General features: G+C 41.1%; 3 protein-coding genes across 4 annotated transcripts in view; all 3 read right to left on the reverse strand.

Moving 5' to 3' along the window:
• c1h16orf87 (chromosome 1 C16orf87 homolog) overlaps positions 1 to 6,588 on the reverse strand; it is a 20,027-nt gene extending 13,439 nt beyond the window's left edge. For both annotated transcript variants that reach the window (XM_028586218.1, XM_028586210.1), the window contains exon 1: positions 6,303 to 6,588. In XM_028586218.1, coding sequence (XP_028442019.1) covers positions 6,303 to 6,368 — 66 coding nt within the window. In that variant the 5' untranslated portion in view covers positions 6,369 to 6,588. The remainder of the gene's footprint in view (positions 1 to 6,302) is intronic.
• A 5,034-nt stretch (positions 6,589 to 11,622) lies between these two features.
• vps35 (VPS35 retromer complex component) lies at positions 11,623 to 52,624 on the reverse strand. Its single transcript, XM_028573617.1, has 17 exons — positions 52,465 to 52,624; positions 51,279 to 51,377; positions 42,398 to 42,494; positions 41,195 to 41,318; positions 39,740 to 39,922; positions 34,667 to 34,886; positions 30,806 to 30,889; positions 28,349 to 28,458; positions 27,952 to 28,048; positions 26,613 to 26,761; positions 24,859 to 25,066; positions 19,644 to 19,799; positions 18,866 to 18,988; positions 18,596 to 18,775; positions 17,185 to 17,424; positions 16,341 to 16,484; positions 11,623 to 13,172 (listed from the first exon to the last, which is right to left on the reverse strand). The coding sequence occupies exons 1-17, from the start codon at positions 52,465 to 52,467 to the stop codon at positions 12,993 to 12,995; spliced, it is 2,397 nt and encodes a 798-aa protein (XP_028429418.1). The 5' UTR covers positions 52,468 to 52,624; the 3' UTR covers positions 11,623 to 12,992.
• Positions 52,625 to 66,262: 13,638 nt separating this feature from the next.
• fgf19 (fibroblast growth factor 19) overlaps positions 66,263 to 72,089 on the reverse strand; it is a 9,068-nt gene continuing 3,241 nt past the window's right edge. The window contains exon 3 of the mRNA XM_028587528.1: positions 66,263 to 66,583. Within this exon, the coding sequence (XP_028443329.1) occupies positions 66,263 to 66,583 (321 nt within the window). The remainder of the gene's footprint in view (positions 66,584 to 72,089) is intronic.

Here is a 72,089-nt window from a genome sequence, read left to right on the forward strand (position 1 = left end):
TTATGTATAAGGTAAATATATATGTCATTGAATGCCAGGATTGGTAGTTCGGTAGCAGCGGACAGAGGCTGGAAGAACGTATCAGGTATCGAGTAGGGATCACATCCTAACGAGGATATTTTTTGAAAGTAACGTTTCTTTTCATGGCAGTCGAGGTGCGAAATGTTGCCTTTCGTAGCCATTTAGCTACACTGTATCCGTACAAAGCTGTAAATTGTAGCAAGCTTGTCAGTTGTTACGGTTGGTACTCGCTCCGCCCACGGCCCCGCCCGGCTGGTAGGTACTCAAGATGGCGACAGTCAGTTGGAAAAAGACATAGACAGTATATAATGGACCAATAGACCCCGTTGCTCTGGACGGAGACCAGTGAAGGCTATTAGAAGCACTTTTCCGGTGATGGCCAGCTTTACTGTGCAGCCTCCAACTGAGAGAATGTGACGTGAGCAACGTGTCTGAAAGTTGTAAGTCTTCTGGTAGCTATGCTAAGAGAAATCTCAATCATTCCCAATCTTACAGATACAGAGACTGTAGGTGTATGTAAGGAGATAACATGGGCACAGGCTAATTATTGATCACTAACATGCTAGTTAACATTAGTAATTAAACCTAAACATCTCATGTAAGTCGAAACTGCCTGCGAGCTTCTCCTGTACTATACGGTAATTCCTCTACTATGCGACAGTAAGTCACTTGGTTATGACACAATCGTTAGCCTATTTTTACAAAAACGTCTGCTACAGAGCCATAACGTGAGGTACAAGGTAATGGAGCCTTTTATACATTGTCGTGTTTCTTTGGAACTAAACAACGGACAAATAGAGTCTTTAAACGCTTCAGATGTAAAGTTATTCGCAGTCAAGTGACGTAAAATAAAAATGGCGGTCAGCGGAATGCTAACAGGAGGTGATGGCCAGTTAGCAACAAAATGGCGCCATGATGGCTCGAGTTCTGAAGCGAAGCTTACCCCCTTGGAAAAAGAGTGTGATGACGTAAAAGGTCATGTGACTGATATTCATCAATACTAATACCAATTGAACTAGTGTAGGAACATTGAACTCTGAGTACATTCAGTTGTACACCTCTGCTGTAATGTAAATTGTGCAGCATACAAGCAAGATTAAATCATAATAATAAAGGGCTCTGTTGTGTAACATATTGCACACAACCATGTCCTTATTGGAAGCAGTCCTGGAGATGAGATAGGGCAGTGTCAGGTCAGGTTTTTATAGTCCTACTTCTACTGCTGTATAGTCCTTCTGACCGGGATTTATGCTGGGATCAGAAATAGTTGGATGTGACCTGACTGGCCCAGGTAAGGTGAGGGAGAGGCGCAGTTCTGTATGCTATGTTAGAGTATACATGGTCTAGTGTGTTCTTCCCTCTAGTAGCACAAGCTACATGCTGGAAAAAGCTGGGGAGTACAGACTTTAAGGACGCCTTGTAAAAGTCCCCTGTATCCCCTCCAGGTGATCGCGCTGCACTAGAACAACTACTGCACTATGGTTAGCAGTGAACCAAACTTGTGCTAACGTTAGAATCGGGGGCTATGTAGACGGCAGTGTGCTGTTTTCGTGGTAAATAAAAATGGCCTGTATATTACCGACAGGGCTTACAGGTCAGGTGAGCAGTGCTGGGCAACGATCCTGCTGTTGGTACCCCATTCATTATGCACAAAAATGCAGTCCTCCGCCTCTGGTCTTGCCGGAGTTATTTGATCATCCTGCCGGTAGCTAGCTCGGCGTGCTAGATGCCGACAACAACCCACAGAGCGCCCACTCTGGCTATGTCCTCCGGGATGTTATGAGCCGCCTGGAAGGCTCTCGTAACGTCTGTGTTGTATCGTAGTCCTATATTGATTAGTTCAGTGTGGCTGTACTTGTATAAATATACACCGAAAGGGGGGCTAGTAGCCGCTGCACAATAGTGCGCCGCCATCTTTCTTGACATGGGTGAATGTGTAGCGTTCCAATGCGTTTTTTAAAGTGTTTTTTTCTAAGTAATTTAAATATTCGATAATGTAAATTTGCACATCGTTAACACAACAATGACGATATTATCGTAAATTATATATATCGCCCACCCCTACTTCTGTTCGATCTTTGTTGTGAGTCGCACATGCACAGTAGCTAGGTAAGGACTACCAGCCAGTCAGAAGCAGAGTATGAGGGCGTTAGAGGTGTAAATCTTCACTGATCTCCCGATTCGATCAAAAAAGATGCCAAGTGTGAACATAGCCAATAAGAGTTTCCTAACCTAGTATTCAGAAACTTCACGGTATCACAACCATATTGATGCAATATACCATGATTTATGTTATCTATATTGTAGCATGGTGGCTCAGTGGTTAGCACTTCTGCCTCACAACAAGAAGGTTCTGGGTTCAAACCCAGGTTGTCTTAGGGCTGGGCGATATGGTTGAAAACTGTATCACGATATAAGTTTTTCATATCGGTCGATATCGATAATTATTGATATTTCTTATGACCTATTTAAAATAAGGACCAGGAGAAAAATATATTAAATTTAAACATTTTTATTTTAAACTTAACCCTGCTCTGATTATAATCCCTTCAGTTATAAAAGCAGAAATGTCAACACAACCATGGAAAACACTCAAATAATTAAAATTTAAACAGGTCTAAAATTACAATGAACACTTAACAATTATCTCTTAACATTAAAGGTGCAAAATTAAAGTAAGTAAGAAATGCTTAATAAAGTGTCATAAAATAGTGCAAAGTCTTAGCTAAATATAAGAAACCTGAGAAGGAACTATTTTCTGCAGGTTTAGTGCTAGGCTGGTAACCTGGCTTCTGGACAGTGCCCAGCATGTCTGCCTCCGTTATTTCTTTGTAGCGTTTAGTAAGGCGCTGATGCAGAGTATCTCTCCATGGTGGTCTGCTGCTTGTGCCGTGTTGCAGCTGCAGATGTTGTTGGACGTTGATGGCGAATACGGCTGTGCTCGAAAGTGTGAGCGCGGCTAAAGTGGTAAAACAAGTTTATGGTATTACCAGTGTTGGTCTGACGACATTGGTCTGTCTACGGTCAGACTTATAAAATCCCCAAAACTGCCATACTGACTTTTCCTGTTTTATCAACGATTTCCTCGCTCGCTGCGGCACTCACTTTCCACTCCACGCCGGTTCTGTTATTGAAGAACACGAGACAGCGATGTGGCGCAACCAAACGTGATACTGTTACATGATTGGCTGTTAGAGTGTCACTCCCCACGTTGCCAGAGAGTGAGGGCCTTTGTTCATGCAACCAAACTTGATTCACAACCTCTGGTTTCTTCTGATGAAGAAAAACAAGTTATCGAACGTTTTATCGACCACATTTTCTATTGATATTGATTATGTGTCTATCGCGATACATATCGTTATCGTTTTATCGCCCAGCCCTAGGTTGTCCCATGCCTTTCTGTGTGGAGTTTGCATGTTCTCCCCATGCTTCGTGGGTTTGCTCCGGTTTCTCCCACCATAAAGACATGCATGCAACTAGGGCTACAGTTACACCAGTACACCTGTTCTGAATGGTCACACTGGAGTACCAGGCAGTGATGATCCCCGTCTCGTTTAAATATGGTGATAACCGTGCACATTCTCTCCAGAAAGACATTCAGAGTGTTGTTCAAAGAAAAACTGTCAGAAATAGTAATGTGCAAAAATGAAAAAAGAGAGCTACATAGAGATGTTGAAACCCTGGCTCCTTTCTAGGGCTGTCCTCGACTATAGAAATTATTAGTCGACTAACACATGATTTTGTCAACCAATCGATTAAGCCTAGGTGATTTAATCAACAGATCTGTCCGTTTCTCCACAAAGATGCAATCGTGCAAAAGCACCACTTTAAATCTTGTCTTTACCACAGGTGCTGAAAAGTTTCCTTGAATATAATCATTCAGCACAAAAAAGGATAAAAAAAAATTAAAGAAGAAATCTTAGTCAACTAATAGTGCGTTCCATTTTTTGAGGTCAGTCAGAAACACGCCCCCTGAACATGGATTACAGAGTTGGGAAGAACCCTCACAGTACCCCGAGCTAAAACTCCAACATGGCTGCTTCATGCATCAAAAGTAGTGAAGCTGTAGTAACATACAGTTATTAGCACTTCTGTCTTATTTGTGTCTCACTAAATCAGTCGTACACAGTCCTGTCCAACTTCTATCTGTGGACATGTTGCTACGTTGTTTGTACAAAAAACTGTGTAATGTGCTGTTATCAACTGGTATTGCTAACAGTGGCTCACCGGAGGCCTATACTACAAAGCAAGATCAATATGCCCTGGATTTCTTTCAGTTACCCGGCTTCACTAAGCCTAACAACCGCAGTCCCGCATAAGCGGTGTCACCACAGTGGTTAACAACTAGTTCAATCAACCCAGGGTTTCCCAATCCAGCAGCACGCACGTTCACATAAAAGAGGCGGGGTTGGCACAGCACGACCAATCGCAAACATCTACCAGAGCCGCATATTTTACATAAGAAGAGCAAACTATAATTCTACAATTACAATCGCTGCTTCCTAAAACAGGAGGAAAGCTGGCAAAAAAAAATTGCCAATGCTGTAAATGCGTAATTCACAACGCTTATCAATATCACTTCCTCATCAGTCAGGCACAATATCTGATCATATTTACACTTGTGCTTTCCATAAACTGTTGTTGCTTTAGCCTATTATTTCAGTTGCAACCCTGGCAGTGGTAAGCGACACGCCGCTCAAGAAGCCGACAAATAGCCTGATATGTAATTCCCTCCCATTAAAATCTATATATTTCATAAAAATACCCATCAGGGAATGTTAACGGGGTTGTCGATCTCTAAATGTCTTTTAGGAGTGCACCCCTCTCTCTCCCTCTCTCTCTCTCTCCCTCTCCCTCTCCTCTCCCTCTCTCTCTCTCTCTCTCTCTCTGCACACCGAGCTCCGCCTGATCTTCTATAAGAACGGTGACGCCGTTATCAATCGAGTACTGATTGGTCAGTAGGTGGTGCTTTTACAACGGTTGATCTCTGATCTCCAACTTAACCTACTCCCGACCAGGTTAGGCATTCAGCATAAGTTACCACGGCGATTGAACCCGGTAACAAGTGATCCACCTTTGTGATACAGAAAACCCTGGGTTGAACCTGAAGTTACCTCGTTAACGCCAAATCTTGTTTCTTAGTATAGGCCTCTGGCTAGAGTTAACCCCACAGTGAAAATCCGACTTGTTAAATGGAACGCAGTCAACTCGGGTGTCATTCTCAGTTCGGGCTTCTGAGTTCCGAGGTAAATGGAACACACTATCAGACCAAAACGGCCGATTAGTCAAGTCAAGTCATTTTTATTTCAAATAATTCAAAACAACAGAAGTTGACTCAAAGTGCTTTCCATTCAAGGAAGATGGTTTAAGATCTGTCTCAATACAGATAAACATTACAGAGACAAAAGGTATATGTATTGTTAACTAATCGACCAAGAAGGGGCAGCCCTACTCCTTTCTCACCTTTGCACACCTGAAGAAGAAGACCCATTGTAAATGTATTTTCTACACTGTGGGTCTCAAGGTTTTGCACACTGTATGTCCACGTGTCTCGTCGCGTCCTCGTTTTTATTAGCCTACAGAGTTGTGTTTGATCTAGCCTATTAGGTATGGAGTATCGAATCAGTGTCGTTTCAGTATCATTTTGATACAGTATTGTGATACTAAATTTGGTATTGAAGTCAAAATGCAGCTATTGTGACATTACAAAGACCTGCAAACTGTAAAAAAGAAAAGAAAAGCCCATTTAAACGAGAAAACGCTGTAGGTCTGGCATTACTGCGAGCCCAATAAAATGTTGACGAACATTGTGGAATGCTTTCTTGTATTCTATTCTGTATAATTGAACTCTTTGCTATAGCCTATAAGCAAGTTCAGATGCTATAAAGTAATGAAATGGCCTGGATTTTGGTCAAATGTTTATTACTCTTCAATTCGGTACCTAAACTTTTAAACTGCTTGCCCAGCTCACGTTTCTCTATCGTGTAATGACGTTGATCTGCCGAATACAAAGGTGTCACAAAATGCCGACATAGGTTATGTTAATTATATCAACATTTCAGAAAATGTTAAGGATTTCTTTGCTAAACAGAAAGCCACAGCTAACGTTAACTTGTTCAACGTGTGTGGGCTGCCACTGATCTCCGTATACAAGAGCCCTAGCGTTGTGCAACATTATTATGACGGTTGTCTACGAACTTATTATGACAGTAGTCTACGAACATTCCATAAGGTACGCAATCAGTAACAACGTTCAAAACTGAAACCTATATTCTCCTCACCTGTTGGTCGCATTCAGGACAAGATTTAGTAGCCATTTTGACTTTCTTTGTTTTATTTGCCGACATAGTCCGTTTCCTCCAGCTGTAGGGTAGCTACAATTGTCTCTGAGAATGATTTGCTCCAAATACACTAAAACATGCATGCAAAAAACACACACCGAAGTGCCTGGATGACAACACACCTTCTAAAAACACACATCACAGTCATCACAGTACTAATGCTAACGCTGTGAGCATGCGCAGGGAGAATCTTGCTGCTGGTGTGTTGCATTCAAGTTCCATGGGGGAAATGGTAAAGCAGGACCTTCAAGCTCTTCTTCTTCTTTCTTATGGCGACTTGCAACCAGACGGAGCATTACCGCCACCTACTCTATCCTTGTTACATTCTTCTCATACTCTTGTGATTAGTCCAGTGTATTGTAGATATGCGAAAATGTGTTTTAACACCATCTTTCCAGAGTTATTTGCAAATACTGTTGTAATGTCCATGTGTTTAATTTCCCAAAAATGTCTTATTCTTGTTTAATGTCGGGTGGCAAATAGGTGCATTACAACCAACTATACTAGAATAGACTCAACAAACAAAAACACAGGTTATTAAATTATTTTCATTAATCCAGTTTCTTAACCCTTCTGCAATGCTAAATATATTCTAAAGATTCAATACTTCTACCCCACACACCTTCAATTCCTTCTTTAGTTTTCCTCTCTGTGTTTTACACTTCTGGCAGCGACAGATAACATCCGTTAACAACCGTTTCTTCTAAACCACATTCACATAATCCTGTAGGATGTTTCCCTAATAAGTGCATTGTTTTATTTAAACCATGTGTGCCCTAACTTCAGTCTTGATAGGCCTATAACTTTGTTCCCTGGAATGTTTCCCAATTGTTCTCTTCACACTCCTCACCAGCCTCATGCATGTTTCATAAGATCAACCTTCAGTTATAAATCTTCTTCTTCTTCTTCTTCTTCTTCTTCTTCTTCTTCTTCTTCTTCTTCTTCTTCAGTTTATTGGCAGATCTAAGATGTGCATTACCACCACCAACTGGACTGGATTGTGGAGCAAGAGATTATGCAGAGTACAAAAAAATTAATTGAAGAAGTGATTTCTCTTGATATTGTATTTCTTACAGCATAGTAGTACATGTTGGACTGTTTCTGGTTGATTACAATGTGTGCATTTTCCAGCTGGAAAATTATTGTGTGGTTGAGACCTTTATGACCTGGTGCCCGTTTCAGAAAGCAAGTTTAGTGAAAACTCTGAGTTTGTTAACCCTGAGATGAGGGAAACTCTGGGTTTTCTGTTTCAGAAAGAGAGATAACTTAACCTCAGGGTCAGTTACTATGGTAACTGAGCCTGTGAACCTAACCTGGTCAGGAGCAGGTTTTCTTCCAGAAACCTCGAGTTTCTCTCAGTCTCCTCCCTCTGACATGGCGCACATTCATCTTCTACTATTCTTCTACCTTAATTCTCTCACAAATGCTGAAAAAGTTTATATCATTTCCCACATGTATTTTGATTCTAACTTTGTGAGACATCCAGTCTGGGACATAATGTGAGCACTGTTTGCCTGAACCGATAAAGGTACAAGGTCTCTAATTTTCCCATGCCAGTTAAGATGTAACTGGGGGGTGGGGGGGGGGGGGGGTGGGGTAGTTGTACAGTGAGGAGGTGAGATGGCTCCGAGATGTCTTTTGTGTTTTTCCTGATTGTCTTCATGTGTATCAGATTGCCTGTAAAAACTGTATAGTCATAATAAGCCAAGTGCGTGTGTGCTGTCACTCTGAAGATGCATATAAGCCTAGTGTTCTTGTTCACTTGTTCTTGTTTGAGGGACTGACTCCACACTGGGCCGCTGTGCCTTTTGTGAAATCATGTTGCTCCTATATTTGCAAATATATATTTTTTTAATAAAATACAAAAAACCTATACTTGGTTTAGTTTCAACTGTGAACATTTTTTCACGTTATTGAACTGTCAAACCTCTACCCCTGCTGCAAAGGAAACTTCCACTACACAACTTCCACTATACATGTACTGTAAGTAGTTCTATACAATTTCTTTTGTAGATTAGGGTGAACTTGTGTGTGTTGTAGCAGTTGCCAGTGAGAACAAGGTGGCTAACCGCTAGCGGCACTAGAAATTGTATAGAACTACTTACATGTCCCTCGTCTGCTAACGCCCAAAGCCGGTCTACGGAAAGCCTTTCTACTACCTATTCAACCCATTGTACTGAATTTGGTTGCAGTTCCACCAGAGTTCCACTGGGGGTGATCGCGGTCCAGTGCAAAATGAATGGGACTCTATGGCAAGGCAAGGCAAGGCAAGGCAAGGCAGCTTTATTTATATAGCACATTTTAGCAACAGGGCAATTCAAAGTGCTTTACATAAAACATGAAAGAGCAGTTAGAAAACAATTAAAACAATTTAAAAACATTAAAAGACAAGAATAAAATGTACAGTGCAGTTTAACAATTTAAAGAACTAAGAGATAAAATGCGCGAATAAAGAGCAGTTCTTGTTCTAAATCAGGGACAGTTCACAGTCCGTCTCTTGATAAGTTCACAGAAATATCTGACAAGTTCAAAGATGTTGTCTTTTTTACTGATCTAGTTCACAGACTAAATCTGACCAGTTCACAGACGTGGTCCTTGTATGGATAATCTATTGTCACACCTGTGTTGGAGAGGTAATATCAGAAATATGTCCGTTATCTGTCGGTGCATATTTCTCCATCATTTCTCTGACCACAGGTCCTTTTGGCTCAAGTGACTTGGTGTTTTTTGTTACCCATTACAAGATTGCAGTAGTTCTACTTTTCACTACGATGTAACCACAGACTATGGAGCTAGATGGCTAAATTTGTCTCTTTTGCCTGACTGTTGTTGAACAATCTCAGATTTGATTGTAGTTTTTGCAAGTTCAACATGGATTATAGGTTGAAAGTTGATTGAACGAGTACTTATGTCCTTTCGATCTCTTACAGGTTGAGTTGTTGTTGCCCATAACACGCTAGCATTCTGCTAATGAATGCTGATTGGTCAGTGAAGGACTGATTACGATCGGAGATCCTGCTTGACGGCATCCGAAGCAGAACCAGAATGTGTTGGCGTGGTCTTTAAAACATTAGCAAACCTCTTTCTAGCACGTGTATTGACAGGGAGAGCCTAACCTATCAGCTGTGTTGTCGATGCCTCGAGAGAAAAAAGGAAGTGACTCAGAGCTTGCCGTGAAGCAGTATCTCTGGCTGTATATGTGTATGACGTCATTGACATTTTCAAAGGCTTTTTAGAACAAAAAAGCCACTTTAAAAAAATCTAACACCCAGCAGTGTGTATTTTCTTAGCCTCCTCTATTTACTAGACAAAAAATTATACCCTGAGAAAAGTGGATTTTGAGGGGTATAGCTCCAGAGTCCCATTCCTTCTACACTGGCCTGTGAGCTCCCCCTATATGGTACTCTGGTGGAACTGCAACCAGTTCAGAAGCCGGAAATAACCATAGACAGTATATAAGAATGGACCAACAGATCCCGTTGCTCTGAACGGAGACCAGTGAAGTATATTAGAAGCACTTTTCCGTTGAGCGCTGAGCGTTACTGCCTCCAATTGAGAGAGACGAAGTAAATGTGACGTGAGCAATATGTCTGAAAGTTGTAAGTCTTCTGGTAGCTGTGCCAAGAGAAATCTCAATTATTCCGAATCTTGCAGAGACGGAGAGCGTAGGTATATGTAAGGAGATAACATAGGCACAGGCTAATTATTGCTAACTAAAATGCTAGTTAACATTAGTAATTAAACCTAAACAGCTCATGTAAGTCGAAACTGTCTGTGAGCTTCTCCTGTACTATACGGTTATTCCTCTACTACGTGACACAATCGTTAGCCTATTTTTACAAAAATGTCTGCTATGGAGCCATAACGTGAGGTACAAGGTAATTGAGCCTTTTATACATTGTCGTGTTTCTTTAGAAATAAACAATGGACAAATAGAATCTTTAAACGCTTCAGCTGTAAAGTTATTCGCTGTCAAAGTGATGTCAAAATGAAGTCAATGGAATGCTAACGGGAGGTGACCGTTTTGTAGCATCAAAATGGCGCCATTGGAGGTTGTAGTTCTGAAGCGAAGCTAACTCCCTTGGAAGTAACGAGAGAGTGAAACTTCTTCCCTTATTAGAAATTCTTTGTAGCGCTGGTAGCTAGCTAGTAGTAGTAGCTAGCTAGTAGTCCTTACCTAGCTACTGCGCATGTGCGACTCCCAACAGAGATGGGATAGAAGTGTGATGCCTCACTCTGTAGCTAAAACAGGAGATTGTCATTTGTCGTTTTATGCTCGGTATTGGTTCATGGACCGTTTAGGCACCAGCACTGTTTTAGAAGTATCGTTTCCTGACGATATTCTCTAAGAGCAGTACAGAATCTCAGCTGAGGAAATACGTTTTTAAATGCAAACCTGTTCATCTGTAACATTAGATTAGTAATGCCAAGCTACAAAGCTGTGCATGACATGATGTTGTGAAGTGTTGTGATTGGGAGGATTTATGAAAAGGCTTTAGAAACTCAGAGGTACTTCCAGTTACTTCTGCAAACATACCTCAGATCTTTTGCTTGAAAAAAGAGATCTTATTATACCCATCTCCGCCTCTACAAATCTTCTTTAGTTCACCTTTGGCATCAGTTGGTTATGCAGAAAATCGGAGTAACTGTATGCATTTCACGAGCTTATTGTGGCACTCACTGAACTACTGAATGTTTGTAGTGTTCTCTGGTCATTTGCCCACGCTGGCTCTAAAACAAGCCTTCAATAAAATCACAGGTAATATATTTATATAGTTCACTATATTATTCATCAGTATGAGGTTTACTTGAATATGAAATGCAGTATAATTCCTTCGGGCATTAGCTGTGGGCGCAACCTAGAGGTGCATGCAAAACGAGCAGGCAGAACTCAGCATAACGCCTGCAGGAGCTTTTCTGTTCCATCTTTATCAGCCCTGTTGTGACTGTCCAAGGTTTACCCAACCTCTCTCCCAATGTCAGCTGGGATCCAGCCAGCCGCACTGCAACCCTCCAAACGATAAGCGGGTAAAGCTAATGAATTTGGTAGACATACTCGACATGAAATTGGATGAAAAGTTAAACATTTATATGATAGGCCTTTTCTTTTTTTAATATTCATAGGCTGCTTTGGATCTTTCAGAAAAAAACACATGAAGAGTAACGTGTTAACACATAGTTATAACACTTATGATCACTTATTGTAACATATAACATTGTATTTTGTTCATATGCTGTTTAAAAACAAAATGCAAATATGTATTGTTAATTGTTATTTTATTTCAGCAAATGACAATGAGAATTGGTTTTTTTCTGTATCTGATTTACAAGAGGGTTTTCACACAGATTTAAAAAGGGGAGGGAAAATGGTCAATTCCCTCTCCAATGAATCAACAATAGCTAAGAAAGAGAAATCATCAGACACTGTCAGAAGCTGCAGCACATGTATACATCAGTAGGTTCTCAGTATGGCAACTTGTCAACTAGCATACAATCCTGAGAAATCTCTGCACCCCCCACAACATACTAACCCCAATGACAGTGTCATCAAGCAACAGGATATAATTAATCAACAACATTTGGAAACAGTCAAGACATTGTAGTTGGTGGGATCCATGTAGAGTAAACTGAAAACCAGGCCTATATTACTAGCACACTAAATCAGGCAAACACATGCTGCAGTTCTGAACGTGTCAATCCATTGGTGAGAAGTTCAGAAATCAACAATACATGAAATATGGAATCCATAGAGAGATGAGAGACAAATCTGATGTTATTAAGAAGAAGCACTGCTTAAGCATGAGAGGATCTTGTCCAAATATGACAATTTTCCCACCTATAAATCCCTAGATTTGTAAGGTTATCTGTATGTCTTTGCAGCCCAGCTGGGACAGCAGAAGAACTGGATCATGCAAAATGCTGCACAATTATTAACTGAATTGACCGACTAGATGATAAAGACACGCTGTTCTAAAACATCAGTTTTTAATGGAAACATTGTTTGCACTGTTCCTGTGGGGCCAGAGTTCGCATGTAGTTTTGTTTGTTCCAACATGTTTAAAAATAGCTACAAAGCCATCCCAAGGAACAGCAGAGTTATTCAGGGGTTATTCGTATGCAATACAGCTGTAACACCAATACTAGATCCTGTAGCCGTTATACACTCACGCCAATACATTCACTTCTCGATATGGAAAGATGCGAACACGCGAGGGGTTGATGACTCAGCAGGTACACCTACAACAGCTAATAAATCTATTGACAATCAAATGATACAGGTTAAAGACAAATTAGCCAAGCAGGAATTCATAAAGGAATAGTGCCTACAACTTGCCACAAGTGCACGTTAAAGCTAAGTGCAGTGTTGTTGGCACACGCTTCTCAAAATGTAACATCTCCAACCTGTTGCAGAAAACCGTTCTGCAAGTGAGGGACGGTGAAGAGGAAATGATGCCGAAAAATTAATAAAAATAAAAAGGAGTGAGTACTTTAGCTCTTCTTGATATTTATTTTTATTCCCGGCCTACAGGATGGGATTTTGTGAGTTCTTGTGAGTGTGTGCTGTTGTATATTTATAATATAGTGAAACATCTATGGATGGACTTCACATCCTTCCAACCTGCGTGAGTTTTAAAGAACCAGGCCCTCATAGGCGGGGCCCTCAGACTCGGGGGATTCTCTCTGCAGGCGAAGATGCTCCAGTGTGTTGTGGAAGTGTTTGTTGATCTGCTCTGTTTCCTCACTCGCCTCCAGGTTGGGAAGGTCTTCTCTGATCTTCTGGATAAGCTGGTTTAATACCTGGACAGTCACCTGGACAGGTGGAGGACGAGGGACAGTGTAAGAGTTACTGTTTGTAGTGTAATATTTACATAGCTTTTATTGACTGCATTCACATCAATTGGAAGTGACTGTCTTTGTGTTTTGAAGGTTAAAAGCAAAGATGTTAGATGTACATGTGCACATACTCATTTAAAGCCATCAGAATGACAAAACTGAAAACAACAAATCAGGTTCTTGTTTAAATGACATTTCTCAAACCTGGGGCCTGTTGCACAAAAGTAGATTGAAGATATCCAGGATAAATGAAAAAGCGCAGCTTGACTTAGTATGATCCGCTCATCGCGGCTTAATCGGTTGCGCGTTTGCCAGACATGGGGGACTCGAGTCACATGACTTGACTCGAGTCGCAAATTTTAGGACTTGAGACTTGCTTGATTAACATTCGTAAAAGACTCGACTTGACTTTGACTTGATATTCATGACTTGAGACTTGACTTAGACTTGAGTCAAATGACTTGAAATGACTTGATTTTCTGTTTAATAAATATATTTTTCCCCCTCCGATATTGAGGAGGAGTTAACTTTGCGATTTTAGTGCTGTTGCATGCGCAGGAACCGTTGATATGATGACGCGGCGCGCGGCGGCAGACCGTCAGTAAACAACACTGGCTATGGCTAGTAGGCTAACTTAACGTCATGGATCCCTCTCATGGGCGCCGATACCGTGGGGGCTCGAGCTCCGGAGCACCCACGGAAAATACTGACCGCCCACGAGTGCCAGACTGCCAGTTCATTTTTACGTTAATCTAAAAGTAAACACTGCAGTTGTGGAGCGTCTTTCATAGTGTGATTGGTTATGTCGGTGGCATTGATTCTTAATTTTCCACGAAGCTGATCGCGGTTACGTGCCAGTTAAACTTTTCATCTCTGATTCTATCTGTATTTGTGAGAAGTGGCGCTGTCCTGGCTTTATTATGGCGTGTGTGTTTGTGTCGGCCGCTGTCAGTTTCCTAAAGTTCTGAAATGCAAACACTTTTTTGTAAAGGGTGTGCGCGTGTGAGCACCCACGGAGGAAAACATAAATCGGCGCCTATCCCTCTGCACAGAAAATAATAAAGTTTGGCTATAAGGATTACACATCTGACCAGGCAAAGAGAAAACATGGCAGTTTGCAAGGTCTGCATTACTTATTTCCGACGTTGAATTTCATCAGACACTTCAAATCGGGAAAGATTCGGGTTCCAGTCCCCATATTCAGCTTAACCACTACTTGGACGTATGTGATGGACAGAAGTCGCTTCAGTTTTTGGCCATGAATAAGCACACCCTCCCCTCTTTGTTCAAGGTGGCGGTAAGAGCGAATAAAACTAGGCACACATACATACACAAAACACAAACTGCTCTCTCTCTTTCTCTCTCTCTCTCTCATAAACACACACACATGCAGACGTAAGTATGTGAATAAAGCTAGACATCCATACAACACACACTGCACTCTCACACACGCACATTCACTCACCAATATTAATAATTTTTCACTCACTCTCTCTCAAACACGCACACATTCACTCACAAATACACTGTCAAATATCAACATATACTTTCCATTCCATGTGACAAGCAAAGGTGGTGGGATTCAGCTACTCTTAAAGAATATTTTTTTTCTTTAAGAGAAGGAAAGATTAAATGATGTGTCTCATAAAAGTGAGGCATGTTTGAAGAATATTAGCCTATTTGACTTAGGAAACATTATACTTTAATTGTTTGAAGGAATTTCATGATTTAATGTCATGTTTGAGGCATATTGAACAATGTTGATTTATTGTTGGCCTAATATCAGTTTTAGGCTGTGCTTTTTTATCTGTGTTAATTGAAACTCTTCAGATGTATGTGGACGCAATGTCTTTTGAGTAAACAATGCAAATAAAATTTCAGCAGTTCATAATCACTGTCTTTCGCTTGTTTAAAAATGGAAACTTTGGTATGACTTAACTTGTGACTTGCTTGACCAAAGCTATGACTTGACTTGACTTGCTTGATTGTCACAAAAAATGACTTGGACTTGCTTGAGACTTGAAGGTTAAGACTTGAGACTTGCTTGCGACTTGCCCATGTGTGACTTACTCCCATCTCTGGCGTTTGCCAAGCCAGGATCAGACGGTGAAGCTATGTCAAGCCAGGTGTAGATAGCTGGGATAAGTGCACGTTCACGGCTTTCTTAAATAGACCACAGTATCGATCACAGATTTACTGATGCAGAAATGGAGAATACGCGTGCGGCACATGTTTTCACCAGCAACTAATTATGGAAAGTTATGAGGAGGTGAAGCATATAATATGCAAAAAAGGGAAATACGGCTGTTGTTATCAAACGGAGATTAAAAGCCTGACAGACAATAGCGGACCGACCGAATCCGTATGGATTTAAAAAAATCTACTTACTAGTCTTTCCACATTTTTTACAAAGTTGTACATTCTGTTTTAATTGCTTGAATATGCTTGTTTTATGTGTTGGCTTTATTGCTGTATCTGGTTTTATGTGCTAAATGTGCTGGTTTTACTGTAAAGTGTCTTTTAGCCTACCATGTAAAGCACTATTATTATTATACTATTAAATGTATTATTATTTAGCTTACTTTGCCATATAAGTGAGCAGAGGGAATTAATGTTCCTCGGGAAATTTACTCTAAGGACTAGGCTTAATTTCAAACCCTTATTCATCTAAACAACTGCAATAGTAGGATTTAAATCAAACTCATGACAGCAATAGTGACAAGTAATGCATGTTAATAAAAATAAAGTGGAACACATTCAGAAGACAACGGAATAACTTAAACGTTAAACAGGTTTATTTCGGATCAGAGCGGCAGCTGATTTAACACATAAGACTCCAGGATTAATCTTAGCCTGGCTGTTAGCCTGCTCTGGAGCAGGCTAGCTGCAAAGAATAAATTGCCATGGTTACTTGGCTGGGTTTAATTCAACCTGCTTTTGTGCAACCAAATCAAAGCTAAATTCATTCAGGATAACTTGAATATCCCGGCTTAATCCCTTATCCTGGTTTTGTGCAACAGGCCCCAGGTTACTGCAGAGAAACAACAGTAACCTGGGTATTTAAGATAATTCAAAACGTGACAGTTGCTAACAACACAGCTTGGAACAGGTGTCTTAACCATGTTGACATTTGTGATGTCCTACCGCATCGTTTTCTCTCTCATAGAAGCAGATGTATCTGTTGAGGATTTCAATGAAAAGCTGGACTTGCAGTGATGGGTCCATACACTGGTTGGCAATCTTCAGGGCTTTCTTTAGACACTCCATCACCCGCTTACCATCGCGGATCTAATAATGCAACATCAGTACTTAGCAATGACAGCAGTGGAAACAGATCAAGTGAATCAAAATGAGTCCGAATAATGCTCTAGCAAACTCAGATACAGTATATTATTGAAGGATAATTGATGGAAAATCTAAAAGACAAACAGTTTCCTTCTGTACCCATTATCTGCATTTTTCATTAAAATCTTTTTAAGGCATCCTGGTAGCACAGGGGTTAAGAAGGTAACCATGTAATGTTATATCCCCCGGTTCAAACCTACTCAGGGACCTTTGATGTATGTCATCCACCAGCGTCCTCTCATTTCCTGTCCCCTCTCTAATGTGTTCTATCTAATAAAGACAAAACTGCCCAAAAAATAAACGTAATTTAAATGTGGCGCGTTAACACAGGCTAAATGCATCTAAAGTCCAAAGTAAATGCTACAGTGTGCTTAAGATTGATAAAACACTTATACAGTGTCATTTATCGTCCCCATTTTAGTATAACGGTTTACTCCCTGATTGTGGAAGCTGCAGGTCCCATCACAATTGCGAGCTCCGTTTGGTTTTGGTGCCATTATTACATCAACAAACCTTTACTCACAGTGAGTATACTGGTGGGATGTAGTGACAGCACGGCACATTTTAGTTCCCTTCGCAGGTGTAAACATTTTTTTTCAGATACAAGTGTTTGTGAAATAGCATAAAAACAATTCCAACACACCTCTTCACCATTTTTTTCAGTGCTGCGACCTGACCAAAAGAGATGGGCGCAGATACTGACGGCTCGGCACTGGTCAGGCTTCTTCAGCAGCTTGGAGGCAGCCAGCGCACACTGAGTCCTCAGCGGCTCATGGTTTTCCTCGCTGAAACATCGCATTCGCTCAAAGGTACCAATGATCAGTGTGATGGCTGCCAACTGGGCTTTAGAGTCACTGATCTCATCCTCGTACAGAGAGAAGGCCTGGTGAGGGAGATGTATTGAGAAGCAAGAGAAGAAATGCAAAAGGTGGTGGGTAAGGAGGGAGAGAGGAAAAGGTTTGAGGCAAAAGATGTGAAAAGGAGAGAGGCAGAGGTTTGGTTGTTGCAATATTTGAGAATCAAAGCGAAACAAAATCAATGAAACAAATCACCACAATTGCCTGTGGAATTTTTAACCCTTGTGTTGTCTTCCGTAAACCTTGAAAAAAAATTTCGACACCTTTTTTTTTCTTCACAGTTTGTTTTTGTTTTTTCCAATGTTTTAAATTACATTTTCAGCGCTTATTTCTACGTCCCTTATTTTCTGATATAAAACAAAAATTGAAAACGGGTCAATTTAACAAGGGTTAAAACAGTTTTGGGGTCTCAAGTAGTCATCAAATATTCATAATTAAGGCACTCAAGTTGCTGTGCTACTTTTCTATGAACTTAAAATCACAAATTAAATTTTGCTGTAAAAAAAGAAAAAAGAAAGCTCCCACAGAATATTTAAATTAAAAGCCCATGTTTAAGTGTTAACAAATCCACTTGAACAACACAAAACAGGATATAATATAAAATATTTCGAGTTATCATATGTTATCTTTCTTTATGTTACTGGAGTTCAACTGACTGGCTGCCCCTCTCTCTATAGCTGTCTTAAATGAAGTGTCCTCCACACTATAGGCTGTAGCCAACCAATTATATCCGAGATACAAAATGCACAAGCGTTTGTTTAAAGATATTTCCCTCATACATTTTCAGTTAGCTAGACCGACAGTTGTCTCAAGCTTTTTAATTTGTACAGTAAAATAAAAAAACAGTATGCGAAACTTTGAGTGTTATTTTGTTTATCATCTTCTGTATATAATATGGTTGAGTTTTCTAGAGCAACACCACCTAAAGCTGTTCCCAATTCAAAAACATTTAACTCTTGACAGGAATCTGTGAGGCCAGCACGAAATGCAAAGGTTCAATTATAGACTCTAAAAATCACATTCTTTAGGTAGGTGCTGAGGGTTTATTAACTTAACTCAGGTCACTTTCAGATCTGTGCTTTGGTTATTTTAGCCAGGACCAAAGACGTGCTGCTTTCACTATGTAGCCTGTGAAGACACAGTGTGAGCCTGAATGCTCAAGAGATTTAAAGGAGACTGTTTAATTAAACATTGTACCTGTGACATGAACTCATAAGCAACAGTCTCGTGGTTTTCAAAGCCAATCTCGCCTGCAGCCAACGCCCCCTGCAGGAAGAGTCGAAGAGGCAGCTCGGCAAGCTCCGCCTTGATAAGTGCACTGATGGTCTGGTGGGCGAAGGAAAAGATCTTCTGACACTTCTTTTCCCACTTGTCATCCTGATGGGAGACACATTTGGAATAATTTAATAGTATAGACAAAACTAGGAATACAGCATGTGAGATGTAGTGAAAGAGATGTTTGCACACCAATGAGGAGTTCTCCTTGTATCTGAAGGCCAGCTGGTAGGCAGCAAACACCAGAGGAGGGAGTGTGTAGCGAATCCTTAGGTTCCCACCCGCACCAAAGTGTTTCCGGGCTGTGTTGAGAATCTGACCACAAACCAGAGTGTTAACGTTAATGAACAACAGCAAAGACATTGTGGCTTACCAACCCCAACAGAGAAAGTTATAGAAACATGAAACACACAGCAGTTTTAAATCCAAAGCATGCCATAAAGTTACAGATTTTTAAATGCATTTTCATACTTTCAAGGCAGCCACTGGTTTACATTCATTTCCTTATGATGTAAATCAATGAACAGTGTGTAATCCATCAAGGTGCGCATCAAAGCTATAGTGCGTAGTTTCTTTCTCCCCCATGAGGAATTTTAAGTAATGACGACAAAACTGTCGGCGAGTCCACATGACACAAGCCTTCCATGACTGCGCACCCCCCACCCACCCTCCATGCAGTTGCTAGTAGCCAAGGAGACACGGAGGATTAAAAAAAATGAACTCTTCAGGTTAAGGTAATTATCTTCACTCGAGCTTCCGCAAGGGAACGTCACTGGACACCAGTCTTCTGAACATAGCCATACTGAGAAATACAGAGAGAGTTGTGTGTAGCTGATAGTCTTAATTAGCTTTGTAGCAACTCATTTGGCAATGGCTTGATTGTAACAGAAGTTCATTTGATTTTATTTTAATATGTATACATCTAGTTCATTCACTGGCATGCTCCTTTAATGTTGAGGAAAGGACCCACAAGATACTGTTGATCCGGATCTTCGGAGTGGAGTAGATGGATGAAACGACCCACAAGGCTCTGTTCCTCAGCAAAGTCCTCAGGGTCAGGGTCATCAGCTGGTTGGTCTGGCTGGTCCTGTATCAGTGTGGATACCAAGCTCAAGATGGCGTCGACCTAGAAAAACCAGAGAGGGAGTAAAGAGTTTTGATTCCAGGATCTTTCCTACATTTCCTTCCTGCTTTTGGCTGATGACATATGCTGAGGAGGTCATGGGTCAGAGACAGATAAAAAATTTTGCCCAGTAAGTTACAGTAGTAAGAGAAGGCCACACATTTAACACTAAGTAATACGGCCTTGTTATATGTACAGGATTTCTGATGCCTTACACTCTAGGGCCATCAATGAATATTCTAAATTTGAATATATATATTTAAGTTGTATATATTGTTAACATTAAAAGGTGCAATAAGTTATATATGTACTGTATTTAATCAAAAAAATTACCATAATGTGGCATCAGATATTAAGGAAACATGCCAAGTTGAAATACTATGTTTTTTTGTAACAACAATGCTAAAGCCAGTATTTTCTCCTTTTGAAATTTTCGTTCCGTGACGGAATGTCTGTTTGCGTTTTGGCCTGTGTGTTATCAACTGCCCATTTTGACAGCCGGGCCAGTTGGCAGATATACCTGTAAAAACGCAAACCCAGTGCGCTACAGCTGTAGTACAGCCATGGAAGCAGCAAACAAACAAAAGGGATCAACGGAAAAAGATTCATTCTACCCGCCCTAAAAATAAAAAGCTTGCTATCTTTCTAAACGGTTGCATAACCAGAGACGAGGTAATACACGGCTAAATATTGGTAGAGCTGGGCACCGAACGTTGATACTTTTATGGCACCGGAAAAAATCCAAAAGCGACTAAACGCGTACACACACACACACACACACACACACACACACACACACACACACACACACACACACACACACACACACACACACACACACACACACACACACACACACACACACACACACAGTTAACTACGTCGTCAGCTCTGTAGTTTTGTTGAAGTCACAGTGAGTCACAGCAATGCCGATAAAGTGGTTTCAAGCGTGGTTACAGTTTTTCAAAACTTCACGCAGACAGCGTTTAATGCGATATGATATTAATGGCGAGCCGAAAGCGGTCACGGTCATAGACAGTATATAAGAATGGACCAACAGATCCCATTGCTCTGGACGGAGACCAGTGAAAGCTAATAGAAGCACTTTTCTGGTGATTGCTAGAGTTACTGCGCAGCCTCCAACTGAGAGAAACAACGTAAATGTGACGTCAGCAACCTGTCTGAAAGTTGTAAGTCTTCTGGTAGCTGTGCCAAGAGAAATCTCAATCATTCCCAATCTTACAGAGACGGAGACCGTAGGTATATGTAAGGAGATAACATAGGCACAGGCTAATTACTGATCACTAACATGCTAGTTAACATTAGTAATTAAACCTAAACCGCTCATGTAAGTCGAAACTGCCTGCGAGCTTCTCCTGTACTATACGGTAATTTAGTTTAGACAAGGTAATGGAGCCTTTTATACATTGTTGTGTTTCTTTAGAAATAAACAATGCACAAATAGAGTCTTTAAACGCTTCAGATGTAAAGTTATTCGCTGTCAAAATGAATGCTAGTCAGTGGAATGCTAACGGGACGTCATCACTTTTTAGCATTAAAATGGCGCAAAATGGTTTGAGTTCTGAAGTGAAGCTTACCCCCTTGGTCGTGCGCGGTGTGGTTGACGTTACACTTTCTCTTAGAATAGCAGGCACAACGGTGGTTTCTTTGCCCTGATGACTGACTTACAGGCTGAGCTTGTAAGGCAAGGCAACTTTATTAATGTTACTGAGTGAGCAGTGTTACAAGAATTTTAACATTTTGATAACGGTTTTGATTCACAATTAAGTTGGAAAATAAAAGCTTTGTGTTTAATATATTTTTGTTGATGTTGAAATGGATTTTAAAACATATGGTATCGAAAAAAGTATCGTTAGGAACCGGCATCAAAACTGAGGTATCGAAATTGGCACCAGATCAAAAGATTTTGAATGATGCCCAGCCCTAAATATTGGAGATGCTTTGAAATATGAAGACAGCGTAGAGCCCAAAAGGACACAGAGTTGACTAATTTCCTCCTAAACAGGTAAGCGTTGAGCTTCATTCATTTATATCACGGCTAATGTAGGGAAAGACATTTTCGGTCATTTCAACATTGATGTGCTCACATTAAATTATATAGAGTAACATTACTTAGCAGGTGAAGTGTTCCTGACTGGTGCTAACGCCGCCATGCTAATAAACGCTAACTGCTAACATAGGATCCATGACATACTGTATGCCAGAAACCCCAAGTTTGACTGCATCATAATGGAAACATGCAATGTAACTTTGGCAAAACATCCCATTGCCTGAATTGTTGGATTGGTATGTTTTACAGGTCGCTTTGCAATGTATGTAGCTAATGTTATGTTATTGTGGCTAACGTTACCATCGTCAGCTTCACAGTTATGATATTTTGGACAGTAAGAGGATTCCCACTTTATTACAAACTGGCATGCAACCATAACGTGTAATGTACTGACTGTACAGTGTATAGACAAGCTCTATAACGGGTCTGGAAGTAGCAGTACCGAAATTGTTTCCCCGCTTCTGTTAAGCGGGCGTAGCCCAGACAGTGACTGTGCCCTGGGTACAGATGGCCGCAAGGCCGTGGTCTTTTTAGCGGTCGTCGCCGTTACGGTTATTCGATAAAAGAGGACTGTCAGCTGCGTACAGAGCTCCACGAGAGCACATGCTTTTATTTTTACCGTCAACATAACAGCATCTAGCAACTCCTCTACGCTGTGGAGTAATGTCTGGCAATGCAAGACTAGCATCAAGCTAACATTGACATTGTGTGACTGTGGTATTATTGCACGTTATATGGTTAGGAATCTTTAATGGGAGTTGTGTATGAGGAAGGACATGTTAGAGACACGGGGAGGAAGGGAAAAAACGTGTGGTTGAATGTGGCTACCCAATAAAGAGGTTACACTAGATAATAGTGAATCACACTCCTTATTTATGAAATAACACGACAGTGACATTGGTTTTAGCGTTCTCAACACTTAGTAACTCCCGAGAACTTTGACGCTGGGGAGGAGGGGCCGGGGGAGACGACTCTTTCAGTATTTTGAATTTGGACTCCAGTAACAATTTTAAACGCTAGCTGTCAGAATCAGTATTGGATCCTTAAATATGAAAATAAAGATTTGATTGATTTGGAAAAAAATAAAAGCAGCACTAGTGCGGCTGTCTGCCTCGCATGTTCTCGTGTGGGCCTGGGCCGCTGCTCTCTAAACAACGTTCCCTACAAAGTCTGTCTAATGTCCAATTGAGCCCAGCCAGAGAATTCCCAGCGAGCGAGTGGGCGTGTTCATGACCTTTCTATCATGCGGCTGGCACAAAAACCAGAAGAAAACAAACATTCAAAAGGTGAAGAATGTATGTAGCACAAAGATGCAAATAAAAAAATTTAAATCTAACGTGAGAGACGACAAGATTCAGGAACTTCTGTCGGTAAGGGCCAACGGCGAAATCGTCAAATTCAAGGAACGACAAGAGACTTTGTTGTTTATGACCGAATTACAAACCTAGCAGTGTGATTAGTGTCATGTCCTGCCTACAGTCTTTAAATGAAGTTTTACTTTTATACAGGATTATTTTAGGATTTATTTTTGTAATGTAGGTATGTAGATCTTTTAAAAAGACATGTTTATGTTGAAATAAATATTCCTATACAAGTAGTGTCTCCCATTGTATTGGTTCGCCTTCTTGTGGACGTAATGCGCAAAAATAGTTATTCAAAATATATTTGAACTTATGTTTTTTTGGAATGAATATTCAAACGTTTTGACAGCTGTATTGCCCTGTCAGTTGAACAATAAGATGCTTTAATGATGGAGGAATGAGGAATTGACACATAGGTCTAGCTTATCAAAACTAGCTTAGTAACATCTGACCCTGTGAAGAGTATAAAATGTAATATATGGTTGACATATCTGACCTGACACGTCATCCAAATGCTGTTCAATATTAATGTGAACTATCATAGTTCGAGAGCGGAGCCTGCCCGGCAAGTCAGATATTCAAAAGGTGTACCATTAAAATACATTTTATAAAAAAATATTAACAATAATTTCCCTTTCACTCTTGACTACATGAATAATACTAAATCATACACATATTTGTCAGTGTATACATATACACCCACATGTACAAAGGATTTTTAGGCAAGTTTAAAATGTCTCCTGACCGCCTAAAAAACAGTTATTTTTGGAAGATATGTTAAAGTAACTTGTGAGGCTGCAGTGACTTCCCGTTTATAGAGTTTTTTTAGTATACGTTACTAAATCTTGATTTATTGTTGTACATTTAGGGGTTACAGCATAGCTAGGGACCCATTTCTTAAGGCTGCCAAAATTACGCCAAAGTCTACCAAAGCTGACATGTGCCCTTTCAATAAAATGCAACTACACAGGGCCATGGGAATCACCAGAACTGTGGTTGGTCAGCTTGTGTTTCCTCCTAAAAGCTAATTATGCCAGTAGAGATTGTTGATAGTGAAGATAGCGTTAAGGAAAATGAAGATTCAGTCATCTTTCCAGCAAAACCACCTCCACCACTGCAAACCTTTTGCGCACTGCTAGAACGTAAACATAGGGACTAATGGCAGTAGTATCCAATTTAGTCATGATGCAAGGCGAAATAGCAGTTGCCTAGATGTAACTTCAGTTCCATGATTACGTGCTACGGTCGTTTTATAACACACAGTTAAGTGTAATAGTTTATGTGAGGGTCAAATAAAAGCAGGACACAGACTGTATCATGTACAATATCTAGTGTTGTTGGGGGTGCTATCTAAGGATGAAATCTGACGCTACTTCAAAAAATATTTCCATCTATGGCGGCACTACCATGAAGGTCTTTAATAACAATCAAAGTAAAGTTGCAACCCAATCCAGTGCTCCTCGGAATTAAGTTAATTTTGGACAATTGTGTAGCGGCGGTTGACGTCCACTGCTAATGTTCAGTGCCAGTGAGCGGTGTGGTCAGGGTGCTGTGTTGGTGTGTAGCATGTCTGACTGCCTATCCTCAACAATTAATGTCCTTGTGTTTTAGTGGTAGGGAGGAATCCAACCTGTTCCTGTTCCAGAATGGTGGTGTTGTAGTCCAGTGTGTTGCTCAGCACATAGCAACTCATGCTCTTGCGTGACTCATAGTCAAAGTACTCAAAGAGTGGTGGGAAGTGCTTGAGCTGCAACACGGTCAGGATGTTGTTGTAGGTATCCACTGGGATCTTCAACAGTCGGGTTAGTTCCTTGGACACTGCGCTGCTGGTTGCTATGCTAGGGGAGGGGAAAGAACGGAACGGGTAGAAGTGTGACACATGAGTGTGAAAGAGTGCATTTAAATGCCAATCATTAACCTTATTCTATCCTGTCTGTGATCATGTTTGTGATAAAAAGCTTTACATGGAGTAACAATGAAACATGAGTATGACAGTGTCCAGCTTTCTGATCACTGTCCACTCTCACGCTAACTCAAAGACTTCGACTCTCCCTCTTCTTTTTTTGTTGTTGGTCCCTATACATTTAATTAATTAAGACATGTAGACAGAATGCGGCCCTGTATGATTACGAATCTACCGTTGGGATCCTCAGTTACATCATCAATCTGCAGTGGAATAGATTTATGTATTAATATTATCACACCTACAGAGTTAAGAGTACGAAGATGATAGAACCTGTCCTGGCCACCTTTGTTACCTTTGTAATTGCCTCGTTAGCTAATAGGTCTTTTTCTGTAAGAACACAATCTTGGCTTTTAACGGTTTTAACCTGTTCAAAACCTGCTTTAACCCTTGTGTTGTCTTCCCATCAAGCTTCAACATTTTTGACGCCTTTTTTCAGTTTGTTTTTGCTTTTTCCAACGTTTTAAATTTTTAAATTTTTCTTCTACACGTTTTCAGCACTTATTTCTACGTCCCATATTTTCTGATATAAAAATAAAACTTGAAAACAGGTCAATGTGACCCGAAGTCAACACAAGGGTTAATTTGGTCAGTTTATGCAGGCCTCTACAGTTCCATTAAATATATTCAATTAAAAATATCTGTCATTTTTTACAGTGGGTAACAATAGGAAAGCTGAAATAACCAAAATGATTAAATCCCTCGGTTTTTGCTCTGCATATTGGTGACCCTCCTCTTTTAATAGTTTCTCATCATGTTTTGAGACTGCCATGAAGGATAAAGCAAGAAGACATTAAGGTTAATGAATAAAGTTGGTACCGTAATAAACAGAGAGAGAATTTTCCTAACCCCAAATATGAACATGCCCAATTTGAACATACGGGAAACCCTAAACCCTTCAATATCTTCCGGCCCGTCTCAGCTCGACTTAAAACAGCTGATGGCGTGGCTGCGACTCAGCTGGTTGAGTCCCTAGTGCTGGTTTTAGAACGCAAGAGACGTCACCTATTTCAACAGCCAAAAGAAGTCATCTTGTAAAGCCGTAAATCAGAGAAATAAAATCATTTTTGCTGATTCATCACTAGAAATGTAACTGTAGCAAGCATCTCTCTAACATTATCCACATTCATATTTATATGATATATTCAGCTACAAAAAGCTGAACTGAACTGGCAGGTTTTAGAACGCTACAAACCGGCAAGTTGTAAGTTGTGGCAAGTTTCAACTTGTCTCAGTGCGAATCTTTGGTGTGAACTGGGCTTAATGAGGAATCCCTCTATTGCATTTCACTCTCCCTCTTCTTAACCACATTTTTGTTTGTAGATTAGATGCATGTTTTTTTTTTGTGGGTCTCATCCTCTTTTATGCACTGTTACCTGGATAATTATTGTGTTCTTAAATCTCAGTGTGTTAGGACTTACTGTTCCAAGTTGAGCTTGTTGAATATCTCCACAGTGCTCTCCAGGACCTTATCTACGTAGTCCACACGGTCAGGGTAGCATTTAATGGCCAAGTTGATGAGAGAGACCTGCAAAGAGACTACGTCCTCTGATGGCATGTCCTGGCGAGACTGGAGGAGGAAGAATCATAGAATGAAACTGTCAGCATGGTCAGTCCAACGGTTTGAAATTTAAACTTAGAGTCATCATAACTTGGAGAACGATAGCTTAGTAAGACCGTTTTGCCTAACATCATACTGTAAGCAGTTGACATGAATGAAAGTTGACCAATGATTGGAAGAGTCATCTAATTTTCTGAGGATTTCTTTTCTTTTGACCTACACCAGAATGGGAGAGAATATAAACTTTTTAGGTTGTTCTGACATGAATCTTATCAAATCTCCTCTACACCTTAAAACTGACTCAACAATATTTAATAGTTTATTACTATACTTTTTTGTAGGACAGCAACATCTGTTGATTATTTTCTTGACTAATTAAAAAGGTGCTCTAAGCGATGTCACAACATTTTTTGTCACATACAGCAAACATCTCCTCACTATCCGCAAGCTGCCTGTCCCCTGTACACTCTCTGTAGACAACCCAGGCGCCACAAACGCCAACAAAAACTAACCATGCCAACCTGCACCACCAAACATAAACAAGTCTTCCAGCCAATAACAGACCAGAAGGATTTGGGGGTGGGGGTTAGGGGGTTAGTAAGCACGGAAGGGAGGGAGAGGGGACAGGATAAGGAGGAGGGAGGGGCGAGCTAGCCTCGTTTTGTTAGAAAATACTTTGAACGTCAACAAGAAGTGCCGTCACCCAACATTGCTTGGAGCACCTTTAATTAGTTGTTTGGTCTATACAATTTTGATGTTAGTGTTTCCTAAAGCCCAAGATCACATCCTCAAATGTTTGCAGCTGTACTTTTTGGTGCACAAAAAAATTGTTAAGTCTACTGTATAGTGCTTAGTTTCTGTCTTCCCCATGAGGAGAAAAAACATGATTGACTCTTCAGAAGAGCCGGACGACACAATCTTCTGAACATAGCCATACCGAGAAATACAGAGAGAGTTGTGTAGCTGATAGTCTTAATTAGCTTTGTAGCAACTCATTTGGACGACACAATCTTCTGAACACAACCATACTGAGAAATACAGAGAGAGTTGTGTAGCTGATAGTCTTAATTAGCTTTGTAGCAACTCATTTGGCAATGGCTTGAATGTAACAAGTTACACACTAAAGCTTTAAATCATCAAAGTGTGGCAATCATTAAGTGTGTACAGACTGACTTTTTGTCTTACAGAATATAACCTACTTGAATAACAGTGGCCACTTGCTGAGAGAAGATGTCAAACAGTTTGATCTCAGATGGAATACCAGGGCCATCTTCTCGATGAGCAAACAGAGCGAGTCTGAAAAACAAAATAGAAATTAGCAGAGAAAATCCAAGTACATTCCCACTATTTAGGTCACAAAAACGGATCACTATTTCATTCTTCTTTAAAGAGTAACCTTGCACTAGATCTTTGAGTTGGTTATTACACGTACATTCTCTTTAGTATACTATCCTATTGATCCTGGTCCCATTTTATAGTGTTATTTTCCTTTTCACAGAGAAAGGCCAGTTATTCTATCCCCTAAAAACTTTCACTTATCCTGGGACAAATTTGAATCCCATTAGCTTTGTTAATTTTCAGTGAATCAAATTGTACCTGTCGATGAGGGCAATGATGATGTTCTTGACATTGACATGTTGATGGAGCTCAGCACAGGAACGTAGGAAAGGGTTCAGGGTCTGAAGGTGGAACTCATCTGGGAAAACCTTACAAGATGAGATTATTTTAGTTCAGGAGTGTAGGGCTTCACTTATACTTGAAGTGCGTGGAGGTACAATGGACACAACAGACAACATGGATTCAGTGCAACATCTAGCCTACTCTTCTGCTACTATTCATAACGATTAATACCATTACCATTTAGTGTAGTACCATAAACTTTATTGGTGAACCACAGAATTGCATTGAATTACATCCAATAATTGCCAGATAAAAGTTGGGTTTTCACCTCCCCCTTTTGTCCATACACACACTCCCTCAGTAACCCACGACTTCACGGTGTACGCCTGAATGGGGTATTACGTTCACCCATGTTAAACTCAAACCAGACCACAGACGGCGGCCACACCTCGCTCACCCTAGTGCTGAACACCAGAACCCCCCAGGTCTGTGCGCTCATAAACTGTAAAAATAATGGACGTAGCATCAGTGGAGTCACCCATTGGTTTGTGGACTGCCATTTTGAAGCCTTGAGTTCAGCAATTTGGCCCTTGTAATTTTTTTAGTTTTTTAAACCAGAAGTGACGATTTTTTGATGAGAGGGTGGAGCTGGGGAGGATGATGCAGCTAAGCCAATGTCATTTATGGTTTCAATGGCACTGCACTAAGCTATACACTAAAGACAGAAAGTCACCAATTTTCAATTAGCTGAAGGGAGTCATCCAGTGGAGTTTAACCGGCGGACAACACTGACCTCCAGATACTGGCGCTGATCACCTGCATGTACTGCAGTACACAGAAAACTGCTAACTTTCCTTTAAGTCAGCAGTTAACGCTAGCAATAGCTAGCAGGTTCTACTGAATGCATAACAGGACATTTTTAAGTGACCAAAATGTTCCAATCACCTTTTATGATGTGATAACACACAGTGAGAGGGTCAAAGTTTAAGAGCGCATTTAAGAGAAAATGAGGAAATCGTCAATCTTGCAGGGTGGCGCGCAGAAAATAAGCTACTGCTCAACGTCAGCAAAACCAACAAGCTGATTGGTGATTTTAGGAAACAGTGTTGTACCACCAGATTACAGAGCTTTAACTCCACCATAAATGATTAACATGGAGCTTTCTTTTGTGCTGCTTTTGCACATAACCATACCACTACCCTCATTCCTGAACTTTAAAAATTCTCATTTTATACAGTGTATAGTTTTTAATACACATAGTACTATAAACACTTTTATATAGTTTGTTCTATGTAGTTAACAGATCTCTCTTGAGAATGAGAACCCGTTTCTCAATGAAATTACCTGATTAAATATTAAATAAAAAACTGTTTATACGCGTGTGTGTGTGTGTAGCATGGATGGGGCTACAACAATATTTCATTGTACAATCAGTGTTGGGGAGTAACGGAATACATGTAATGGCGTTACGTATTCAGAATACAAATTATGAGTTACAGTTACAATTTAAATTTAAATAGTTACAATTTAAATAGTTGGTATTTAGAATACAGTTACATTGTTAAAATCAATGGATTACATGACAATACTTCTCAGTTTCACAAGTTTATTCACTCTGAATAAATTAAGACAACTTAATGCATTTTCCAGATAGCTATTTGTGTGATCAGTCACAATGGAGTCGGAACCGACAGAGCCAGGGCAGCAATAAGTTTCTATCTTGGAAATTCAAACAGCATTTCACATTAAAGAACGAACAGGGAGAATGAAATACAGCTAACTGTGCCGTGCAGCCTCTGCTTGCCAGCAACCAACCTCCTTTCAGCTCCAAATTACTCCACTTCCAACCTGAAGAAGCATCTTAAAGTAAGTTATTATTTTAATTAGCCAAGGGTAGTCGTCTGCTGTAGTTTTACTGGTCACCTTGCTATTTTAACATTGACGTGCAACTTTACATTCTCCTAGGTGCTGATTTACTAGCTCCAGAGCCGTTTAAAGACTATAGCCCCTTTTGACATGCTAACTAACGTTACCTAAAATTAGCTTGTGGTAGCTTAGACTGCAGTTCGATTTTTGTAGTATGCAGTTCGGGACTACCAATACAATAATCTATCCGCTTGTTCAGGTACACATTCAGCTAGTTGGAATAAAAAGAAGACACCATTATAGGCCTGTTTAGTAAGCTGGATGTGATAGCCGCATTCCTACACTTATAAAATGCAATTCAATGTGGAAGTAATCTTGAAGTAATCCAAGTATTCAGAATACGTTACTCAGATTGAGTAACTTAACGGAATAAGTTACAAATTACATTTGTGGGCATGTATTCTGTATTCTGTAACGAAATACGTTTTGAAAGTATCCTTCCCAACACTGTGTACAATGCTGTATTGTATAATGACAATAATAAAACCTTGAATCCTAGGTGTCTACCTGAATAATGCACTCCATTAGATACTCCTGAGCCAACGAGTCTCTGCAGTTGACAACCTGCTCCAGCACTCCTGAAAGAACAATCTGTGGAGAGAAACAAACAAAGAGGAAAACAGTATTACAGATGCACTGATAGACCGGCCGGTGACTGGAATTGGCCAGTTTTCACGTGCTTGGCCCGGCAGGTCAGTCTGACATTGCCGATTTCATGCCAGTCAATGCTACAATTACCTGACAACATAAGTTATACAAGTTACAGTTCTCAAGGACGTAAGCACACACGGACGCGACAGCACAGTCTCTTTTTCCTATCTCTCAACTTTTCCGTTGAGAGATACCAAAATCACATTGTTTTAGTTGGATATTGAATGTGATAAGAAGGAAATGGTTCTAACAATGCACTTTAGATGTGTGTGAATTTCCAACACCAGGAGTAATTTATATAGTTCTATTTTATAGTGATCCATTATCTGTTCAAAACATGTTCTATGTAAAATGTTTTAGACTTCTAAAGAAAAGCTAAAAAATAAATATTTGCGTGTGCTGTAAAGTGGTTAGAAAAAATTAAATCGGAATTGGCTAAAATCGGTATCGGCTGGGCTAACTCAATGAAAATCGGAATCGGCCTAGAAAGTTGTAATCGGTGCATCTCTAATTACTAGACAGATAACAATCTGCCCACAGGGCTAAATGGTTGTACAGTATGTGTCATGATACATGTCAAATGTAGCAAATAAAAACACTAACAAGGGAAAAGCAGCAACGTCCTAGAATAAACTGAAACACATAAAGGACGAAAAAATAGATTCTGAAAAAATCTCGATAAAGACATCACCAGACCAACTGCAAATGAGAAATAGTATGGAAACTCTCAGTTCATTTGTGATTTCCAAGGGGCATTATCAACAGGAGTAAACCCAAATGCCTTTGGACGCAATTGGATAGACCTACAACCAATCAGAGCAATGCCATATACGATGTAGCGCTGAGCAACGGACTACAGCATGCAGAGATGATCTGTGTTGCAATTTAAAATTAAAAGGTGTTTTTACTTTGGCTGGGAACCAGACAAATCTGCAAGCTCATATTTTATTTGCTGTGTCAGATGCAAATTTTACATTACCAAATGTAAATTGGTCTGGCAATGTCACGCTACGCAATGCAACAACAACAATAAAAAGTTCCACATCAGCTCACGGTTTTAGTCTTTTGTTGAGATTATGGATTCTTATTGGGCATCAAGTGAAACCAGTATAAAACCAGCTGTAAAACCTGCTATTTATGATGATAGTTTGACAAAAAATTAGCACTGGCCGACCAGGGGCCAGATGCATAAAACTCTGTGTAGATTCACGACAAAAACAGAGTGTAGGCTACACACAAAGACAAGAAATATGCATACACATTCTTTTTGTCAGATTTCTAAAGCTGTACGAAAGCCTGATGGCGTTTTATAAATCTCAATTATTGAGGAGCTGGGCGCACGTGACAAGCCACATTTCCACTCGCGCAGTTAAATGGACGTAGAAGCCCCCTAAACATCCACTTGCATATCAATAATTGCTCCTCCACTCATTAACCTGTCAGTAGAAAATACAGCAAAGAAGAAATGCAGTTTGACTAACTATAGGTATGTTTCCATCCACATGTTTTTATGCAAATTAAGTGATATCAAATGAAAAATGACTCATGAAAACAGCAAAATTTGATTCAATTTCATGAATATCGACGCAAAGCTTATACATTCGGTCTCATCAGATTTTCTCTAGATCGATATACGGCTTATGTGATAAACGCTGATGGAAACGTCATTTGCCGAATAAATAATGAATTGTGATTACGTTTTAGGTCATTTTATGGTTAGAAGTTGTGAAGACTGCACGCTGAATACTGGTAGTGCTGACGCAAATGTGCCTTAAGATGCAACGACCGTCTACTACAGCCTGTAGTACGATTGATGGCCCTTTCTATTGACAAAATCCCTGCAGCCTTCAGCAGGGGGTCTAATCGCGGGACGTGAGTCCTGTCTATTGTGCCATACACCTGTGGCACAAGGTGCGCTCTGGAGTTACGCAGCAAGATCTCATGCGCCTCATCCACTCTAGGTAGGTAGCCTATATATATACCTTTGCATAATCCTCATTCGTATGGCATTGCACACATACGTGTATGCGTAAACACACGGTGGTCTTGCTGACCCCAAATGTTTTGCCTACCACCCTGTGCTCTGCACATGTAGCCAGTTTTTATAGCGCAATGGCGATACGCTTCTCCATTGGAACCAGAGGGCCATGGCTTATCTGGGTCAAGTGACAGGCCAATAAAATTACTCAATATGGTCAAATCTGAAAATGCTTAAAGTGTCTCTAAACCTTTGGAGCGCTCTTGTTCCCACACCACAGGCCGCCTCCATTGTCGTCGGGCATTTACATGCATCTGCATCATCATAACGTTTCCTTAATTAATCACATGCTTCATCATTGTGACATTATCGCTATTTCTGGGCGCCTGGTTAGCTCACCTGGTACAGTGGGCACCCGTATATAGAGGTTTACTCCTCGACGCAACCCTTTGTTGCATGTATTTCCCCCTCTCTCTAACTTTTCAAGTCTAAGCTGTCCTATGCAAATAAAGGCCTAAAATCTGTGTTGTCTGCGGCGAAGGCCCATTGAAACTGAAGGAATTATTATTCTTCCAGCAAATTAATCGCCTTTTTGAGGGTTTTAACATACTCAAAAAGTCACTAAAATTGGCGGTTGCATCAATTCTTGTGAACATTTACGTGTTTTAAGGGTTTCGGGAATAGGCGCGCAAAAATGGCTCGCTAGCGCCCCCAACAAAATTAAAGAAATTGAGCCCCCTGCAGTACGTTTAACGTAGACTCTCGAAACTTGGTACACATATGAAGCATGTCAAGACGTACAAAAAACATAATTGCAGCCATACCCTAAACCCAACAGGAAGTCCACCATTTTGAATTAAAAGTTCAAGGTTTGTGTGATTTTAGCCATTTCCACATGTCGTACTTTAACAAACTCCTCCTAGAGATTTCATCCGACCAACTTCAAATTTGGTCTGTGCCATCTTAAGACGTTAAAGATGAAAATTTATTAAAAGAAAAACTTTTTGTCCTAAGGCATGGCCGTGGCGGGGCGGCCATTTTGTGCGTTTCGCCATCAAAACAGGAAGTGGGTGTAACTTGAGTGTACATTGTCCAATTGGCTCGAAACTTTTCATGATTCATAAGACTAACTCTAAGGACATTTACCAGACAAAATTGAGTCAAAGTCATAGCGTCCCCTAGTAGCAACAGGAAGTAGGCCCAAAACTATATGTGCTATACTTTAACAAACTCCTCCTAGAGAGGAGGTGGAGGAGTGGTGTCCACCAGTAACCCTGACGTGTGCAGAGGAGCAAGGGCCTGTCCAACGCTGCTTGCAGTCGCATGCTACTTAATTTATGTAGCTTCACAATGCTAGTTGCACCTGCCATGAGGTCATAAGACTTTATTTATCGTAATTTTTGTTTAATTATTTGCATTTTGTCCACTTTTCTGGTTAATTCTGGTGAGGCTATATAAAAAGGAAGGTGATTGTATATTTATAACTGTTCATCAGTTTGATGCACAGGCTGCAAAGTGCCATCGACAGACACTAGTATATACTTTTACATTTATTGCAATTGTTTTGGAGCCTAAAGGTGATCCTTAATTAAACTATCATATCTTTCTAATCTTACTTAAACCATTGGAAGAAAAGAGTGTTAACTAAAGTTTTATCACTGCAGACAAATATCGCCACTGTAAGGATTCAATTGTAAAATTAATCTTATTACAAACAACAGACACAAACAAAGACACACCTGTTTGTACTTGTCCACGTTGACACCCTCCAGCTGGCTGAGGCGAACTAGGTTGGTGCCCACCAGAATCCTGAGCTCTTGTCGTTCCTTTTCTCTCTTCTCCCTGTCTCGGCTGTGACCCTGATGCTGCATTCGAACCCATAACTTGTTCATTTCGGCAAAGTTCAGAAGGACAAAGTCGATGGAGTCATTGATATCACCGGTCATCTCCTCTGTTCCCCTGTGGAGTTACGTTTAGAACAGGGATGCATGTCAAAATATTCTCTAATATAACACTCTAATATAAGTGAACCGGTTCTGGAATCGTGCCTCCTTCATTAATGACGGCATCCCTTGTTTAATGTCAGGTCTCTTTCTAATAAGATTTTTATTCTAAATGATTTTATTACTTCTAGATACTTTGATTTTGTGCTCCAAAGACCTGGTTCAAGCTAAATAAACACAGGCAGCTGGGGTTCAAGCTAAATAAACACAGGCAGCTGGCTGAATTATACACTCTACTATCTATTAACAATTGCTCAAGTGTTCAGAGACTTATGTTTAAAATTTGTGGTACAGATCCAGTCATTCTTGCCGTTATTTACCGAGCTCCTAAACCCAATCCATGCTTTAATGTGAATTTTCTGGATTTATATCCTCCAACTGTTGAATCCTGGCCCAGTCTTTCACCTTTTTCAGTCAAGCATCCCCTGCAAAATGTGAGGAATTTGCTAAATTTTACTTTACTAATCGCATGTCTTCTATTAGAACAGAAATTGTTCTCACAACTATGATAATCAACCTAAAAAGAAATTCAGAACAATTTCGGACCCTGAACTCTGCAAGATTGTTTCAGAGTAAACCTGCAACCTGTTGTCTTGACCCTGTCTGCAATACACTTTTACAATTATTTTAATTGTGTTTTTAAAGGGGTGATAGAATGCAAAACCTATTTTACCTTGTCATAGCTGAATAATGACAGTTTAGTGGGTAACTAGGACATACATAGAACCTCTAAATCCCATTGACACCTCTTTCCTCTGCAAATCTCACAATTTGAAACTGCCTCTGAAAACGGGCAAATCTCAACAAGCTGCCTAGTTGACGTCAACTCGGCGGCTCCTCCTCATTTGGCTCTAGTCTCTCTCTTTGTCATGCCCCAACATTTACATAGGCTACACAACTAACCTGAGATCAGTTAGTCTTCTGAATCTAGGTCGTGCAGATTTCAGAAATTGTATACATTGTTCATCTGCTATTTTACCATTAAATTCACTTCTGAGACTTTTTTACGCAAGAAATCAACTACGTAGAGGTCAAATATGGGCCGTTTTACGAAAACTGAAGTCTAATTAGGCCTGTCACGATAACAAATTTAGCTGGACGATAAATTGTCCCAGAAATTATTGCGATAAACGATAATATGGTCGTTGAGAGATCTAATGAATGAATGAATCTAATAAAATGATAATGGCATAATAATAACACCTTTTCAAAGATCAATAAACTTTTATTTCCAAAAGAATATTTAACACTGGAACTGGAAGATATTTTAAATATCCACAATAAATGAACAACCAAAAATAATAAATAAAATGGACTCTCACGTCTGTTAACAAAAGATTTACTTGAATAAAACCCAAACCCAATCAAAACGTTAACATTACCTCTTTTTAGCATCTTACATCACACTTTCAGTCACTATGACCACTACTACTGTCAGAAACATTGTGCCAAAATATGAACAATAACGTCACTGTCAACAGGCTTATCTGCTAATGTTAGCTACCGACCATTAGCTTGAAACCATCCAGCAAATAGACGGTACCGTAGTCCTTAGGGTGCTGTTACCTGAAACTGGTGATTTAACGTCACCGCTCATTTTTCACACAGTTTAACATCAAAACAAAACGCTGAGTGAACATTACTAGCTACGTTTTTAATGTTGGTTTTGAGCGGTATGCACCCCCACTAACCTGGAAAACGGTTTTAAAACAGTAACGTACAGCGTGTCCGAGGAATATAGCGTTCTCCTGCAACGGGAGTCAGAGGCAGAGGGACCATCACCACAGCGTTCGCTAACGTTAGCTTCTTGTCTCATCTGGGGTCTGATAAACAGTAAATTCATCAAATTCAGTGTCCACAATGCTATTTTCCAATAAACTGTAACTGTCATATTTCACGGGACCTGCGTGAGTGCGGATTTCATGTCGCGGCTTTCGTCGCCGTTTGTCACTTTGCCCAAGATTGAGTGACAAGCGTACTCGCCCGGTTGTTGTATTTGGTTGCCATGACTTCGCGAGTGATGACAGTTCGCTTCAGTTCAGTAGAGTAGACGGCTCTGCATAGTCGTGTAATTAAGACTTTATGACTTTTCATAAACAGCTCAAGGAGCGAAGGTGCGCCCTACATGTACATAGCGAAAACCCTGTTGTGCGTCTGCCCTATTTCTGATACCGTGGCGGCAGAGGAAAACAAACAAGCATGTAAATGGAAATTATTGCGGCCTGAAAAATTATAAAGCTCATTTTATTTATCATGCGATTAATTGATTTATTGACTATTGCGACAGGCCTCTAATTGCAAATTTTGTCCGACTGTGTGTCGGAGTTCAGCGGCCGGTGCTGCCTGTGTTGCTGCCTCGCCGCCTGGTCTGCCTTCCTTCACAGACCCCGGCCTGCTGTGAGCTTGATTGAGCTCCGTCACGGCTGGCAGCCCACGGCATTCCATACCCGTGCAAAGTCACCATTTTGTGGGTGAATGGACTACCAAACGCCGCTGCCTGGACAGAGCTCCAGAGCCTGCAGCTCCCCTCTTCCTGCTAAATGGCCGGTGTGTGAGTGAGAGCGCGGTCAGGGAGCTTGTTATGCCAGCAATCTCTTACCACAGGTTCCAGTTAATCTTATAATGTGTGTAATTATAATGTGTTGAGTTATTTAAACAAACGATTGGTGAAATAAACGCCTCTTGTCCGCGAGTCTCATTGATAGAGCCTGCGGCTGGATGGAGCTAGCTCTATCAATGAGAGCTAGCTAGCCTCCTCTTAGAACTCCTCTGAAAGTCACAAAAATTAAAAAAATTTAAATCTGACACCATTGTTAGCTTTATATGACCTTGGGGTAGAGGATATATAAGTGGCGTGACGAAATTCAAACTGTAAATATACACTAATTACGCCGAAAATGAAGCTAACCAGACGCAATCTGTACACATAGGATTGAAGTGACAGTTGCAGCTAACGAAACCCGTAGTGTTCACAAAAATTCATTAAATTGGAATCTGACACCATTGTTAGCTTTATACGACCTCGGGGTAGATGTTAATTAAGTGGCGTGATGAAATTTAAACTGTAAATATACTCTTATTACGCTGAAAATGAAGCTAACTATCCATGATTTGTAGCTACACGTAGCTAGGATTGAAGGGACAGTTGCAGCTAACGAAACCCCTAGTGTTTACAAAAATTCATTAAATTGGAATCTGACACCATTGTTAGCTTTATAAGACATTGGGGTAGATGTTATGTAAGTGGCGTGACGAAATTCAAACTGTAAATATACTATAGTTATGCCGAAAGTGTAGCTAGCTAGTCGCGATATTTTCCCATTGTACTGAATGGGACACATAACTAGCTAGCTGCTCCTCCTAACAAGACCCCTCACCTTCATAAAAATGCCTTAAATTCAAATTTGAGTGTTAGCTTTTGTTAGCTTTGTAAAACCTTGGGGTAGCTGAGATATAAGTGTCGTGACGAAATTCAAACTGTAAATATATTATAGTTATGCCGGCAGCCGGGCGAGCCCCGTAATGCAGTAATCCACAAAGGGTGACTTTGCCCTGGGTATGGAGCCCAGCAGGCTGCCGCTTTCTTGTCAGACTGTGTGGAGCTCCTAAAGTCCGACACGTCTTACCAAATTTGCAATTAGCCATACATTTTCGTAAAACGGCCCATATTTGAGCTTTATATAGTTGATTTCTCGCGTAAAAAAGTCTCAGAAGTGAATTTGGTAACGAAACATTGCAGTGTCTGGAATATGAGATTCTGTCACGTCTTTAATGTGTGTGTATGGGGATTCGCTCAACCAATCAGCGCACAGCTCATCTAAATATTCATGAGCATAACATATTTGGAAGAAAAGCTCTTGTTATAAACAGGGCCAAAACACAGGGATGCATAAGGCCCAATAAAATATCAACCAGGCCATTTTCAGCCCAACCAATGTTACATACCCCATTAGGAGACCTTAAGGAACAGTGGGAAATACCCTATAATCATTCTATCACCCCTTTAACTCTGTTTGAGAGATTAGTGACAACTTCCTTGGAACAGGAATTTTTCATGATGTCTTTTAAAAAAAAAAAAAAAAAAAACTGCAGCTGTAAAACGCCTACTGAAAAGGTCAAACCTTGACAGTAAAGTTTTAAAGCTGTGGTAGGAGCTTGTTAAATCCCATACAATTATAATGTACACGGACAATTATTAAAACACATAATATTTCAGTATTTTGTTATTTAAGTGGTCTGAGAGAAAACTAGACTTCTGCACATCCTCTTGGCTCTGTCCTCAGGCTTTGAATAATCTAGGCATGACAGGAGACTTTGGTCAATCACAGGTCATTTCAGAGAGAGTGCAATAGCTTTCTATTGGCTGCTCTGCTCATGCATATGCCTGTGGGACAGGTAGGGAAGAGCGAGAGCTGCAGGAAGAGGTCTCATTGTGTCAAATCCTGGCTTTTTTCCTTTCTTACCTCTTCTGCAGCATTAAGTAACTTTAGACCTATATAAAATCTTTCCTTTTTAAGCAAGATACATGAAACATTTGTTTTTAACCAACATTGTTATTTTTAGGTTTCAATCATGTTTCAGGGATAACCACAGCACAGAGCAGCCTTTGTTGAAGTTGGCAGTGACCTCCAAATTAGCACTGATGCAAATAAGGTCTTTGTTCTGATTCTTTTGGATTTAAGTGCTGCGTTTGACACAATTGGCTATGATATTCTTATGGATCGCCTCGAGGACTGGGTTGGGCTCTCAGGAAAGGTTTTAAACTGGTTTACCAATCAGATACAAAGAGAAAAAGCTGGCCTTGCTTACTCTGGCTGCTCTCCATCATCTGGCAGTATGTTGCGGGTGCACTGCAACAGGTAGTTTCTGAGGAAGAGGCCCCTGAGTGGGTGCTGGACACCACGACACATCTCAACCAGGTCCTTAAGAATGTCCTTACGAGACTGGGGGAAGGAGCGAACGTATACCACACCCACTGTGATTAGCAGATAGCTGCGGAGAGAGAGGCAAAGCAAAGAGGCTTGATCTGATAAGCAGTTAACATTTTCCAACACTTTGAAGCAAGCCTTCTTAAAGTGGGCATCTGCACCCAAGTGCAAGTCAATCCGGACCGGCCCATACCTCGTGTTATGACTACAATACGTTATGAAGTGTTCTTCTATTTCGAAATAACTTTTCTATTAGTGAGTGAATATACAGTGTAGCTGGAGATCATTTACAGCAATACTGTCCACAGATGAATGTGGTTTTAGTATGGCTTGTCTCTTATTTCCTGTTAATCCTTCTGGCAGGTCGCCCAAATGTGATGACTTAAGAATGTGTTACCCGATTCTCCAGATATTTGCCCGAAATATTTGCATCTTTGGACAAGTCAATTTAGGAATGATGACAACCAAGTTCACACCAAAAACTTCAAACGAGAAGTGAAAAAAAGTTTTCACACATTTTAGTTATTTTATCATTTGTTTTTCCATCTCTTTTGGATATACAGTAGTGTGTGGTAAAGCGTCTAGCCTCAGCAATTCCCTGGTAAAATTACTAATTTAGAAGCACCACTATATGTCATTATTCCATTTTGTTCTGTAATAGTGTAATTTTTATACTCAATATTATGTAGCCCTAATTTACAACAATTTATTAAAAATGCAATATGTTTAGATTGGCGAAAGAAAAAAGAAAAAAAGTCTTCAATTTTTCAATTGTTTTCAATTCAATTTTGACCTCTCTCTCTTAGTTACGCTGTTATAGTTCTAGACTGCCGGGGGACTTCCTTCGACGCACTGAGCTGCTCTCTCCTCTCCCTTTCTATTACCATTTGTGTGCATCCCGTCCCAGAAATGCTTGTTACTAATCCTAGCTTCTGGGGAGTTTACTCCCCGGAGTCCTTATGTTTTTTCACCCAGCGTATTTCCTTGGAGAACGTTGGCACCAAGATCTTGGTTGCAGCTGTCGCCGTGGTCCTGCTGCACTCCCTGCTAAGCTCTGCGGTGCCCTGCAATGTCATGCTTCTTCCCAAGAGGGAGTTTTTCCTCGCCACTGTCACACTGCTTGCTCTTGAGGGAATTACTGTAATGTTGGGGCTTTGTAAATTATAGAGTGTGGTCTAGACCTACTCTATCTGTAAAGTGTCTCGAGATAACTTTTGTTATGAATTGATACTATAAATATAACTGAATTGAATTGAAATAAAAGGGCCTGAATCCTTTCTACTTCATGAAACTACTTGATGTTTGAAGGAAGTTCAATTAATAAGGTGATACTCACAGTCTGGGGATGATGTTGCCTGCATACTGGACCAGCTCATAGAGATCTGCCACCTTGCGTCCTTTGGCAAACTCATCAGTCAGATAAACTTCTAGGTAGTGGAGTTCGTCAGATATAGCCATATCTGAAAAAACTGTTAGGGACCAGTGTAAACCCATCATGAATCATCCACATACAAAAAATATGCTAGCACTCTGACTCCAATACACCACTTACTGTAGTTACACTCGAAAACTGGCTTCATTTTTGAATAAGCATTCAATTCACTATTCTAAAGTTCTATGTTAAAGTACTAATACCAAACTGTAAAAATACTACAAGTAAAAGTCCTGCATAAAAAATGTTACTTAAGTAAAAGTATATAAGTATGTCCAGGGAAATGTACTTAAAGTAAAGTATTTAATGCCAAAATTCCTCACATTTTAAAAATGTTAGTTAATCAACTAAGTGTTTAATGGTCTAATCATTTCAGCTGGACTTGTAGGCCGTTATATGGTTGAGTAGTTTCATTTATAATACAACTTTTTATAGCCGAAGTGGCATGAAAATAAAAGACTCAAGTACGTCAAATTTATACTTAAGTACAATACTTGAGTTAGTAGTTATTCCACCACTGCAGAAATGTCAGGACACAAAGCAAGCAAGTAACTAAAGAAAACATGCAAATAGATCACAACACGCAACAAAAAGACTGTATGCAAATAGACCACAACACGTAACATAAAGAAAACGCACGCAAATAGACCAAAACACGCACCATAAAGACAACACACGTAAATAGACCACAACAGCAACATAAAGAATATGCATGCAAATAAACCACAACACGCAACAAAAAGACAACATATGCAAATAGACCACAACATGCACACATGCAAATAGACCACAACATGCACCATAAAGACAACACATGCAAATAGACCACAACACTCAACAATAAGAAAACGCACGCAAATAAACCACAACACGCAACAATAAGACAACACATGCAAAAAGACCACAACATGCAACATAAAGACAACACATGCAAATAAAACACAACAAGGACAAGCCCATTAACATTTCTCTAACTCTTCTACATGGTTGAAAGGGTGAATAGAAGTTGAGACATGTTATATTAGTGTTCTAGTCTGCCTTCTTTAACAAATATTACACCAACTAGAGAGCATCTTGCCATGGGATCACACCAGCCGCCAAGGATACAGAGCTCGTAGTAGCTCTTTGGAGAAAGCATGGAGGTCCTCAGCTCACCCAGCATGTTAGAGGCGTGCTTCAGAGCATCCATCAGCTTGTTCTTGTCCTGCAACACAATCAAGCTATGAATAGGGGTACAATTGATCACAAAACTCCGATCAGCACAAAAAGGGGGGAATTTAAATGATTTATTAAAAATGTAATAACAATTAAAGCTGCGAGCAGCGATGAACGGGCCCTCGCGCGTCGGGGTTACCTGGCAGACGGCGATCCTTGCAACCGTGCATTCGCGCGGCACTCAGACGCCGCAAATCGTCAACGATGAAAAGGGAACTCCCCGCCGAGTACAACGATACCTCACACAAGACTCAACGTCATACGGTTCATTAGCTGTGAAAAGGGGCGTGGCTAAAGCGTAGGGGGCGGGTCAAACCATCACCAATTAAAAAGGAAGTCTCTGCTGAGTTCAATGATACCTCACATAAGACTCTACCTTAAACGGGTCACCAGTTATGAAAGGGGGCATGGCTTAAACATAGGGGGCGGGCCAAACCATGACCAATGAATAAGGAAGTCTCTGCTGAGTTTGTTGATACCTCACATAAAACTCTACCTTAAACGGGTCACCAGTTATGAAAGGGGGCGTGGCTTAAGCATAGGGTGCGCTATGACCAAAAGTCAATTTTGGCCTGTAGGTGTCCTCAGGCCTGGACCCTTGACAATCGTGAGAAATTTTGGGCAGATATGACAATGTACACTCAAGTTACAACAACTTCTTTGTTCATCGCTAAACACTCAAAATGGCCGCCACGCCCACACCGTCTGACGAAAAGTTTTTCTTTTAATAAATTTTTATCATTAACGTGTTGGGATGCTACAGACCAAGTTTGAAGTCCATCGGATGAAATCTCTAGGAGGAGTTCGTTAAAGTATAGCACCTTGACTTTTAGGCCTACTTCCTGTTGCCACTAGGTGACGCTATGACTTTAAGTAAATATCGGCCTTTATTTGTCCTCAGGGTTGGACTCTTATGAATCCTGAAAAGTTTCGAGGTATCGGACAATGTACACTCGAGTTATACCCACTTCCTGTTTCGGCGGCGAAACGCACAAAATGGCCACCACGCCCTATGACGAAAAGTTTTTCTTTTAACAACTTTTCATCTTTAATGTCTTAATATGGCATAGACTGAGTTTGAAGTTGATCGGATGAAATCTCTAGGAGGAGTTTGTTAAAGTACGACGTGGAAATTGCCAAAATCGCACTAATTTCGAACTTTGAAATCAAAATGGCGGGCTTCCTGTTGGGTTTAGGGTATGGCTGTTTCGTGAGTCTACGTTAAACGCACTGCAGGGGCTCAATTGTTTTAACTTTCTAGGGGGCGCTAGCGAGCCATTTTTGCGTGCCTATTTCCGAAACCCTTAAAATACGTAAATTTTCACCAGAAACATTCCAGACTTCCAGGCATCTTTACAAAAAGGTACTGTGCAAAAACAACAGTGTTTATAACAGTTGCGTGACCAGATACGTTACAAACCCTGGGTAAATATTGGAGATGTATTTGAAAGATGGAGACAGCTTAGACGCAGAGTTGGCCAATTTCATCCTGAACAGTTAGCTAAGCATCAGCTTCAGGCTAATTTATCCCAGCTACAAGGGACGGGCATTTTATGTCATTTCAAGATTTGTGTACTCAAATTGAATTATATAGCTAGAGTACACAAGTTGGTTACTTGCAAAAACAATTAAGATACTACCAGTAAAGTGATCCCGACTGGTCCTGGCTAACGCCGCCATGCTAACACTGCTAACGCCTAACATTACTGAAGGAGCAGGCAAGCGGGCCATGGCTGTTTACAACGTGTAGCCTGATCAGTGGCCGTAGCAGACAACGGTGGGTTATTTGAAGCTAAGAGAGGGGGGCTGTAAATCGGAAAGAGAGGACCGTGAGTTTGCAGTGAACATGCCGTTTTTAGGTTGGGTAGAGTTGAACCGGAAGTAGAAGGACGTGACTTCGGCCACTTGTTCGTGACCTCCTTCTTCTGAATGTATCGACTGGAACACTCTGAAGCATATACTGCCCCCATCACTTCCGGAAGAGGCGCAGCACCGATGCTGCTAACACTGGCATAGTCGCCAAAGGTGCCTACGGTACTAAAAAAAAAAAAAAAAAAAAAGGGCATAGTCTGCGTTTTGTCATTTTAGAACCAGAAGGTGTTGGTAGCATCGGTTCTCGTGACCTCCCTAAATGTTAGTGTTAACTAGCGTCACATGCAGCGATGTTTCTGTTGCCTCTGACGTCTGTTTCGGAGGCATTTATGAGACACCGAAAACCGTGTTGCTATTCTGTCCGGTAGATAACAGTCGTTTAGGCAATGGTGCCATATTAGCACCGGGGTTTGGTACCCAACCCCAGCTTTAAGCCCCCTATTCTCTGGTAGCTCAACTACCAACTGCTGCTGCAATTGCGCTGCCTGTATCTTTTCACGCAACCCACCATAGAGATTTATCAGCCTACTTTAAGTAACAGTAAAAATTTATTTCACACTGATATTATTAATTATTATTATTAATCCGCGGTTCACATGCATTCCGTACAGACCACGGATCAACTATGTAACCAGTAACTATGAACATACAAAATAAAGATAACCGGGGATAAGGCTCACAACATGAGCACACTCTAGTCTATTGTGGTCATGTGTGTGTATTTCAGGCCTGTGTGCAATGTGTGTTTAACAACAGAGTATAAAATGTAATTTCCCCTTGTGGGCTTAATAAAGAATGTATTCTTCTTGTCTACTACTGTACTCTACACGCTAGGTTTGTTTACTTCCCGGGGGGACCTCATACACTCAGGTGTTCGCTAACTGCTAAGACTTTCTATATTTTCTATACTCAAACTATTAGCAACTTAGTGTAATGCGTGCCCAAAGAACTTTGAAATGTGTTTCTGTAAGAGTCTACTTTCGCATTTGTATATGGGTTACTAATAACTAAAGTCAAATTAGCTGTTATTTTTTTAATCTGTTATTATATGTAACTGAACTAGAGATGTTAAAAATGAACCCTTTACCCATTAACCGACAATAACAATTTAGACCAATTAACACTATCAGTTAAACAACATTTTGAAAAAAAAAAAAAGAAAAGGTATTTCAACTTTTTATTGTTGCATGGTAAAAGAAAAAGAGGCTATACAATCTGTCTCTTAACTATTGTTAACCCTGACACTGCTGCCTTGCAGCTTTAAAAGGTATCAAAGACTTCGTATAATTTACAATGTTGGACATTCAGCTCAATCCCCAAATTCAGCATTCACACATACAAAGCAGTAGGTAGTCTCTGTCCTCTCGTAAACCTGTAGCTCTGTGGGTGTGCTACATTAAGCGTTGAGGTAAACTGCATAGTTTACCTATTCTGCTCTAACTAGATAACAGTTGTTGTTTGATGTAGCCGCCATACTACACACAGGGAAGTTGTTCATTTGTCGTTGCACATTTGCAGTGTTGGGAACGTTACTTTAAAAAAGTAATTAGTTATAGTTTCTCACTACTTGTTCAAAAAAAGTAACTGAGTTAGTAACTGAATTACTCTATAATAAAAGTAACTGTTACCCGGGAAAGTAACTATTTGCGTTACTTTAAAAAAAAAAAAGTTGTTAAAGACAAAAAATTTGGATTTTTTTTAGCAGTTTTCACAAGTCAGTTGAAATGAGTAGAACAGACAGGTGTTTAACGTACATAACTTTCAATATTTATTGCACGTTGACAGACAGCAAGAGATTTATCCTGCACTTCAAGTATTATCTTTGTAAGAAAAGTAAACAGTTACACCATATAAACTTATACGACACATACTTTTAACACCTGCCTGTCATACGGTTGACTTCAGCCTGTGTCATAGGTTTTTGTTGTGAGGCAGAAAGATCTAGCTTTTGCTGCTTGGAGGACTTTGCTCCGAGTCTTTCTTTGCTAGCAGATGGCGAGCTATCATCTGTGGTGGAGGTATCGCTGGTTTTGGCCACTAGCTTTGTAGATGCGTGTGTCGTTGTGAGATGCTTCATTAAATTAGAGTTGCTTATAACGGATGTCGACAAAGTCTTCGCTCCTGAAAATAATGTACACATGCACGTTCTTGCCTTTGACCACAATTAATTTGAAGTAGTGCATATCTCCACCTTGAAAATGCACAGAAAGATTCTTTTGATCAGAATAAAATCTGTTTTACTACTGTGAGTCCGTTTAGCTTTACAGATCACACATACATAATAAACACACACTGTGACTACTGTCATTACTAACTAATTGCTAACTTCCACAGAGGAAAAATCCAACAAATAGACGGTATACATACCGTTACGTAAAACAGATGATTTAACGTCTTCGCTCATTTTTCACACAGTTTAACAACAAAACAAAATGCTGAGGGAACATTACTATGATTATTTCATGTTGGTTTTGAGCAGTATACATCCCCACTAACCTGGAAAACGTTTTACACAGTTTGTGAATACAGCAGGGTCTGGGGAAAGGAGTCAAGACAGAGGGACCACAGGGTTTGCTAACGTTAGCTTCTTGTCTAACCTGGGGTCTGATAAGCCATAAATTCATCAAATCCAGTGCCCATTACGCTGTTTTCTAAGCTACTGTAGCTGTCAATATTTCAAGTGGTTTTAACGGTAAATCAGCCATCGAGGCTATTATCGCTTTTTGTCAGTCTGCCTGAGGAGAAAATGCTGTACTCGTGCCGTTTATTTGGTTGTCATGACTTCGCGAGTGATGACGTGATGCCACTGTTCCAGTTGCTCACCCTCAAAAGGGGGAAGAGAACAAAAGACTGTTCTCTTGAGTTCAGTGGAGCAGATGGCAATTACGACTTTATCACAATTTAACGGCGGTGGACAGTGTGTATATGGCGGAAACAATATTCAAAATAATTGTTTTTTTCTCAATTACTCTGTCTTTGTGATCGTTAGGGGCCAAAATTGTAATCATGATAACAAATTTGATAAATTGCACAGCCTTAGTAGTAGTGCCTGATTGTTCATCTGTCTAGTCTAGCTTAAGCAGTGTTTCACCTACAGTCTTGCTTAGGGGTGGGCGATATGGACAAAAAATAATATCTCGATATCTTTGGCGATTTCGACGATAATTAGACGATATCCTTTAAAAATGTGTTTTTAAAAGTCAGAGTTACTTAATCACTGATGATAATAATGGCCACAATGTTGAATGAAAACAGCTATTTATTTTCTTTAAAATGTAAGTATTCAAGTAAAAACAATTCAAAGACATACACAATACTAATACTATACTAATACTAATTGAACTAGTGTAGGAACATTGAACTCTGAGTAAACATTCAGTTGTACACCTCTGCTGTAATGTAAATTGTGCAGAATACAAACAAGATGAAATCATAACAATAAACAAAGGGCTCTGTTCTGTAACATATTGCACACAACCATGTCCTTATTGGAAGCAGTCCTGGAAATGGGATAGGGTAGTGTCAGGCCAGGTTTTGATAGTCCTACTTGGCTGTATAATCTTTCTGACTGGGATTTATGCTGGGATCATGAGTTGTTGGATGTGATCTGACCGGCCCAGGTTAGGGAGAGGTGCAGTTCTGTATGCTTTCTTGATGTTAGAGTATACATGGTCTAGTGTGTTCTTCCCTCTAGTAGCACATCTACATGCTGAAAGAGAAAAAAAAAAAAAAAAAAAAAAAAAGTACAGACTACAGACTTTAAGGACGCCTTGTTTAAGTCCCCTGGTACAATATTTATCCCCCCCGCGCTGCAGTTAGTTCACTATGGTTATGGTGCGTTCTTTTTGTCCACCGAAGTCGATTTACGAGTTGTTTTCCGGAGTTACGAACCGGAAGTTGCAAAAAGAACGCCACCGAGGTCGTATATACAACTCGTCAAGTCGTCTGAACTCAGAGGACCCCGAGTTCACTTTCAAAAATGGCTACGTCGTGTATCACACGTAGTAAACATTGTGGTTTTCTATAATTTTAAGCACTTTTGTCTTTGTTGTAACCAAATGAAGAAGTGGTACACATAGCACTGTATACTGCTACCTATAGGCATGTTGCTACAGTCTTATTAGGAGTTAAATACCGCCTGATTAGTTATTTTGTAGCTTGTGCAGCTGAAATTGGCTAGAGACGCTCGGTTGCTATATGACAACGGCTTAAGCCGAGCCTTGAGCAGAAAGCAGAGCAGTAGCCGAACGTTAATGTTAATCAAAACGTAATTTTCATGTATCAAACTGTGAAATATATGTAATATGTCAATAACTGGGTGAATAGAATCCTAAATGTTACTAAAAATGTTACAAAAATGCATCTTTTCTCCGACTCGTAGTATTGTGTGACAAAAAGAACACAACAACCCACGGTTACTCGTTTTCCGACATGGATGTGACGTCACACTCGAGCTACTAGTCGCGATTTCAAGACAAAAAAAACGGACCATTAGCAGTGAGCCAAACTTGTGCTAACGTTAGCATCGTGGGCTATTTGGACGGCATAAATAAAATGGCCTGTATATTACCGACAGGGCTTCCAGGTCAGGTGAGCAGTGCTGGGCAACGATCCTGCTGTTGGTACTCCATTCATTATTCACAAAAATGCACAGTCCTCCTCCTCTGGTCTTGCCGCAGTTCTTGTCTCAATCCTGCTGGTAGCTAGCTCGGCGTGCTAGCTGCCGACAACAATCCACAGAGCGCCCGGTCTGGCTATGTCCTCCAGGATGTTATGAGCTGCCTGGAAGGCTCTCATAACGGCTGTGTTGTATCATAGTCCTATATTGATTAGTTCAGTGTGGCTGTACTTGTATAAATATACACCGACAGGAGAGCTAGTAGCCACTGCACAATCGCGCGCCGCCATCTTTGTTGACATTAGTGAATGTGTAGCGTTCCAGTTAGTGTTTTGAAGTGTTTTTTTCTAAGTAATTTAAATACTCGATAATGTCAATTTGCACATCATTAATACAACAATGACGATATTATCGTAGATGATATATATATTGCCCACCCCTAGTCTTACTGCAAAAATTTAAACAATCACTGTTACATTGTGCACAAGCCATCAACCCCTGAGAGTACTATCATCAAGGGACAGATGGTAGACTTTGTAGATAACTACAAGTACCTGGGGATTTTTATTGATGACAAGCTGAATTTTATTATTTGAGATGCTATGTGAAAAGGGCCAGCAACTTTTGTTCTGCCTCCGGAAGTTATCTCAGTTTCATGTTGACAAGACCCTCATGATCCTATTTAACAGATGTTATATTGTGTCCATTTTAACCTTGTCTTTAATCTGTTGGTACGGGAACCTCAGCATCAAGGCCAAAAATGCACTATCCAGGATAGTGAAAGTGAGCAGCAAGATCTTGGGGGTACAGCAGAGTATGCTAACTGATTTGTTCAACAGACAAGTAGGGAGGAAGGCTGAAGCCATTCTGTCCGACAACAATCACCCCCGAACCCACTATAACACTTGTTCTAAGTTCGCAACTATACGCTATATGAAAGTAAATGGTACATCCAACAACATGGGAATGCAATGGGGACAGCAACAGCACCCTCTGTGGCTAGATTGCTTGCTGGAAAATGTGAAGAAGCTGTTATACATTAGGGCTGTTGGAACGAATTCCGAAAGTTGATTATAATATGAATAGTAAAAAAAAAAAATCAATACTATTCGAATGCTGAAATTACTATTCGAATGTGATTCTTTTTTCCTAACTGCGTCGCGAGTTATAGCAACTTAGCTGGGAGCTTCATGGAGACAGCTAAAGTTTATGTTAGCTGCCTTACAGCTGTCAGTTAGTTTTGACTTCATATATTACCTTCTGACAGCTGTCTTCTCAGTAACGTGACAATCTGCAAGAATCAGGTTGCTTCTAAATCACTACTAGTGGCAGCACCATTGGGCTTATCAATGCCGTTAGTATCGTGGCTAACACTATTATTACTTAGTTTATGACAAAACGTTTGGGCTGTGCTTTCTAACACGTTTTCATTGTGCTAACCGAGCAACATTAGCCTTTACTATAGAGCAGTATCTATACATTTGTTAGATAATGTTTCATTACAGAGTTCTCTGTTGATTTGTGTTTGTCGCTGTGTGCGTGGTGGAAAATAATGTAAACAGAGAGCGGCGTGCCAGAAATGCAATGTGACCCATGATGTAGGTCCCCTTCAAGGCCAGGCTAATGTTGGAGGTCCCTCTAGTGGACAGAACGTGTAACAACCACATGCTTATAGTGGCATTTGCAATGCATAAGCCTGAGTAGTGTAGTACATATTAATAACAGGCTTTATTTGAGCATTGAATAATTAAATATAAAAAAAAATACAGGATGATTGACATCTCTAGTGTGAACTCACCACAGAGAGTTGCCCTGGGAAACACTGGAATGGCATCATTTTAAAAGAACAGGAAACACTGATGTACCTGCCATTTAGATTAACTTTTTAATCTAAGGTGCCCGAACACCGTTCAGGATCGTTCCTGCCCACTTTAACCCCTGCTAAAAAGTATTAACAAAATTTAATCATCAACACAGTGGATTACAGGAAATCACACCACTAATTCTTGGCTAATTCGTGATCTAATAAACAGTAAATCCATTCAAAAATCGACAATCTGGTTGCCATGGTAATGGATTTCGCCCGAATATCAACCACAACCCCATTATCTGTTTGAGGCAAAACGTTACTGTTGAACAGGAAGTAAAAGTGTCTGGTGGGGGGGCTTTAAGACTGGTCAGCTCATCATGTGGGGTGCAGAACACAAAACGGGGCAGAGAACCAATGGTTCAAACAATTATCCTAACCATAATGATATTTACGACATACTGAAATCACCCTACCAGGCAGCGTTTCATCTGGAAGGACTGGACCTTGACAGCCTGCACAGCTTCATCGAGAAGCTTCTCCTGTTCATCCTGGGGAGACTGCTGTGTGGTTGGCTGGAATACCAGGAGAATGGAATGGCTTTTACACAGTGCTAAATAAATCAAGAAAGTCATCTAACAGTCATGCAATGCTATTATACTTATGAATTGGAAATTGCAGCATTTAACTAGCTTAATTTATTTAGCTAGAAGTTGACTTTGCTCCAATGGACAGAACTGAATCACAGAAACCTCAACAACATCACATGATCAGGTTGTTTTCATGGTGAAATAAAATAAGATTCAGATAATGCTGAGTTGTTTTGAGTTTTGATTTCATGTATTTTTTGTGTTTGGACCAGGTTTGGACGGAGGCTTCATCCTGCAAAGTTTGTCTTCTCTTCCAAAGCTTTAAAGTGATCGAACTGTCAGTGATCCTGACCTGCGTAAATATGTAGCCAATAGGGCTAACACTGGCTGCTCAAAATAAGTTAGCCTAACTTTGCTACTCAATTAACGTTACAATTCCCATTTAAGCGCGATCAAATCTAATGCATCGTATGCTAGCTATATGTTTGCGGTTGGGAAACATATTCGTGCACATAACGTAACGTTAGTATGTCCGAAAATATGTATACAAATATTGCATATGTGTAAAGTTTGGGCATAACACTGCTGCTCACCAGCTGACACAATGTCCTTAGTTCTGTTTAACTTGCGCGGAGACGAGTTCAGGCCATTTAGCTTCAGTAATATATGTGACACCGCCGCAAAGCGGAAGAACAGCAGCTAGCGTTAGTTTCCACACTGTCACCTGTTTTGTCAGAGAAAGCTCAGAGGCTAACGTTACACTTACTGGCTCATTTGACCCGACATATACCACGGAATATCGTGGTATGGTGAATGTAATATAGATAACGTGAATACAACTGTTGTGTCAAACACCTATGCACTCAGTTGCAGTTTGTTAGCCTAACGGTAGCTAGGCGCTGTCTGACGCTGTCTCAGAAGCGTTAGGCCATAGTAGCACTTACATACAAGTCCGATTTTAGATCGGATTAAGGAAGACCCTTGACATTAGTTGTTCCATTGACCGAAATTAAACCTATTCGGTTATCCGGAGAAAACATGCAAATTCATAAAATAATGGAAAAGCGCTTACCATGATTACTAGATGTGTATCAGATCAGTCGGAGAGGCTGGCCTGTCATGTGACTCACAGTAATGCTGCTGCCTTCACGGTCTGTACTCAGCTCCCACATCAGAAGACAGGCGTGGCCAGCATTCCACTGTGGTATTCCACTACTTGCAGGATATGAGTGAGTGAGGTGGATAAAATCATCATTCATCAGCGCCGAGTCAAATGCCACAATATGAGCAGCAGAACATACTGTAACAGTTAATGAGCCATGTCACCGAATGGGTGCCATTTGCTTGTTGTAACTCTTTTAAAATGATCTGGATCTAATAACACATATTTAACTATTCAAAATGTGTAGGCTATTGGTCAATCTCAGGTAGCCCAACTTTATTTAATCTTTTTCAATGTTTCTAAGCGGAAAATGGTTGCATTTTTCTCAGTCCTGTTACCAAAACTCATGTGTCATTTAAACAGCATGCCAACTAATTCATTTGTTGTCCCCTCAATAAAAAAATATTTTAAAGAAATGGTTGGTTACATGTTCAAATAATTGATATTTGTAACTTGTAAACACTATAAATGCAGGCAAGTTGTATTTAAAAAAAACAATTCCATTGTTTTCCTTTGAAAGGAGACACAAACCTCAATTTAATGTATTTTTTTATAATTTATTAAACAATTGGATAAAGGATGGAAGAAACCTAATTGAAAAAACAATGGTTTATCTTTATTTTTTAAATTAAAAAAAGATTTAGTAACAGTGTGTGTGTGTGTGTGTGTGTGTGTGTGTGTGTGTGTGTGTGTGTGTGTGTGCGTGCATGTGTGAAACTTCTGGGGATGTACTGTACTCACAGTAAAGGGGGTGTGAGAGAGAGAGAGAGATGGAGGGAGGGACAGACTGAGAGAGGGAAGATAGAGAGGGTGGTGGGTGTCTTTCGCTCTGTCCCCTGCAGCATGTCATTGCTAGGATTGGGCATCAAGAACCAGTTCCAAATTGGAATTGTTTGGAAGATTTGGTTTAAAATCCATTCATTGGTTCAAATTTTAAATGCCCAAGTTTTGGTTTTCATAGCGACCAGGGGCTTGTTGTGTTGCAGCTGTGGAGCACAGTAAGTGGAACCCTAGTGTGGCTATATTTTACGTAAAAAAAAAACTAGTAAAACTGTAAATCATCATCGTATCAAAATAAAACTTTCCTCTTATTTGTGATATAAGCATTGTGACCCGTTTCAACTCTACTCCTCAAAGAACTAAAATTGAGAATCGATAAGAACTGGAATCGAAAGGAAGAATCAGAATTGGAATCAGAATTGTTAAAATCAAAAACTGAAGATATTAGTTCTCAGATGCATCAAAATAAATATCTTCCTAAAATCAAATTGGAATGGTTCAGTTGCAAAACCTACATCCAATAGTGTTTTAGCTAGAATTGCAATAGATTTATGAAAACAGCCTTGCCTGACCTTTTCTAAGAAGCCTTCCTTAGTTTGTCTCAGACTTCTTTCTCAATCTCAAAGTGACGAGCTGTGACTAGCCTCAAAGGTGGGTTGATTCACATGACATCCTCAATCAGGTACAGTAGGCATACAGAAGGATGTCTTTGCGGCCTGGCCAAAAAAAACAGTTGACCCCAATCTTCTGCATACATTGGACCTCAACATGTGTTTCACTTTTATCTGTGATAACGCCAGACAGTGGCGGCAGTGGCAATTGATGCAATGATGGCTAAGGTGATCAGTTCAATGGGTAAATCAACCTAAGTCAGCTAGCTAACTTGACATTGTCACATTGCTTTGCACAATTTGATTTATTTTCTGGTCACCTCACAAATTCCATATAGGGAGGGTGGTTGGGTTGGTGAATGGGTCAAACAACACAGGACTTTCACCCAGGGAGACAGGGGTTCCTGTCCCGTGTGACACTTTTCCTAAACCAAACTGTTGCTTTCTTCTTTTCCTAAACCCAACTGGCCCGTTCTTTTCCTAAGCCCAACTGTCCCGTTCTTGTCCCGTTCTTCTTTTTCTAAACCCAACTGTCCCTTGCTTGTCCTGCGTGTCATGGAAACGTACCTTTTATAAGCCCAACCACCATCTTTTCCTTACCCTGTGTCAAAAGTGACGCCAATATTCCCGACCAAGCGTGTTAAGATAAAGTTTAGATATATATACCTGACCAAGCGTCCGTATTTTACGCGATAGGAGTGAGAATGTGTTGTACATAGCAATACCACCAGGAAGCACTAGGTTACACAGATGCAGCAAATCAAGAACATGTACCCATCTTCAAAACAACATTTAAAGGGGTGATAGAATGATTATATACGGTATTTCACACTGTTCCTTAAGGTCTCTGAATAGGGTATGTAGCTGAAAGTGGCCTGGGTGCTGTTCTATGCTCCCTAATGCAACCCTGTGAAATAGCCCTAGAATGAAACGAGAGGTTTTATCCCTTATATCTATGCTCATGAATATTTAGATGAGCTGCACACTGATTGGTTGGTTTCCAACGAACGAAGCTGCACAGCAACAGAGTCGGATAGGGCTGCAGCCTGGAGCCTGCAGCCATACACTCTTGCAGCAACACAATCCCTTTTTTAACTTTTGAGTCTGACCTTCTCAGCACCAGCTTTCCCTTTTCTTTTTTTTTTGGCTTTCCATCATTAGACTCATACACTGTTAACGTTACTGATAGACTTCCAGCCGAGGCCCGAGTAAATATCCCCGGCTGGCTTCAAACTTCATTTCTGCTCTGACACATGAAGTCATCAACAAATGTTACTGTATGAAGCACCAGAGACACAGTTTAGTTACAGTTTAGTCATCCTTCACACACACACACACACAATGCAAAGTTTCAACATTTTCATTAAAACCACTAGTGTTGTCTCGTCCTGGTGGCTCCACAGCCCCTTCCCCGAGGATCCATGTTGGGAACAAAAAAAAAAGTCATGGGCCAGTATTGCGTTGTACAGCCTGGAACACTGCATTTATGACTGTGGTTCATTTTCAATATCCTTGAAAAACTTCCAAACTTTCTTCTTTCTAATTCCCGTGAAAGTACACAGCGCAGCTCACAGCTAAACTAGTGTGTGAGATCTACGTGACCTACATTCAGAACACCAGCTGGTCTCAGACCAATGGTCTGTATGTAAATTTTGGGGCGTGACAAAGGTACAGACCAGAGCCAATTAAGGTACAGTTGACGTCAACTATTAGCTTCGTTTTCAGCGGCAGTTTCAAATTGTGAGATTTGCATAGGAAAGAGGTGTCAATTGGACTTTGAGGTTCTATGTATGCCTATTTTACCCACCGAACTAGGGTAAACTCGGTTTTGCATTCTATCACCCCTTTAAGTTTAACAAATCAAGACAATTTAATTGTACCTAGTTGTGCTCTAATAAAAGCCGATTTGTCATCTCATGTTCATAAACACATAAACAGTAAGCTTAAACATTACTGTATAAATCACCAATATTAACTAATATCTATACAATATAATTAAAACCAGTATGCGATTTGTGAAAAGAGTGTTTTTTTGTTTGATCATGCACAGCAAAACAAAACATGCCCCTTGCAATACCATGGATATAGTGCCACTTGGCCAGGCATGCCAAAAACTTAAATATGCACTTCAATATTCAATGGAAAATACAGTGCTTTTAAGCTGGAGAGCAGAGTTCTTTGCGGCAAAAACAAAATACTTTTACCCTTGTTTGTAGTTCGCTTGTTTGTTCTTCGGGAATGTCTTAATCCAATCTACAATCTTTTTCCTAAACTTAAAGTGACTATATGTAACTGTAATGTTTCTGGAACTGTGTAATTTTTCATCTGATGATCATAAATGACCTGTAACAGGAAACAAGACTTAAGGCGCTGACACACTAACCCGATAATCGGCCGTTGGACAGTCTGGTGGGGTCGGTAACTCGAGTCTGTTCCGTGTGTTCCTCCCCTTTGTTGGCCAGCAGCACACGGTCCCCCACATCCACTGACGCCCCACGTACCTTCCTGTTGTATAGGTCAGTATGGACCTGCAACTGCTTGGACGCCATAGTTTGTGCTATGTCCATGGCTTCTTTCAGGTCCTTACGCAGTGACTGGATCATAATCTGCGACCTCTGGGTTGTCAAGTACAGCGCTGAAGATGATGTCAATCCGAAGCTTTGGCACCCTTCCAAACATGAGAAGAAAAGGCGCATAGCCTGTCGTTTTGTGAACTGTGCAGTTATACGCAAATGTTAGGGATTTCAAAGCTTCAGGTCATCTATGCTTTGCTCTTGGAGGCAATGCACGTATCATATTTCCCAGCGTCCTGTTCATCCTCTCACAGGAGCCATTTTCCATCAGATGATAGGGTGTGGCATGGGACTTCTGTACACCTGCCACACTCAGCAACTCAGCTGCCAGAGCACTTTCAAAGTTGGCACCTTGATGCAGGCAGGTGGGAAATCCATAAATGCAAAAATAGTTATGCCACAGCTGATGTGCCACTGCTTTCGCAGTTTGACTGGGACACAAAAAGGCATAAGCCATCTTCGTAAAATGGTCTGTGACGACTAGTACATCCAAGGACTTATTGGCAGAATCTTCCGCTGTCCAGAAATCAATGCACACTAGCTCAAGAGGCTCTGATGTTCTGATGTTCGCCAAAGGTGCCCTGGCTTCAGGCTCCGGTGACTTGCTCACCACACATCGTCTGCAACACCTCACATACTCCGCCACATCTTTACTCAGCCCAAGCCAATGGAACCTCTGTCTTGCAAGATACAATGTTCGCTGTTGTCCTTGGTGACCAGCCTCATCATGGACACCCTCCAACACTCTGGCTCGCAGAGAAGATGGGACAATGTACAGGAAAATTTTCTTCTTCGTTACTGAGTTCTTTGCCACACGATATAGCACACCATCCCTCCCCGCCAACTTATCCCAATCTCTTAATAGCTTGATGGATCCAACTGCTTCCTTAACATGTTCTCTTCTTGAAGGTCTCCGTCCCCTCTCCACGAAGAAGATCACTCTACTGAGAACATTGTCACATCGCTGCTTCTCCATCAACACATCATGTGAGAGCACCTCCGAGCCAATACGCTCCGTTGTCAGCACAGTCTGAGAAAATTGAGGTAACAAGAATGCGTGCGGACACACCCTGGAGTCCTGCAGGTTCTGTGCCTGGAAAACGGCTGCCACCTCATGTGATGTGATCGTTCCAGCCAGTGCAACTGTAGCTGAGAGATGATGGGACGACTGTCTGTCGGGGCCTCATCGAATGGGCGTGCAGACCAGCGGAAAGCCTCCTGTACTCCATGTGTGCACAGTGCTGTAGCTTCAGCCAGTAGTTCCTCATGGAGGACTCTCGTCAATCGATGGAATGTGCTGGGCTGCACAAAGGGCTCCCTACTCAATGCGTCAGCAACCATGTTTTTGGAACCAGGAATGTACTTAATGTTGAAGTGAAAAGGTGCTAACTTTGCCACCCACCTCTGCTCACATGCATCTAGTCGGGCCTTAGAGAAAATATAGGTCAAGGGATTATTGTCCGTCCACATAGTGAACTGATGACCCCTCAGCCAGTGGTGGAACTTGTCACACGTCGCCCACTTCAATGCAAAAAAATCCAGCCTGTGTGTGGGGTATTTGGACTGTGCAAAACTGAGCGACTTACTTGCAAAGGCGATTGGCCTGGCAGTCGATCCACCAGCAGGAACCTGGGACAGCACAGCACCAAGACCATTACTGGAAGCATCCACTGAAAGCAGAAAGGGCTCGCTAAAGTTTGGATGAGCTAAAACGACTTGGTCCATTAGAGCTTGCTTCAGCTGCTGGAAAGCCTGTCTACACTCATCTGTCCAGTCATCAGCACTTAGCTTCCATCCCTTCCCACAGGGACCTTTGTTGTCTGTCGTAAGCCCAAACAGAGGTCTAGCTATTGAAAAACAGCTCTCAATAAACTGCTGGTAGAACACTACCATTCCAAGGGATGATCAAATCTTCCGCTGGAGGGAACATTTGTGCCTGGTTCCATATGGTCTGACTCTGTCAAAGAAGTGATGGATGCTACCTTATCTGGATCAGACATTATACCATCAGCACTAACAACATGTCCCAAAAACCTCACTGACCTCTGCAGGAAGTGGCACTTCTTTGGAGCGAGCTTAAGGTTACGAGCCTTGAGCCGCTGAAAGACCATCTCCAGCCGTTCCAATGCCAAGTCCTCGGTAGTAGCGAAGACCAGCTCATCATCCAGATAGCACAACAGATTGAGGAAATTTTGGTCACCAAAGATGCCCAGCATCATACTCATGAAAGTTGCTGGACTATTGCACTGTCCCTGGGGCATTCGATTGTACTCGTAAAAATCCAAATGGGGATGTAAAAGCAGTGTATTTCCTGTCGTCCTCGTGCACTTCTACATTGTAGTACCCAGAGGTGAGGTCCATTGTGGAGAAAAAGGTGTTATCCCCAGAGCAGCCAGAGCATCAGCCAGATGGGGAAGAGGATGGGCGTCCTTGATTGTTCGAGCATTGAGCCAGCGGAAATCATTACAGATTCTCATATCACCTGACTTCTTCCAGACAAGCACTAAAGGTGATGCATACTCGCTGCTGGACTTCCTAATGATTTCCCTCTCCTCCATCTCGTCGAAAACTTGCTTGGCAACCGAAAGGGTTTTTCATCAACTAGTCACTACTCCGGTGGAGGCAACCTGTAGCCCTGCCACAATCCAACTTGCCCCTGGTACTCAGCTATGAGATTGACTAGTCTCTCTTTGCCAGCCGATGACGCTTCACAGGAGTCTATGCTTATGTCAGACAATCCCATTTCATGCAACACTGAATGGAGTTGATCAGTCTGACCACTATCCCGCAAGGGATGGTCAGGTAGACTGGAGACCTCTGTAGTTGACACATGAAGTTGACTCATGGCAACTGTTGATGTAAAAAGTTAAACCACTGGTGATGTCTGATAAAAAATATATGTTAGTTAAATGAACACTGTAGCTAGAAAAAAAAACACCGAACCAATACTGATTGCATTTGTCTGCCTCACCCCAAACTCAAGCTTCTAAAGAATTATCAGGTCTTGTCTGACATTTAGCATATTGGAGAAGACTCATTGTCCTCACAGAAAAGGTAACTGTTGCTTCTGTCTTTTGGGGAGCCACTCCCTGCTAGGCCAGACTTGATTAGAACAAAGGAAATGCATATCTCTGTAAACTTGAATAGAATTGGCACTACCATGATAAACAAACTTTGTCTGGGAACTGGAGTAAACCTGAAATCAGGGGTGTGTCCTTAATCCGAGACCCACAAAGAGGTGTGTCTTTAACCTGGGACAGTTTCCATTCAAGGAAACACCAACAATTCCAAAGGAATATAATTCTGATCCTGAGAAGGATTCAGGACTGCGGACCTGTGACCCGAACAAGGGAACAAGGTTCTGTAGTCCACTGTTTACAGTGTATTGTTTTGTCATGTCACAGGACTGCAAACTGTGACCCCACAAGGGGAAGCATGTCTTGCAGTCCACTGCTGGCAGTGTTTTCATGTTCTATGTTTGATTGTTTTTGTCATGTCGTTTTCATCGTGTTGTTCATTAAACCTTTTGCTTAATCTTTCAATTCGACCCCAGCCTCTCCTTCCTCCTCAGAAATCAAACGAACACGTCTTTAGATTTTCTTAACACAACAGACGGGTCTTGCTGTCGGCAGCTGTACAGTTTGCTGCATGCTGAGTTTAGAGTTGCTGGCCACTATGGGACTGCTGAAACTGTCCAGCCCCACACATTGATACACGTCGGCTAGCTTAGCGTTCCGTTTAATAGTGACGGACTTGGCAGAGGGGTTTATCACTTTTAGCGACAGCCACCCATCACCACTCAGCAATGCCACAGTTCTTCTGACTATGACTGATCTTGGCTTTGCTCTTGCGCTCGTAGGCTCCATCATAACTGTGCTGCCTGCTGTTACGCCACTAAATCGCTGCAGCTTGTCCCAAACCAAGTGCTCAGTCATAGGCTCTAGGGTGATAGCTCTCTTTATTTTGACAGTGCCAACCTTGTCAGGGACGTCCGCTTCACACTCCACTCCAGCCATCAAACTCAACAACTGTTTCCGCTGGTCAGATTCGCTACTGGGTGTGGTGGGCCGGTATTCCAGCAAACCCCTTTCCAGCTTCAGGCTATGGATCAGATATCTCAACAGGTTGCTCCCAATGATAAGGTTGTCACTCTGGCCCTCAACCACTAGCGTAGGCACGATGACTTTGCAACCACAGACTTCCACTTCCAGGTCACACAGACCTAATGGTATTGTCATTGAGCCACCACATCCTATCAGAACAACATCGGTGGGTTTCAAAGTGGGATTCATTAACACTGCTTGCTGCAACAACTGTGGCATGACATTCAAACTCAGCGTGCAGGCCATTGACCCACTGTCAAGCATAGCCTTGACTGACACTTTCCCCGCCAAGATCACATTTTCATAGAACAGTTCATCTTGTGGTTTCAGTCTGTGTATGTTTTAGAGGATAGGTCTGCGTCCCAGTTGTCTCTCCTCACTCAGGTAGACGGACTCCAAGTCCTCGTTATCATCAATTACAGGGGGATCCCACACAGGCCTAGCATTTGCCCCCACCACATCTAGTTTTCCTCTTGCTGAGATGCGGGTCTGGGGCCGTTGAAATTGGCAGCTCCAGCTCTAGGACACTAGGTCAGGTGCATAGCAGACAAAGCATAGGCAATTGGCTCTACAGTGGTAATATGTAGTATGTCCGACATCCCCACAAATGCTACAGGGCACAGAAGGTTTGATTTTGCCCATCTGATTCTGGTGAGCACGCACATCACCCCTGCTGAACAACCCTGCTTGTTGCGGCCGCTGCTCCAGAACACGCTCCAGCATAGCTATTATGTGATCGAGGCAATCAGCAGACCGCTCAGCCTGCTGCCCTGGTGATGGTGTGGAGACTGGAGCTGGGGAAGCTACGACACGCTGATCATTGTTAAGAAATTCTAAAAGACGTGATCGTTTGGTTTCTGAGGAGGAAGGAGAGGCTGGGTCGAATTGAAAGATTAAGCAAAAGGTTTAATGAACAACACGATGAAAACGACATGACAAAAACAATCAAACATAAAACATGAAACACTGCCAGCAGTGGACTACAAGACATGCTTCCCCTTGTGGGATCACAGTTTGCAGTCCTGAAATCACCTCTGTTTCCGAATTATATTCCTGTGGAATTGTGGGTCTCGGATTAAGGACACACCCCTGATTTCAGGTTTACTCCAGGTCACAGACAAAGGTCATTTATCATGGTAGTGCCAATTCTATTCAAGTTTACAGAGATATGCATTTCCTTTGTTCTAATCAAGTCTGGCCCAGCAGGGAGTGGCTCCCCAAAAAGCAGGAACAACAGTTACCTTTTCTGTGAGGACAATGAGTCTTCTCCAGTATGCTAAATGTCAGACATGACCTGATGATTCTTTAGAAAGTAGAGATGGTGTGAGCCAGACAAATGCTAATTAGTGTAGTTATCTGATTAGATCTAGCTGCAGGCTGCATAAGACCAAAAGTACATTGTTTTCAAAACATAAGCATGGTTTTAACTTTTTTAACTTCAACACCATCAGGCACCACATAAGGCACAGAGGAGTCTACACCCTGTTGCTGCGAAGTAATGGCAGTGGTCAATCTCACCCTCAATGCATGTTTTTGATCTCTGCTGTGTTCAACAAGTTTCTCGTGCACATCAGTGACTGTCCATTGTTGCAATGGCTTGCACTTGAAAATGAGGGACAACTCTGGGTCTGGGCAGTGACGTATGAACATGGCAGTCAGGTCACGCAACAGATTATCAAAGGTCTTATTCTGCGTCTTAAGCCAGTCCTCAGTCACCTCCATAGCTCTGTTTAACCTCAGCCAGTAGTCAAAGGGGTGTTCACCTGAACCGGGCATTGTGGCATAGAAGTCAGCCAGTGGCATACCAGAAGAGACTGTGTCACTAAAGTGCTGCTTTAATATTTCAAAGATGGGGTCTGGGCCTCCCAATAGGGACAGTGATGGCTTGCTACGTATGCCCACTCTAACAACCTCACATGCCCTCCCCCTGAGCTTGCTTAGCACCTCCTCAGCTTGTTCTCCTACAGGAATCCCCCACTTTTTCATATACGACACCATTACAGACTCCCACTCCTGAACTGTATGTGTGTCATGACCATCCCCTTTAAAACTCGCAGGTTCTCTAACTTCCAACCTGACAACTACATTTAACAGTGAAGGATCTGCTAACGCATTGCCCACAGTCCCAACCACACTAGGCCCCACCCCTAAATGTGACTCAATGCAAGATGCTATGCTTTCACCTATGGAGAGCCCAATTTGCGACGCAATACCTGCCAAAAAATTGTCAGATACACTGTCACCCTCCAAATTATTAGAGCGTGAACTACTGCGAGGGTGTCCATTAGTGGTGTCACCGTTAGTCACAAACTCATCAAAGCTAGGTTTAGGAGTAGAAGAATCTGGGGCCAACAAAAATCCAGGCCTATCCGTCAGATCTGGGTACTGGAGTGAATGTCAGCGATCCCCTCCCCCTCCCAAAGTTAGTACCACTCGCCATGGCTCAATCACCAAACGACTACTGAGGCCCTGTTATCACAATATGAGTACTGAACAGGAGAAGAGAAGAAAAAGAAGTAAAAAAAACAAGAATGGGCAAAAAAAAAAAAAAAAAACACAAAACAATGACGTTGAGTTGTCAATCAAAAATAATAATAGCTTAAACCAAATGCTCCATTAACAAGGCCAGGAGGAAAATTCCATGAGCCGGACAAATCTTCCAAACAGTATCCAAACTTAACATCCACAGATATTAACCCAACCAATAGCACATAAAAAAAAGTTTATCCCAGTTTAATCAACGTTTCACATAACAACACTGCCACCTTGTTGTTCTGAAATGCACATTTTTGACGCTGCATTTGTCACTTACGGGCTACCATATATAGTCTCTAACATCGCCGTTTGTTGTCAACTGTTGTCAAGCTAGCCAAACGCGAAGTACCTGGGGAAGTATCAATGTTAGTCAATTGGTTGAAATGTGTTCCGGAGTGACGGAAAATATATGCCATCACCCAGTTCCAGTCATGTCTCTCTCAAAACGTACTGTGAAGAGAAAGGTTGGCGACTAGCAAGGGCAATTTCAGGGAAAGTGGGAGACAGAATAGTCTCATATGCACAGAGAAAGTTGCGGTGTACAAGGAATATAACATCAGACGTCATTACTCAACTAGACATGCTGAGGAGTATACAAGATACCAGGGAGAAGAGAGAAAGAACCGGGTCGCCAATCTTAAAAAATGTCTATTGAGGCAACAAGATTTATTCAAGAATAGGGTTGGTATTGTTTGGATTTTTATGATTCCGATGCCTAACCGGTACTTGTAAAGCGATTCCGATTCCTAAACCGATTCTTGTAAGCAATATGTTTATTAGCGATCACATGCAGTGAATAGTTAATATGCTTTTACGTCCATTTTGGTGAGCCCAAAGGGAAAATATGGCATTTTAAAAGTAGCCTACAGTGATGGTAGCTAGCTAACGGTAGACTACAGACATAGTGTGATATTTTTACATCCATTTCAGAGCGACAGAGGGAAAATATTTCAGTCGACACATTAAGTTGAACCGAAATTTGACCTGGTTGGTCACGTGACCTGCGGAAATCTGATGGCCCTTAATCTGTACCCAATCCACCCGTTCTGCCTCCCAAGCTCTGCTACAGAAAGATGTCAGTCCACACCAGTGTCCTATATTAGCACCAATCAGCAGCAGGGGAAAAAGGGCAAAAAATTAATGAAACAGCCACCGGAACAGAAGAGCAAGTCCCACATTGAGCACAAGGCTGCACATCACACATTATACCACTCTAGCTAGCTTCTCACTCCTTAGTATCTATAAAGGCCATGGCCTAACGGGGGCATTCAAATGTCCTAACTCTGTCTTTGGTGTCGATCTTCATCTTAGCAGGGTACAGCTTTTTTGAATCTCCAACCCAGTCTCATGGCAGTTTGTGAAATGGTCACGTTATGTAATCTATTGATATGTGTTCACGGGACGTTTTCCGTCTCCCGGCGTGTGAGGCGTCCTCCCCCGGGGTGTGGCATTTGCTTTCCCTGTTAATCTCCGTATAGACTATTTCGTGCTGACCACCACGAAAAACAATTCTTTCTTGGCTGTTTCTCGACCTCATCTATTCTGGCTATTTAAGGTGGAAAGTTTTGTCCCCACCGAAGAAGTAGTGTGGCAAATTTCTGCCAGGCCTTCCATGTCGCTGGAGATCTTCGTTAGTGCTGCATAGATGTTACCGATGTGTCATTATGAGACTGCTGCTTGCTAGCTCCAAACGTACATACGCCATCTTGGTCTTGAATGGCATTTGGTCCTTGTGACGATGTTTTTTAATATCCCCACATGCCGAGGACTTTGTGCCTTTTAACATTCTTGGGGCCTTCTATTTTTCTCCTCCAAGCTGAGCATTAATGTCCCTGGTTACGAATCTTTGAAAGGATAAAGGTAGCAAAGCGATGCAGAGCTCGAAATTTAGCAGCGACCTCCTGGCATTTCCTCACGCATTTATTTATTAATGTGACAAGCATTAATCATACAATGTCTGCTTAGAATGCTTTATTATAAAGGCTTTATTCCAAATCTATCTAATCAAACAATGCGAACGGTTGCTTTACATTTACAACAGGAAATATCATCACATACAGAAAATGCAATGGTGAATTCAATAAAGCATACAAAGTATTCACATTCAAACTGCTAGACATTTAAATAACCAAATAAATACAACTCTACTACTGCAAGTAAACAATACTTTTTGTCAGGTGTGGAAAAGAAGTCCTTATCTAAATGCAGTTCATTTTACCCAACATTCTAATCCTCATCTACTGCTATCAAAGTCTTTTTCCTCTTTCTCATTTCACAGGCACTATGCTGAGAATCCTGTTGTGTAAAAATGAACACTTAGTGTTATAACATACTTTATATAAGATGGCAAATCAGAATAGGCAAAATGTCTGATCACATTTTTGGTGCTCCTTCATGTGGCACTACACTTGCTAGAACTAAACAGTGTGACTATGACCCTTTTATTTAGCATGTATATGCAGTTTTTTTAAAATCCGGCTATAAATGGCCGATGTAATATTTGGTTTATTATTTATTTATAAATAATAAACAATTTATTTATTTATTGTTGATTTGTCATGGTATAAAGTCTCGCTTTATATTCTGTTGCAGTCAGTCTCCACCTGCAACGGCCTGTACAGAGGCAGCATATCACAGATGAGGAGACTCTGGAGATCCGGGAACACTGACTAACAGAGCAGACTGGGCTGTTTCAGGAAGGGGGCTTAAAGAGTCAGTTTTTTCTATTGTTCTCCTTTTTTAAGTTCCTGTTGGTGCTTCATTCATCTGTGGTTACTGATCATGTCTCCAGTCCGGGGTCAAACACATCCCTCCCTGTGTGCCATAGGCTGTTTTGGGGAGAGGAAGACTGAGCACACTCTGGGTGTTTGTTCAGTAAATGAAAAGGTTGTTACTGACAACTGTAGGACACTGCACTTATATTCTGTTCAGTCATGTCTGACTGGACAGTGCTGGCAGGATGTCGCAGCTACCTTTCTGGGTGTAGGCTGGCTGAACATGCAGTCAGTTGCTGCAACATGCAGGGAGAAATGTGCGTTTTCGGGCATCAGACAAAGTAGAACACCCCCAGGACACATCCATTTCCTGGTGTCTCGGAGATACTGTCTCATCGCTTGTGGAAGCTGGGACTGTGAATGATCTGAGAGAGCTTTCCAAATGAGTCCATCGTGTCCACAGGTTCTTCCGTTTGGGCTGCGCTCTGTCTTGGCTCATCAGGGGTGTCCAGTCCAGGGGATGAGGTGTAATCCAGGGTGCCGATCCTGGGGAGGAACTGGGCCAGAGCTGGTACACCTCTGTCTCGACCCTGCAGCCTCTGCCGGTGGTTTCCCAGACTGAGCAGGGCTCTGTGTCTGTCAGAGACGTAGATGTTGTACCCGTCTGGCAAAATCTGCTCTCTGAAGGTGCAGTCATCTCTGCTGTAGGTGTGCTGGAAATAATGGGACAAGTTAACATATAAAATAATCATGTTCTATAAATAATAAAATACTAGTTTTTAAAAGTTTTTAAATTACACTTCCCTGTGAGGAAATTACCCCAATGGAAATTACCCTGATCGTGTTTTCTTTGGTGTACTAATCTACCAGCAGTAGACTTTCCTCCTTTTCCTTTTCCTCCCCAGTTTTCTTTTCGTTTCCATTTCAGCCAAGTTTCCTCCCTATGCATATATTTAAATATATTTGATTGATGTTAGTTGTTCGTATTAAAGGTGTTGTAGGTAGGATTGTGAAGATCCAGGACTTAGCCAAAGAATTTGAACATCGACAACTTCTCAGTCCCTCCCCCTTTCTGCTGAAGCCCAAACTAAGCCCCTCCCCCCACGAGGGAGAATGAATGCGTGTGCATGAGCAGTGATTGAAACGCAGTTAGACACCCCCCCGTGGCCCTGATTGGAGGATCTGAACAGGGAGCGGTGCCTTTTTGCAAATCGCACTACAGGCTGTAGGTGGTGCCAGAGGAGCTGGATTTTTTTTTAAATTACTGCCTAGTAATGTAGTTCTACTCAAACATAGGGTCAGTTTCAGCAAATATGGCAGAAAGTTAATTTTATAAGAATCTATTAAATACTTCACACAGATAAGATTACCTTGTAATTGTTTTGCATGACACTGGAACAACCATGAGCATACAGACACGTTTGCCCAAGGATGAACCACATGTACATCATAGTGAACACCATTTAAACACTTTTTGTGCTTACACAGCATGAGACATCTATTTCAGCTGGAACAGTTTACTCTTAAACTACACCTTTTATGGCACGTGCTCCTAATAGATTCCCAAAATTCTGGCTCCAATTCCTCTGTGTGACAGTTGTGCCCATTCTAAGCTAGGTTTTACTGTGAGACCATATCATCTTAAACTGACTGGTCTCTAGAAAGTCCTTAGAATAGATAAGATACATTCAAACGTCTGCATGCACACATACCAAACCTATCAGTAATCAGAGGTGCAGTGCAATGTGCCCCTCTGTGCTTCTGTTGGAGCAGTCGCCCACTCATAGTCTAATAAGCACGGTGTCTGTCCCCCGGCTCAGATCGGTTAAATCAAAGGTAAACAAAAGATTTATACTTAACAACCTAATTGGAATTAAAACAACTGCAACGATAGAACAAAATAGGAAAATTAGATATGGACTATTAAATATTAGATCTCTGTCTTCTAAAGCAGTATTGGTAAACGATTTGAGATCAGATAATAAAATTGATTTATTTTGTCTTACTGAAACCTGGCTGGGCCATGAAGAATATGTCAGTCTAAATGAAGCCACTCCTCCCAGTCATATTAATACTCAAATTCCTAGAGGCTCAGGCCGAGGAGGGGGAGTTGCAGCCATTTTTGATTCAAGCCTGTTAATTAATCCTAAACCTAAACTAAATTATAACTCGTTTGAGAGTTTTGTTCTTAATCTTCAACATCCAAAATGGAAAACATTACAGCCAATTACATTCGTTATTTACAGGGCTCCAGGTCCGTATTCTGAATTTTTATCTGAATTCTCAGAGTTTTTATCATGTTAAGTCCTTAAATCAGACCAAGTACTTATTGTAGGTGATTTTAATATCCATGTGGACGTTGACAATGATAGCCTCAGTACTGCTTTCAACTCATTAGATTCAATTGGTTTCAGTCAGAGTGTGCACATGGTGACGCACTGTTTTAACCACACCCTCGACCTTGTGCTGGCATATGGTATTGAAATTGAGGATTTAATAATATTGCCGCAGAATTATCAGATCATTCTTTAATTATTTTCAAATTCTTACTACCTGACTATACTAAATTAGATAAAAGCTTCTACACTAGATGCCTATCTGACAGTGCTATAGCTAAATTTAAGGAAGATATTCCAACAGCATTTGACTCTATGTCATGCCTTAACATAACATAGGACCTTTATGTTAACCTCAGTCCCTCTCAAATTGATATATTTCATTCCCCTCAAAAAGAAGATGATGAAGTAAAGGAAACTAGCACCTTGGTATAACTCCCAAACTTGCAAATTAAAACAAATCTCGCGAAACCTCAAAAGTAAATGGCGTTCCACCAAAGTGGAAGAATCTCGTTTGGATTGGCAAGAAAGTCTCAAAACCTATAGGAAGTCCCTAAGAAAGGCCAGATCAGACTATTACTCATCACTAATAGAAGAAAATAAGAACAACCCAAGGTTTCTTTTCAGCACTGTAGCCAGGCTGACAGATAGCCACAGCTCTACTGAGCCATCTATTCCTCTAGCTCTGAGTAGTGATGACTTCATGAGCTTCTTTAATGATAAAATTATAACAATTAGAGATAGAATCTATCACCTTTTGCCATCAACTTCTAACAGTTCACCTTTAAACGCAGGAACGCTAGAAAGAATGACTATTCCCGACATATACTTAGACTGCTTTTATCCTATAGACCTTCAACAATTAATGTTAAAGATATCCTCAGCTAAGCCATCTACCTGTCTCTTAGACCCATCCCAACAAGACTACTCAAAGAAGCGTTACCCGTGGTTAACACTTCATTACTAGATATGATCAATATGTCCTTATTAACAGGTTATGTAGCACAGTCATTGAAAATAGCTGTGATAAAACCTCTTCTGAAAAAACCCACCCTCAATCCTGAGGTCTTAGCAAACTATAGACCTATATCTAACCTTCCCTTTCTCTCCAAGATCCTTGAGAAGGTAGTCGCTAACCAACTATGTGATTTTCTACATAGCAATAGTTCATTTGATGACTTTCAATCAGGATTTAGAAAGAATCATAGCACAGAGACAGCACTGGTGAAAATTAATAACGACCTTCTAACTGTTGCAGACAAAGGACTTGTCTCTATTCTTGTTTTACTAGATCTTAGTGCTGCATTCAACAATATTGACCATACATCCTGTTACAGAGATTGGAACATTTAGCTGGTTTAAATCCTATTTCTCTGATCGATCTCAATTTGTTAATGTTAATGATAAGTCCTCCAAGTACGCTAAAGTTAGCCATGGCGTTCCACAAGGCTCAGTGCTTGGACCTATTCTATTCTCCTTATATATGCTTCCTCTTGGTAATATTATTAGGAAACACTCAATTAACTTTCACTGTTATGCGGATGACACCCAATTATACTTGTCACTCAAAACAGACGAAACCAGTCAGGTAGCTAAACTTCAAGCGTGCATTAAAGATATAAAATCCTGGATGACCTATAATTTTCTGATGTTAAACTCTAACAAAACTGAAGTGTGCTGGGCCCTAAACACCTCCGAGCCTCATTATCTAAAGACATAGCTACTCTGGATGGTATTGCCCTGGCCTCCAGCACTACTGTCAGAAATCTAGGGGTTATTTTTGATCAGGATATATCCTTTAACGGCCATCTAAAACAAACCTCAAGAACAGCCTTTTTTCATCTTCGTAACATTGCCAAAATTAGGAATATCCTGTATCAAAACGATGCTGAAAAACTAGTCCATGCATTCGTTACTTCCAGGCTGGACTATTGTAATTCCCTACTGTCAGGTTGCTCAAATAAGTCCCTTAAGACTCTCCAACTGATCCAGAATGCTACAGCGCGTGTTCTCACAAGAACTAAGAAAAGAGATCATATTTCTCCTGTATTAGCTTCTCTGCATTGGCTTCCTGTAAAATCCAGGATTGAATTTAAAATCCTTCTCCTGACCTACAAAGCTCTAAATGGTCAAGCACCATCATATTTAGAAGAGCTCCTAATACCTTATTGTCCCACTAGAGCACTGCGCTCCCAGAATGCAGAGTTACTTGTGGTACCTAGAGTCTCTAAAAGTAGAATGGGAGCCAGAGCCTTCAGTTATCCTCTCCTATGGAACCAGCTCCCAATCTGGGTTCGGGGGGCAGAAACTGTCACCGCATTTAAGAATGAACTTAAAACTCTACTATTTGATAAAGCTTATAGTTAGGGAGTGAGGAGTTGCAGCGTCCACCTAACAAGGCCCACATGCTTCTCTTCATAGTCGTTAGATTAATAATATAACAAAAGTAGAGGGAGGCAGGCCAGCACAACCCGATTCGGCAGGGGAGAGTTTCAAGCCTGAACAGGCTACCTCTCCTTATGACCTGTCTCTAATAGTTACGCTGTTACAGTTCTAGACTGCTGGGGGACTTCCTTCCTCTCCTCTCCCTTTCTATTACCATTTGTGTGCATCCCGTCCCAGAAATGCTTGTTATTAATCCTAGATTCTGGGGAGTTTACTCCCCGGAGTCCTCATGTTTTTTCACCCAGCGTATTTTTTTCCTTGGAGAATGTTGGCACCAAGATCTTGGTTGCAGCTGTCGCCGTGGTCCTGCTGCACTCCCTGCTAAGCTATGCGGTGCCCTGCAATGTCATGCTGCGTCCTGCTGAACCCTGCTGCTTCCTGCTACGTCCATCCATGCTCTGCTGGGCCACGCTACTTCCTTTAACGCCCTGCAGCGCACTGATATGACATAAACTACTACGACTACCATTTGAAGTCACTGTTCCATTATTAATGTGACTATTACTGCCACTGTTCATCACATCCCCAACCGGCACCGTCAAACACCGCCTACCAAGAGCCTGGGTCTGTCCAAGGTTTCTTCCCAAGAGGGAGTTTTTCCTTGCCACTGTCGCACTGCTTGCTCTTGAGGGAATTACTGTAATTGTTGGGGCTTTGTAAATTATAGAGTGTAGTCTAGACCTACTCTATCTGTAAAGTGTCTCAAGATAACTTGTGTTATGATTGGATACTATAAATAAAATTGAATTGAATTGAAAAGGAACATGCCGACTTATTGGGAATTTAGCTTATTCACCGTAACCCCCAGAGTTAGACAAGTCGATACATACCCTTCTCATATCAGTGCGTGCTGTAAGGCTGTCTGACGCCGCCAGTGGCATCAGGCTAGCACAGAACATGCAGGTGAATGGTTCCAGTAATCCTACTGCTCCGAATTGTGACAAAATAATGCCAACATGTTCCTATTTACATGTTTTGATTTGTAGAGTCACAGCGTGTACAAAAAACAACGTAACATGAGACGATGAGATGTCTTCTAACCGTAAACAAACTGGGAACTATATTCTCAGACAGGTTGCTGCAAAGCAAATCATTCCGCCCAAGTACTATATTCTTCCGCCAGTCATAACAGATGCAAATAATGTGAAAATCCCAAATGTAAAAAATTATCATTTGACAAAAAGTGATTGTTGTCTACCTTACATGCAAATGAAATTGATGAGATGAAATTAATTGTACACAAACACACCACCCAGGCTTTTGGGCTCTCCAGCACATTGTTTTGTTGCCAGCACGTTTCTCCGGCCATTATGCTTTCTGTAGCGGCTTCCCCAGCAGGCCGAGTCAGGCTCCCTGCTTCACCCACCCGGTCCACATCGCCTAATACTACCTGGATGTGTGACGGCTACACAAAAAAAAAGGGGTCACACCACATCTC

The sequence above is a fragment of the Perca flavescens genome, chromosome 1 (genome assembly GCF_004354835.1).
Source record: "Perca flavescens isolate YP-PL-M2 chromosome 1, PFLA_1.0, whole genome shotgun sequence".
Taxonomy (NCBI): domain Eukaryota; kingdom Metazoa; phylum Chordata; class Actinopteri; order Perciformes; family Percidae; genus Perca; species Perca flavescens.

Coding starts and splice junctions, on each gene's coding strand:
- vps35 (XM_028573617.1), bottom strand. Junction 25,067..26,612: donor AACAAGCTCAACTTGGAACA/GTAAGTCCTAAC, acceptor CCCCTCCCCTAG/CATAGCAACCAGCAGCGCAG. Junction 18,989..19,643: donor ATCCGGATCAACAGTATCTT/GTGGGTCCTTTC, acceptor GTTTGTGGTCAG/ATTCTCAACACAGCCCGGAA.